Source organism: Arachis stenosperma, chromosome 10, assembly GCF_014773155.1.
Source record: "Arachis stenosperma cultivar V10309 chromosome 10, arast.V10309.gnm1.PFL2, whole genome shotgun sequence".
NCBI lineage: Eukaryota > Viridiplantae > Streptophyta > Magnoliopsida > Fabales > Fabaceae > Arachis > Arachis stenosperma.
This window is the reverse complement of record NC_080386.1, coordinates 40,327,662-40,399,750: the sequence shown is the minus strand read 5'-3', so window position 1 is coordinate 40,399,750 and position 72,089 is coordinate 40,327,662. Positions and strand designations below refer to the sequence as shown.

Here is a 72,089-nt window from a genome sequence, read left to right as displayed (position 1 = left end):
GAGACTTGTCTTGGAGTTAAACGCCAGCTTTGGTGCCAGTTTGGGCGTTTAACTCCCATTTAGGTGCCAGTTCCGGCGTTTAACGCTGGAATTTCTGTAGGTGACTTTGAACGCCGGTTTGGGCCATCAAATCTTGGGCAAAGTATGGACTATCATATATTGCTGGAAAGCCCAGGATGTCTACTTTCAAATGCCGTTGAGAGCGCGCCAATTGGGCTTCTGTAGCTCCAGAAAATCCACTTCGAGTGCAGGGAGGTCAGAATCCAACAGCATCTGCAGTCCTTTTCAGTCTCTGAATCAGATTTTTGCTCATATCCCTCAATTTCAGCCAGAAAATACCTGAAATCACAGAAAAACACACAAACTCATAGTAAAGTCCAGAAAAGTGAATTTTAATTAAAAACTAATAAAAATATAATAAAAACTAACTAGATCATACTAAAAACATACTAAAAACAATGCCAAAAAGCGTACAAATTATCCGCTCATCACAACACCAAACTTAAATTGTTGCTTGTCCCCAAGCAACTGAAGATCAATTAGGATAAAAAGAAGAGAATATGCAATGAACTCCAAAAACATCTATGAAGATCAGTATTAATTAGATGAGCGGGGCTTTTAGCTTTTTGCCTCTGAATAGTTTTGGCATCTCACTTTGTCCTTTGGAACTCAGAATGATTGGCTTTCTTTAGGAACTCAGAGTCCAGATAGTGTTACTGATTCTCCTAGTTAAGTATGATGATTCTTGAACACAGCTACTTTATTGAGTCTTGGCTGTGGCCCAAAGTACTCTGTCTTCCAGTATTACCACCGGATACATACATGCCACAGACACATAATTGGGTGAACCTTTTCAGATTGTGACTCAGCTTTGCTAAAGTCCCCAACTAGAGGTGTCCAGGGTTCTTAAGCACACTCTTATTGCTTTGGATCACAACTTTATTCCTTTCTTTTTCATCAATTTTTTTCGTTTTTCTCCCCCTTTTTTTTTTCGTTTGCTTGCTTTTTTTTTTTGTATTCACTGCTTTTTCTTGCTTCAAGAATCATTTTTATGATTTTTCAGATCCTCAGTGACATGTCTCCTTTTTCATCATTCTTTCAAGAGCCAACATTCATGAACCACAAATTCAAAAGACATATGCACTGTTCAAGCATACATTCAGAGAACAAAAGTGTTGCCACCACATCAAAGTAATTAAACTGTTATAAAATTCAAAATCCATGCAATTCTTTTCCTTTTCAATTAAGCACGTTTTTATTTAAGAAAGGTGATGGATTATAGGACATTCATAACTTTAAGGCATAGACACTAAGACACTAATGATCATAAGACACAAACATGGATAAACATAAGCACTAAAATTTCGAAAAACAGAAGAATAAAGAACAAGGAAATCAAGGAACGGGTCCACCTTAGTGATGGCGGCTCTTCCTTCCTCTTGAAGGTCCTATGGAGTGCTTGAGCTCCTCAATGTCTCTTCCTTGTCTTTGTTGCTCCTCTCTCATGATTCTTTGATCTTCTCTTATTTCATGGAGGAGGATGGAATGTTCTTGGTGCTCCACCCTTAGTTGTCCCATGTTGGAAATCAATTCTCCTAGGGAGGTGTTTACTTGCTCCCAATAGTCTTGTGGAGGAAAGTGCATCCCTTGAGGTATCTCAGGGATCTCATGATGAGAGGGGTCTCTTGTGTGCTCCATCCTTTTCTTGGTAATGGGCTTATCTTCATCAATGGTGATGTCTCCCTCTATGTCAACTCCAACTGAATAACAGAGGTGACAGATGAGGTGAGGAAAGGCTAGCCTTGCCAAGGTGGAAGACTTGTCCGCCACCTTGTAGAGTTCTTGGGCTATGACCTCATGAACTTCCACTTCTTCTCCAATCATGATGCTATGAATCATGATGGCCCGGTCTAGAGTAACTTCGGACCGGTTGCTAGTGGGAATGATTGAGCGTTGGATGAACTCCAACCATCCTCTAGCCACGGGTTTGAGGTCATGCCTTCTCAATTGAACAGGCTTGCCTCTTGAATCTCTCTTCCATTGTGCGCCCTCTTCACATATGATTGTGAGGACTTGGTCCAACCTTTGATCAAAGTTGACCCTTCTTGTGTAAGGATGTTCATCTCCTTGCATCATAGGCAAGTTGAACGCCACCCTCACACTTTCCGGACTAAAATCCAAGTATTTCCCCCGAACCATAGTAAGATAATTCTTTGGATCCGGGTTCACACTTTGATCATGGTTCTTGGTGATCCATGCATTGGCATAGAACTCTTGAACCATCAAGATTCCGACTTGTTGAATGGGGTTGGTAAGCACTTCCCAACCTCTTCTTCGGATCTCATGGCGGATCTCCGGATATTCACCCTTTTTGAGTGAAAAGGGGACCTCGGGGATCACCTTCTTCAAGGCCACAACTTCATAGAAGTGGTCTTGATGCACCCTTGAGATGAATCTATCCATCTCCCATGACTCGGAGGTGGAAGCTTTTGCTTTCCCTTTCCTCTTTCTAGAGGTTTCTCCGGCCTTGGATGCCATAAATGGTTATGAAAAACGAAAAAGCAACGCTTTTACCACACCAAACTTAAAATGTTTGCTCGTTCTCGAGCAAAAGAAGAAAGAAGAGAGTAGAAGAAGAGGAAATGAGGAAGAGGGAGATGGTGGTGTATTCGGCCAAAGAGGGGGAGAAGTGTTGTTTAGGTTGTGTGAAAATGAAGGAAAGAAGAAGGGTATTTATAGGAGAGAGGGGAGATGGGGTTCGGCCATTATGGGTGGGTTTGGGAGGGAAAGTGGTTTGAATTTGAAGGGTGAGGTTGGTGGGGTTTTATGAAGGATGGATGTGAGTGGTGAAGAGAAAGATGGGATTTGATAGGTGAAGGGTTTTTGGGGAAGAGGTGTTGAGGTGATTGGTGAATGGGGGAAGAAGAGAGAGAGTGGTGGTGGGGTCCTGTGGGGTCCACAGATCCTGTGGTGTCAAGGAAAGTCATCCCTGCACCAAATGGCATCAAAATTCACGTTTTGAGCCATTGCTGGCGTTAAACGCCGGGCTGGTGCCCATTCCTGGCGTTTAACGCCAGGTTCTTGCCCTTTTCTGGCGTTTAACGCCAGTCTGGTGCCCCTTTCTGGCGTTAAACGCCCAGAATGGTGCCAGACTGGGCGTTAAACGCCCAATTGCTAGGCTTACTGGCGTTTGAACGCCAGCAGCATCTTCCTCCAGGGTGTGCTGTTTTTCTTCCTGTTTTTCATTCTGTTTTTGCTTTTTCAATGGATTTTGTGACTTCTTATGATCATCAACCTACAAAAAACATAAAATAACAAAGAGAAATATATAAAATATAATCATTGGGTTGCCTCCCAACAAGCGCTTCTTTAATGTCAGTAGCTTGACAGAGAGCTCTCATGGAGCCTCACAGATACTCAGAGCAATGTTGGAGCCTCCCAACACCAAACTTGGAGTTTGAATGTGGGGGTTCAACACCAAACTTAGAGTTTGGTTGTGGCCTCCCAACACCAAACTTAGAGTTTGACTGTGGGGGCTCTTCTTGACTCTGATTTGAGAGAAGCTCTTCATGCTTCATCTCTATGGTGACAGAGGGATATCCTTGAGCTTTAAACACATAGGATTTTTCATTCACCTAAATGATTAGTTCACCTCCATCAACATCAATCACAGCCTTTGCTGTGGCCAGGAAATGTCTACCAAGGATGATGGTTTCATCCATGCATTTCCCAGTCTCTAGGACTATGAAATCAGTAGGGATGTAATGGTCTTCAATCTTAACCAGAACATTCTCTACAAGTCCATAAGCTTGTTTTCTTGAGTTGTCTGCCATCTCTAGGGAGATCTTTGCAGCTTGTACCTCAAAGATCCTTAGCTTCTCCATTACTGAGAGAGGCATGAGGTTTACACTTGACCCTAAGTCACACAGAGCCTTCTTGAAGGTCATGGTGCCTATGGTACAAGGTATGGAAAACTTCCCAGGGTCTTGTCTCTTTTGAGGTAATTTCTGCCTAGACAAGTCATCCAGTTCTTTGGTGAGCAAAGGAGGTTCATCCTCCCAAGTCTCATTTCCAAATAACTTGTCATTTAGCTTCATGATTGCTCCAAGGTATTTAGCAACTTGCTCTTCAGTGACATACTCATCCTCTTCAGAGAAAGAATACTCATCAGAGCTCATGAAGGGCAGAAGTAAGTCCAATGGAATCTCTATGGTCTCATTTTGAGCCTCAGATTCCCATGGTTCCTCATTAGGAAACTCAGTGGAGGTTAGCGCACGCCCATTGAGGTCTTCCTCAGTGGCGTCCACTTCCTCCCCTTCCTCTCCAAATTCGGCCATATTGATGGCTTTGCACTCTCCTTTTGGATTTTCTTCTGTGTTGCTTGGAAGAGTACTTGGAGGGAGTTCAGTAACTTTCTTGCTCAGCTGTCCCACTTGTCCTTCCAAATTCCTGATGGAAGACCTTGTTTCAGTCATGAAACTTTGAGTGGTTTTGATTAGATCAGAGACCATGGTTGCTAAGTCAGAGGGGTTCTGCTTAGAATTCTCTGTCTGTTGCTGAGAGGATGATGGAAAAGGCTTGCCATTGCTAAACCTGTTTCTTCCACCATTGTTGTTGTTGAAACCTTGTTGAGGTCTCTCTTGATTCTTCCATGAGAGATTTGGGTGATTTCTCCATGAAGAATTATAGGTGTTACCATAGGGTTCTCCTAGGTAGTTCACCTCTTCCATTGAAGGGTTCTCAGGATCATAAGCTTCTTCCTCAGATGAAGCATCCTTAGTACTGCCAGGTGCATGTTGCATTCCAGACAGACTTTGAGAAATCAAATTGACTTGTTGAGTCAATATTTTATTCTGAGCTAAAATGGCGTTCAGAGTATCAATCTCAAGAACTCCTTTCTTCTGACTTGTCCCATTGTTCACAGGATTTCTCTCAGAAGTGTACATGAATTGATTATTTGCAACCATTTCAATGAGCTCTTGAGCTTCTGTAGGCGTCTTCTTCAGATGAAGAGATCCTCCAGCAGAGCTATCCAAAGACATCTTGGATAGTTCAGAGAGACCATCATAGAAAATACCTATGATGCTCCATTCAGAAAGCATGTCTGAGGAACATTTTCTGATTAATTGTTTGTATCTTTCCCAAGCTTCATAGAGGGATTCTCCATCCTTCTGTCTGAAGGTTTGGACTTCCACTCTAAGCTTACTCCATTTTTGAGGTGGAAAGAACTTTGCCAAGAAGGCATTGACTAGCTTTTCCCAAGAATCCAGGCTTTCTTTAGGTTGTGAGTCCAACCATATTCTAGCTCTGTCTCTTACAGCAAAAGGGAATAGCATCAGTCTATAGACCTCAGGGTCAACCCCATTAGTCTTGACTGTGTCACAGATTTGCAATTATTCAGCTAAGAACTGATGAGGATCTTCCATTGGAAGTCCATGGAACTTGCAATTCTGTTGCAGTAGAGAAACCAACTGAGGCTTAAGCTCAAAGTTGTTTGCTCCAATGGCAGGGATAGAGATGCTTCTCCCATAGAAGTCAGGAGTAGGTGCAGTAAAGTCACCCAGCACCTTCCTTGCATTGTTGGCATTGTTGTTATTTTCGGCTGCCATGTCTTCTTCTTCTTTGAAGAATTCGGTCAGGTCCTCTAAAGAGAGTTGTGCTTTGGCTTCTCTTAGCTTTCTCTTCAAGGTCCTTTCGGGTTCAGGGTCGGCTTCAACAAGAATGCCTTTGTCTCTGCTCCTGCTAATATGAAAGAGAAGAGAACAAGAAGATATGGAATCCTCTATGTCACAGTATAGAGATTCCTTGAGGTGTCAGAGGAAAAGAGAAATAGAAAGAAGAAGGAGAAGAAGAATTCGAACTTTAATTAGATAAGGTTCGAATTGTGCATTGAGAAGGAGTGGTACTCCATAAATAGAAGGATGTGAGAAGGAGGGAAGAGAATTTTCGAAAATTAAGTAAAAGATTTTGAAAACATTTTGAAAAACACTTAATTGATTTTCAAAAATAATAGTGGAAAAGAAATCAAATGATTTTTGAAAAAGATTTTAAAATTAGAAGTTAAAAAGATTTGATTGAAAACTTATTTTGAAAAAGATGTGATTAAAAAAATATGATTGGTTTTAAAAAGATGTGATTGAGAAGATATGATTTGCAAACAATTTTAAAAGATATGATTTGAAAACAATTTTGAAAAGATTTGATTTTAAAAATTAATGACCTTCCTAACAAGAAAAGATATGATTCAAGCATAAAACCTTCCTCAACAGAAAAGGCAAAAAATGTTCAATCAAATCATTAATTGTTAGTAAGTATCTTTGAAAAAGGAAAGAAATTGAATTTGAAAACATTTGATTGAAAAGATTTGATTTGAAAAAGATTTGATTTTGAAAAACTTTGAAAACTTGAAAAAAAATTTGATTTGAAAAACAAAATCTTCCCCCTAGCACCATCCTGGCGTTAAACGCCCAGAATGGTATCCATTCTGGCGTTTAACGCCCAAAATGCACCCTTTTTGGGCGTTAAACGCCCAACCAGGTACCCTGGCTGGCGTTTAAACGCCAGTCTGCCTTTTTCACTGGGCATTTTTGAATGCCCAGCTTTTTCTGTATAATTCCTCTGCAGTATGTTCTGAATCTTCAATTCTCTGTATTATTGACTTGAAAAGACACAAATAAAAAAATATTTTTGGATTTTTAATAATCAAAATGCAACAAGAATCAAATAACAATACATGCAAGACATCAAACTTAGCAGTTTGTATACTACTGACACTATATGAGACACATAAACACTCAAGTCAAAAGAATTCAAAGATCAGAGTAAGAAATCATCAAGAATTACTTGAAGATCCTTAAGACACATGAATGAATGCATGCAATTGACACCAAACTTAAGATGAGACACTAGACCCAAGCAAGAAACATCAAATATTTTTGGTTTTTATGGTTTTTGTGAATTTTTTTGTGATTTTCGAAAATTAAGTGGAAAAAGATATCAAAATTCTTAATGAGAATTCCAGGAATCAGTGCAATGCTAGTCTAAGACTCCGGTCCAGGAATTAGACATGGCTTCACAGCCAGCCAAGCTTTCAAAGAAAACTTCGGTCCAAAACACTAGACATGGCCAAAGGCCAGCCAAGCCTTAGCAGATCACTGCTCCAAATGCAAGATTGATGAAAATCAACAAGCTCTTGTGATGATAAGTTGAAACCTCGGTCCAATGAAATTAGACATGGCTTTACAGCCAGCCAGATTTCAGCAAATCATCATGAAACTCTAGAATTCATCTTCAAGAATTTCGAAAAAAAAAATAAATGCCTAATCTAAGCAACAAGATGAACCGTCAGTTGTCCATACACAAGAACAATCCCCGGCAACGGCGCCAAAAACTTGGTGCACGAAATTGTGATCAATACTTTTCAAAACATAAACAATCCCTAGTAATGGCTCCAAAGACTTGGTGCTCAATACCATGGCATAAACACAACTTCGCACAACTAACCAGCAAGTGCACTGGGTCGTCCAAGTAATAAACCTTACGCGAGTAAGGGTCGATCCCACGGAGATTGGTGGTATGAAGCAAGCTATGGTCACCTTGTAAATCTCAGTCAGGCAGACTCAGATGGATATGGTGATGAACGAAAGTAGCATAAAAGATAAAGATAGAGATACTTATGTATATCATTGGTGTAAGAGCTTCAGACAAGCGCATGAAGATGCCTTCCCTTCCGTCTCTCTGCTTTCTTACTGTCTTCATCCAATCCTTCTTACTCCTTTCCATGGCAAGCTTGTGTAGGGTTTCACCATTGTCAATGGCTACCTCCCATCCTCTCAGTGAAAATACGTCCCTGATGCTCTGTCACAGCATAGGCTAATCATCTGTCGGTTCTCGGTCAGGCGTGGAATAGAATCCAGTGATTCTTTTGCGTCTGTCACTAACGCCCCACCTTTCGGAGTTTGAAGCACGTCACAGTCATTCAATCATTGAATCCTACTCAGAATACCACAGACAAGGTTAGACCTTCCGGATTCTCTTGAATGCCGCCATCAGTTCTTGCCTATACCACGAAGACTCTGATCTCACGGAATGGCTGGCTCGTTTGTCAGGCGAGCACTCGGTTGTCAGGCGATCAACCATGCATCATGCAATCAGAAATCCAAGAGATAAACACTAGGGCCTCGAATGCTTGTAGAACAAGAATGGTTGTCAGTCACCTTGTTCATCGGTGAGAATGATGATGAGTGTCAATCATCACCTTCATCAAGTTGAAGAACAAGTGATATCTTGGACAAAGAACAAGCGGAATTGAATAGAAGAACAATAGTAATTGCATTAATACTCGAGGTACAGCAGAGCTCCACACCTTAATCTATGGTGTGTAGAAACTCCACCGTTGAAAATACATAAGAACAAAGTCTAGGCATGGCCGAATGGCCAGCCTCCCAAAAGAGGGTTCAATCATCAAAACATGATCAAAAAGCTCTCTAAATACAATAGTAAAAGGTCCTATATATAGAAAACTAGTAGTCTAGGGTGTACAGAGATGAGTAAATGACATAAAAATCCACTTCCGGGCCCACTTGGTGTGTGCTTGGGCTGAGCAATGAAGCATTTTCGTGTAGAGACTTGTCTTGGAGTTAAACGCCAGCTTTGGTGCCAGTTTGGGCGTTTAACTCCCATTTAGGTGCCAGTTCCGGCGTTTAACGCTGGAATTTCTGTAGGTGACTTTGAACGCCGGTTTGGGCCATCAAATCTTGGGCAAAGTATGGACTATCATATATTGCTGGAAAGCCCAGGATGTCTACTTTCCAATGCCGTTGAGAGCGCGCCAATTGGGCTTCTGTAGCTCCAGAAAATCCACTTCGAGTGCAGGGAGGTCAGAATCCAACAGCATCTGCAGTCCTTTTCAGTCTCTGAATCAGATTTTTGCTCAGATCCCTCAATTTCAGCCAGAAAATACCTGAAATCACAGAAAAACACACAAACTCATAGTAAAGTCCAGAAAAGTGAATTTTAATTAAAAACTAATAAAAATATAATAAAAACTAACTAGATCATACTAAAAACATACTAAAAACAATGCCAAAAAGCGTACAAATTATCCGCTCATCAGGTAGAACGGAAATGGTTGTCAGTCTCACGTTCATAGGTGAGAATAATGATGAGTGTCATGGATCATCACATTCATCATGTTGAAGTGCAACGAATATCTTAGAACAAGAATAAGCTGAATTGAATAGAAAATAGTAGTAATTGCATTAAAGCTCGAGGTACAGCAGAGCCCCACACCCTTAATCTATGGTGTGTAGAAACTCCACCATTGAAAATACATAAGTGATGGTCCAGGCATGGCCGAATGGACAGCCTCCACAAAAGACATATGAATTCAAAAATAGGAAAAAGGACCTGGTTAAAAGACTAGACGCCTAGTACAATAGTAAAAGTTCTATTTATACTAAACTAGTTACTAGGGTTTACAGAAATAAATCTAAATGCATAAATCCACTTCCAGGGCCCACTTTGGTGTGTGCTTGGGCTGAGCTTGAACTTTACATGTGCAGAGGCTTCTCTTGGAGTTAAACGCCAAGTTGTAACGTGTTTTTGGCATTTGACTCTGGTTTGTGATGTGTTTCTAGCGTTTTACTCCAGAATGCAGCATGGAACTGGCGTTGTCGTCTACGCTCGAACAAAGTATAGACCATTATATATTGCTGGAAAGCTCTGGATGTCTATTTTCCAAAGCCATTGAGAGCGCGCCATTTGGAGTTCTGTAGCTCTAGAAAAGCCATTTCGAGTGCAGAGAGGTCAGAATCCAACAACATCAGCAGTCCTTTTTCAACCTGAATAAGATTTTTGCTCAGGTCCCTCAATTTAAGCCAGAAAATACCTAAAATCACAGAAAAACACACAAACTCATAGTAAAGTCCAAAAATGTGAATTTTGCATAAAAACTAATGAAAACATCCTTAAAAGTAGCTATATCCTACTAAAAACTACCTAAAAACAATGCCAAAAAGCGTATAAATTATCCGCTCATCGCAACACCAAACTTAAATTGTTGCTTGTCCCCAAGCAAATAAAAATAAAATAGGATAAAAAGAAGAGAATATACTATAAATCTCAAAATATCAATGAATATTAGTTCTAATTAGATGAGCGGGACTTGTAGCTTTTTGCTTCTAAACAGTTTTGGCATCTCACTTTATCCTTTGAAGTTTATAATGATTGGCATCTATAGGAACTCAGATTTCAGATAGTGTTATTAATTCTCCTAGTTAAGTATGTTGATTCTTGAACACAGCTACTTTTATGAGTCTTGGCCGTGGTCCTAAACACTTTGTTTTCCAGTATTTCCACCGGATACATAAATGCCACAGACACATAACTGGGTGAAACTTTTCAGATTGTGACTTAACTTTGCTAAAGTCCCCAGTTAGAGGTGTCCAGAGCTCTTAAGTACACTCTTTTTGCTTTGGATCACAACTTTAACCACTCAGTCTCAAGCTTTTCACTTGGACCTGCATGCCACAAGCACATGGTTAGGGACAGCTTGATTTAGCCGCTTAGGCCTGGATTTTATTTCCTTGGGCCCTCCTATCCATTGATGCTCAAAGCTTTGGATCCTTTTTACCCTTGCCTTTTGGTTTTAAGGGCTATTGACTTTTTCTGCTTGCTTTTTCTTTTATTTTTCTTTTATAATTTTTTTCGCCACTTTTTTTCGCAAGCTTTGTTCTTCACTGCTTTTTCTTGTTTCAAGAATCAATTTTATGATTTTTCAGATCATCAATAACATTTCTCTTGTTCATAATTCTTTCAAGAGCCAAAAATTTTAACATTCATAAACAACAAGATCAAAAATATGCACTGTTCAAGCATTCATTCAGAAAATAAAAAGTATTGTCACCATATCAATATAATTAAACTAATTTTAATGATGAATTCGAAACTCATGTACTTTTTGTTCTTTTGAATTAAACATTTTTTATTTAAGAGAGGTGAAGGATTCATGGAATTATTCATAGCCTTAAGACATAGTTACTAAATACTAATGATCATGTAGTAAAGACACAAACATAGATAAACATGAAGCTTAAAAACCGAAAAACATAGAAACAGGAACAAGGAATGTGTCCACCTTAGTGATGGTGGCGTCTTCTTCTTGAAGGACCAATGATGTCCTTTAGCTTTTCTATGTCTCTTCCTTGCCTTTGTTGCTCCTCCCTCTTTGCTTTTTGATCTTCTCTAATTTCATGGAGAATGATTGAGTGCTCTTGGTGCTCCACCCTTAATTGGTTCATATCATGACTCAATTCTTCTAGAGAAGTGTTGAGTTGTTCCCAATAGTTGTTTGGAGGAAAGTGCATCCCTTGAGGCATCTCAGGGATTTCTTGATGATGAGCTTCTTCATGCGTCTCTTGAGATCCATGGATGGCCTCTCTTGTTTGCTCCATCCTCTTCTTAGTGATGGGCTTGTCCTCTTCAATGAGGATGTCTCCTTCTATGACAACTCCAGCTGAGTAGCATAGATGGCAAATGAGATGAAGAAAAGCTAGCCTTGCCAAGGTGGAGGGCTTTTCGGCTACTTTGTAGAGTTCTAGAGAGATGACTTCATGAACTTCTACTTCCTCTCCAATCATGATGCTATGGATCATGATGGCCCGATCCACAGTAACTTCGGATCGGTTGCTAGTGGGGATGATGGAGCGTTGGATGAACTCCAACCATCCTCTAGCCATAGGCTTAAGGTCCAATCTTCTCAATTGAATCGGCTTGCCTTTTGAGTCTCTTTTCCATTGAGCTCCTTCCACACATATGTCCCTAAGGACTTGGTCCAACCTTTGATCAAAGTTGACCCTTCTAGTGTAGGGGCGTGCATCTTCTTGCATCATAAGCAAGTTGAATGCTAACCTTACATTTTCCGGACTGAAATCTAAGCATTTTCCCTGAACCATTGTAAGATAATTCTTTGGATTCGGGTTCATACTTTAATCATGGTTCCTAGTGATCCATGCATTGGCATAGAACTCTTGAACTATTAAGATTCTGACTTGTTGAATGGGGTTGGTCAGAACTTCCCAACCTCTTCTTTGGATCTCATGTCAGATCTCTGGATACTCATTCTTTTTTAGCATGAAAGGGACCTCAGGGATCACCTTCTTCTTGGCCACAACTTCATAGAAGTGGTCTTGATGGACCTTTGAGATGAATCTCTCCATCTCCCATGACTCAGAGGTGAAAGCTTTTATCTTCTCTTTCCTCTTTCTAGAGGTTTCTCCAGCCTTAGGTGCCATAGATAGTTATGGAAAAAAAAAGCTATGCTTTTACCACACCAAACTTAGAATGTTGCTCGCCTTCGAGCAAAGAGAAGAAAGAATAGAAGAAGAAGAAGAAGAAGAAGAAGAAGAAGAAGATACGAAGGAGAGGGAGAGGGATGTGTATTCGGCCAAGGGGGGAAGAGAGGGTTGTGTTGTGTGAAAATGAAGAAGGATATAGGGGTTTATATAGTGGAGGGAGAGGGTAGTAGGTTCGGTCATTACGGAAGGTTTGGGTGGGAAAAAAGATTTTGAATTTGAAGGTAGGTAGGGTTTATGGGGAAGAGTGGATGGATATGAGTGGTGAATAGGTGATGGGGAAGAGAGATTGAGGTGATTGATGAAGGGTTTTTGGGGAAGAGTGTTATTGGATTGTGTGAAGAAGAGAGAAGGTGAGTTGAGGTAGGTAGGGATCCTGTGGGGTCCACAAATCCTGAGGTGTCAAGGATTTATCAACCCTGCACCAATGGGGCATGTAAAATTCCCTCTGCATGCAATCCTGGCGTTCAACGCCAGATTGATGCTTGTTTCTGGCATTCAACGCCAATCTGTAGCATGTTTCTGGCGTTAAACGCCAGTTCCATGCTTGTTTCTGGCGTTTAACGCCAGCTTTCCTTAGGGTGCAATCCTGGCATTTGAACGCCAGACTGCTGCTTATTTCTGGCGTTCAAAGCCAGATTCATGCTCTGTTCTGGCGTTGAACGCCAGCCAGATGCTCCTTACTGGCATTTAAACGCCAGTAAACTCTTCCTCTAGGGTGTGCTATTTCTTTTGCTATTTTTGATTCTGTTTTTAATTTTAGTAATTGTTTTGTGACTCCACATGATCATAAACCTAATAAAACATAAAAAAAAAATTAAAAATATAGATAAATAAAAATTGGGTTGCCTCATAATAAGCGCTTCTTTAATGTCAATAGCTTAACAGTGAGCTTTCATGGAGCTCACAGATCATCAGAGCATTGTTGGGACCTCCCAACACCAAACTTAGAGTTTGAATGTGGGGGTTCAACACCAAACTTAGAGTTTGGTTGTGGCCTCCCAACACCAAACTTAGAGTTTGATTGTGGGGGCTTTCTTTGACTCTGTATTGAGATAAGCTTTTCATGCTTCCTCTCCATGGTTACAGAAGAAGATCCTTGAGCTTTAAACACAAGGTAGTCTCCATTCAATTGAAGGACTATCTCTCCTCTGTCAACATCAATCACAGCTCCTGTTGTGGCTAGGAAGGGTCTTCCAAGAATGATGGACTCATTCTCATCCTTTCCGGTGTCTAAGATTATGAAATTAGCAGGGATGTAAAGGCATTTAACCTTCACTAACACGTCCTCTACCAATCCATAAGCTTGTCTTATTGACTTGTCTGCCATCTCTAATGAGAATGTGGCAGCCTGTACCTCAAAGATCCTCAGTTTCTCCATTACAGAGAGTGACATAAGATTTATACCTGACCCCAGGTCACATAGAGCCTTCTCAAAGGTCATGGTGCCTATGGTACACGATATTAAGAATTTACCAGGATCTTGTTTCTTTTGAGGTAGAGTTTGCTGAACCCATGTATCTAGTTCACTAATGAGCAAGGGAGGTTCACCTTCCCAAGTCTCATTACCAAACAACTTGGCATTCAGCTTCATGATGGCTCCTAGATATTGAGCAACTTTCTTTCCAGTTACATCTTCATCCTTTTTAGAGGAAGAATAGTTTTCAGAGCAGATGAATGGCAGAAGGAGGTTTAATGGAATCTCTATGGTCTCTATATGAGCCTCAGATTCCTTTAGGTCCTCAATAGGAAACTTCTTCTTGTCTGGGAGACGTCCCATGAGGTCTTCCTCATTGGGATTTGATGAGCGGATAATTTGTATGCTTTGTGGCATTGTTTTTAGTATATTTTTAGTATGATCTAGTTAGTTTTTAGTATATTTTTATTAGTTTTTAGTTAAAATTCACTTTTCTGGACTTTACTATGAGTTTGTGTGTTTTTCTGTGATTTCAGGTATTTTCTGGCTGAAATTGAGGGACCTGAGCAAAAATCTGATCCAGAGACTCAAAAGGACTGCAGATGCTGTTGGATTCTGACCTCTCTGCACTCGAAGTGGATTTTCTGGAGCTACAGAAGCCCAATTGGCGTGCTCTCAACGGCGTTGGAAAGTAGACATCCTGGGCTTTCCAGCAATATATAATAGTCCATACTTTGCCCAAGATTTGATGGCCCAAACCGGCGTTCAAAGTCACCTCAAGAAATTCCAGCGTTAAACGCCGGAACTGGCACCTAATTGGGAGTTAAACGCCCAAACTGGCACTAAAGCTGGCGTTTAACTCCAAGGAGAGTCTCTACACGAAAAAGCTTCATTGCTCAGCCCAAGCACACACCAAGTGGGCCCGGAAGTGGATTTTTATGTCATTTACTCATCTCTGTACACCCTAGGCTACTAGTTCCCTATAAGTAGGACCTTTTACTATTGTATTTTAATCTTTGGATTATTTTTAGATCCTTTGATCATCTTCGGACATCTAGTTCTTAGATCATTTGGGAGGCTGGCCATTCGGCCATGCCTAGACCTTGTTCTTATGTATTTTCAACGGTGGAGTTTCTACACACCATAGATTAAGGTGTGGAGCTCTGCTGTACCTCGAGTATTAATGCAATTACTATTGTTCTTCTATTCAATTCCGCTTGTTCTTTGTCCAAGATATCACTTGTTCTTCAACATGATGAAGGAGATGATTAACGCCCATCACCATTCTCACCCATGAACAAGGTGACTGACAACCATTCTTGTTCTACAAGCATCTGAGGCTTAGTGAATATCTCTTGGATTCCTGATTGCACGATGCATGGTTGATCGCCTGACAACCGAGTGCTCGCCTGACAAACGAGCCAACCATTCCGTGAGGTCAGAGTCTTCGTGGTATAGGCAGGACCTGATGGCGGCATTCAAGAGAATCCGGAAGGTCTAAACCTTGTCTGTGGTATTCTGAGTAGGATTCAATGACTGAGTGACTGCGACGTGCTTCAAACTCCTGAGGGCGGGGCGTTAGTGACAGACGCCAAAAGAATCAGTGGATTCTATTCCGGTCTGATTGAGAACCGACAGATGAATTCCGCTATGCTGTGACGGAGCATATGCAATCGCTTTCACTGCGAGGATGGGAGGTAGCCATTGACAACGGTGAAACCCTACACGAGTTTGCCATGGAAAGGAGTAGGAAGGATTGGATGAAGACAGTAAGAAAGTAGAGAGACGGAAGGGAAAGCATCTTCATACGCTTGTCTGAAGCTCTCACCAATGATATACATAAGTATCTCTATCTTTATCTTTATGCTTTATTCGTTTATCACTATACCCATTTGAGTCTGCCTGACTGAGATTTACAAGGTGACCATAGCTTGCTTCATACCAACAATCTCCGTGGGATCGACCCTTACTCACGTAAGGTATTACTTGGACGACCCAGTGCACTTGCTGGTTAGTTGTGCGAAGTTGTAGTGATCACAATTTCGTGCACCAAGTTTTTGGCGCCGTTGCCGGGGATTGTTCTTGTGTATGGACAACTGACGGTTCATCTTGTTGCTTAGATTAGGTATTATTTTTTTCAGAGTTCTTTAAGGATGAATTCTAGTGTTTCAAGGTGATGTTCTTATCATCACCAAAGCTGATTGATTTTCATCAATTTAGCTCTTGAATGCAATGTCCTGCTGAAGCTTAGCCGGCCATGTCTAATTCCTTTAGACTAAAGCTTTAGACTAACATTGCATGATTCCTGGAATTCTCATTAAGAATTTTGATACCTTTATTTTCCTTTTCACTTAATTTTCGAAAAAGCACAAAAAAATTACAAAATCATAAAATCCAAAAATATGTCTTGTTTAAGTCTAGAGTCTCATCTTAAGTTTAGTATCAATTGCATGTTTCTGTTCTTCTTGCATTTTTCGAATTTATGCATGTGTCTTAATTAATCTTCAAGTTGTTCTTGATGATTTTCTTGTTTTGATCTTTGAATTCTATTGACTTGAATGTTTTGTTGTTTCTCATATGCATTCTCATTTTGTTAGTGTCAATGGTATACAAACTGCTAAGTTTGGTGTCTTGCATGCATTATTATTTGATTTTAGTTGCATTTTGATTATTCCCTATTATTAAAAATCCAAAAATATTTTTAATTTGTGTCTTTTCAAGTCAATAATACAGAGAATTGAAGATTCAGAACATACTGCAGAGGAATCACACAGAAAAAGCTGGGCATTAAAAAATGCCCAGTGAAGAAGACAGACTAGCGTTTAAACGCCAGCCAGGGTGCCTGGCTGGGCGTTTAACGCCCAAAAGGGTAGTAGTTTGGGCGTTAAACGCCAGAATGTGCACCATTCTGGGCGTTTAACGCCAGGATGGCACAAGGGGGAAGATTTTGTTTTCAAAATCAATTTTTTCTCAAGTTTTCAAAGTTTTTCAAAATCAAATCTTTTTCAAATCATATCTTTTCAATCAAATGTTTTCAAAATTAATTTCTTTCCTTTTTCAAAGATACTTACTAACAATTAATGATTTGATTGAACATTTTTTGCCTTTTCTGTTGAGGAAGGTTTTATGTTTGAATCATATCTTTCTTGTTAGGCAAGTCATTAATTTTTAAAATCATATCTTTTCAAATTGTTTTCAAATCATATCTTTTTAAATTGTTTTCAAATCAAATCTTTTTAAATTGTTTTCAAATTATATCTTTTCAATCACATCTTTTTAAAACCAATCATATCTTTTTAATCACATCTTTTTCAAAATAAGTTTTCAATCAAATCTTTTTAATTTCTAATTTCAAAATCTTTTTCAAAAATCACTTGATTTCTTTTCCACTCTTATTTTCGAAAATCAATTAAGTGTTTTTCAAAATGTTTTCAAAATCTTTTACTTAAATTTTCGAAAATTACTTCCCTTCTTCTCACATCCTTCTAATTCTGAACTAACTCTATTCCTTAATGCAAAATTCGAACTCCATCTTCTTTGATAAGCTCGAATTTTCTACCTCTGTCTTCCATTTTTCTTTCTCTGACACCTCAAGGAATCTCTATACTGTGACATAGAGGATTCCATATTTTCTTGTTCTCTTCTCTTTCATAGGAGCAGGAACAAAGACAAAGGCATTCTTGTTGAAGCTGACCCTGAACCTGAAAGGACTTTGAAGCGAAAGCTAAGAGAAGCTAAGGCACAACTCTCTGTTGAGGACCTAACCGAATTCTTCAAAGAAGAAGAAGCCATGGCAGCCGAAAACAACAACAATGCCAACAATGCAAGGAAGGTGCTGGGTGACTTTACCGCACCTACTCCTGATTTTTATGGGAGAAGCATCTCTATCCCTGCCATTGGAGCAAACAACTTTGAGCTTAAACCTCAATTAGTTTCTCTAATGCAACAGAATTGCAAGTTCCATGGACTTCCAATGGAAGATCCTCATCAGTTCTTAGCTGAATTCTTGCAAATCTGTGACACAGTCAAGACTAATGGGGTAGACCCTGAGGTCTATAGACTGATGCTATTCCCTTTTGCTGTAAGAGACAGAGCTAGGATATGGTTGGACTCTCAACCTAAAGAAAGCCTGGACTCTTGGGAAAAGCTAGTCAATGCCTTCTTGGCAAAGTTCTTTCCACCACAAAGATGGAGTAAGCTTAGAGTGGAAGTCCAAACCTTCAGACAGAAGGATGGAGAATCCCTCTATGAAGCTTGGGAAAGATACAAACAATTAATCAGAAAATGTCCTTCTGACATGCTTTCTGAATGGAGCATCATAGGTATTTTCTATGATGGTCTCTCTGAACTGTCCAAGATGTCTTTGGATAGCTCTGCTGGAGGATCTCTTCATCTGAAGAAGACGCCTATAGAGGCTCAAGAGCTCATTGAGATGGTTGCAAATAACCAATTCATGTACACTTCTGAAAGGAATCCTGTGAACAATGGGACTAGTCAGAAGAAAGGAGTTCTTGAGATTGATACTCTGAACGCCATTTTGGCTCAGAATAAAATATTGACTCAACAAGTCAATTTGATTTCTCAAAGTCTGTCTGGAATGCAAAATGCACCAAGCAGTACTAAGGATGCTTCATCTGAGGAAGAAGCTTATGATCCTGAGAACCCTTCAATGGAAGAGGTGAATTACCTAGGAGAACCCTATGAAAACACCTATAATTCTTCATGGAGAAATCACCCAAATTTCTCATGGAAGAATCAAGAGAGACCTCAACAAGGTTTCAACAACAGTAATGGTGGAAGAAACAAGTTTAGCAATGGCAAACCTTTTCCATCATCTTCTCAACAACAGACAGAGAATCCTAAGCAGAACCCCTCTGACTTAGCAACCATGGTCTCTGATCTAATCAAAACCACTCAAAGTTTCATGAATGAAACAAGGTCCTCCATTAGGAATTCGGAAGGACGAGTGGGACAGCTGAGCAAGAAAGTTACTGAACTCCCTCCAAGTACTCTCCCAAGCAACACAGAAGAAAATTCAAAAGGAGAATGCAAAGCCATCAATGTGGCCGAATTTGGAGAGGAAGGGGAGGAAGTGAACGCCACTGAGGAAGACCTCAATAGGCGTGCACTAGCCTCCAATGAGTTTCCCAATGAGGAACCATGGGAATCTGAGGCTCAAAATGAGACCATAGAGATTCCATTGGACTTACTTCTGCCTTTCATGAGCTCTGATGAGTATTCTTCCTCTGAAGAGGATGAGTATGTCACTGAAGAGCAAGTTGCTAAATACCTTGGAGCAATCATGAAGCTAAAATGACAAGTTATTTGGAAATGAGACTTGGGAGAATGAACCTCCTGTACTCACCAAAGAACTGAATGACTTGTCTAGGCAGAAATTACCTCAAAAGAGACAAGATCCTAGGAAGTTTTCCATACCTTGTACCATAGGCACCATGACCTTCAAGAAGGCTCTGTGTGACTTAGGGTCAAGTGTAAACCTCATGCCTCTCTCAGTAATGGAGAAGCTGAGGATCTTTGAGGTACAAGCTGCAAAAATCTCACTAGAGATGGCAGACACCTCAAGAAAACAAGCTTATGGACTTGTAGAGAATGTTTTGGTTAAGATTGAAGACCATTACATCCCTACTGATTTTATAGTCCTAGAGACTGGGAAATGCATGGATGAAATCATCATCCTTGGCAGACCTTTCCTAGCCACAGCAAAGGCTGTGATTGATATTGATAGAGGTGAACTGATCATTCAAGTGAATGGAGAATCCTTTGTGTTTAAGGCTCAAGGATATCCCTCTGTCATCATGGAGAGGAAGCATGAAGAGCTTCTCTCAAATCAGAGACAAACAGAGCCCCCACAATCAAACTCTAAGTTTGGTGTTGGGAGGCCACAACCAAACTCTAAGTTTGGTGTTGAACCCCCACATTCAAACTCTAAGTTTGGTGTTGGGAGGTTCCAACATTGCTCTGAGTATCTGTGAGGCTCATTGAGAGCCCTCTGTCAAGCTACTGACATTAAAGAAGCGCTTGTTGGGAGGCAACCCAATGTTATATTTTATATATTTTCTTTTGTTATTTTATCTTTTTTGTAGGTTGATGATCATAAGAAGTCACAAAAACAATGAAAAAAGCAAAAACAGAATGAAAAACAGGAAGAAAAACAGCACACCCTGGAGGAGAAGAAGCTGGCGTTCAAACGCCAGTAATGCTAGCTGTTGGGCGTTTAACGCCCAGTCTGGCACCATTCTGGGCGTTTAACACCAGAAAGGGGCACCAGACTGGCGTTAAACGCCAGTAAAGGGCAACAACCTGGCGTTAAACGCCAGGAATGGGCACCAGCCCGGCGTTTAACGCCAGAAATAGCTCAAAACGTGATTTTGAGCAACATTTGGTGCAGGGATGACTTTTCCTTGACACCACAGGATCTGTGGACCCCACAGGACCCCACCATCACTCTCTCTCTTCTTCCCCCATTCACCAATCACCTCAATACCTCTTCCCCAAAAACCCTTCACCTATCAAATCCCATCTTTCTCTTCACCACTCACATCCATCCTTCATAAAACCCCACCAACCTCACCCTTCAAATTCAAACCACTTTCCCTCCCAAACCCACCCATAATGGCCGAACCATTACCCCCCTCTCTCCTATATATACCCTTCTTCAACCCTTCATTTTCACACAACCTAAACACCCCTTCTTTCCCTTCTTGGCCGAACAAACTACCCTCCCCCTCTTCCTCATTTCTTCTTCTTCTACTCTCTTCTTTCTTCTTTTGCTCGAGGACGAGCAAACATTTTAAGTTTGGTGTGGTAAAAGCGTTGCTTTTTCGTTTTTCCATAACCATTTATGGCATCCAAGACCGGAGAAACCTCTAGAAAGAGGAAAAGGAAGGCAAAGGCTTCCACCTCCGAGTCATGGGAGATTGATAGATTCCCCTCAAGGGTGCATCAAGTCCACTTCTATGAAGTTGTGGCCTTGAAGAAGGTGATCCCCGAAGTCCCCTTTTCACTCAAAAAGGGTGAATATCCGGAGATCCGCCATGAGATCCGAAGAAGAGGTTGGGAAATACTTACCAACCCCATTCAACAAGTCGGAATCTTGATGGTTCAAGAGTTCTATGCCAATGCATGGATCACCAAGAACCATGACCAAAGTGTGAACCCGAATCCAAAGAATTATCTCACTATGGTTCGGGGGAAATACTTGGATTTTAGTCCAGAGAGTGTGAGGGTGGCGTTCAACTTGCCTATGATGCAAGGAGATGAGCACCCTTACACTAGAAGGGTCAACTTTGATCAAAGGTTGGACCAAGTCCTCACAATCATATGTGAAGAGGGCGCACAATGGAAGCAAGATTCAAGAGGAAAGCCGGTTCAATTGAGAAGGCATGACCTCAAGCCCGTGGCTAGAGGATGGTTAGAGTTCATACAACGCTCAATCATTCCCACTAGCAACCGGTCCGAAGTTACCATAGACCGGGCCATCATGATCCATAGCATCATGATTGGAGAAGAAATAGAAGTTCATGAGGTTATAGCCCAAGAACTCTACAAGGTGGCGGACAAGACCTCCACTTTGGCAAGGTTAGCCTTTCCTCATCTCATCTGTCACCTCTGTTATTCAGTTGGAGTTGACATAGAGGGAGATACCCCCATTGATGAGGACAAGCCCATCACCAAGAAAAGGATGGAGTACACAAGAGACCCCTCTCACATGAGATCCCTGAGATTCCTCAAGGGATGCACTTTCCTCCACAAAATTATTGGGAGCAATTAAACACCTCCCTAGGAGAATTGAGTTCCAACATGGGACAACTAAGGGTGGAGCATCAAGAACACTCCATTCTCCTCCATGAAATTAGAGAAGACCAAAGAATCATGAGGGAGGAGCAACAAAGACAAGGAAGAGACATTGAGGAGCTCAAGCACTCCATAGGATCTTCAAGAGCAAGAAAGAGCCGCCATCACTAAGGTGGACCCGTTCCTTGATTTCCTTGTTCTTTATTCTTCTGTTTTTCGATTTTTATGCTTTATGTTTGTCCATGTTTGTGTCTTGTGATCATTAGTGTCTTAGTGTCTATGCCTTAAAGTTATGAATGTCCTATGAATCCATCACCTTTCTTGAATAAAAACGTGCTTAATTGAAAAGGAAAGAATTGCATGAATTCTGAATTTTATAATAGTTTAATTATTTTGATGTGGTGGCAACACTTTTGTTCTCTGAATGTATGCTTAAACAGTGCATATGTCTTTTGAATTTGTGGTTCATGAATATTGGCTCTTGAAAGAATGATGAAAAAGGAGACATGTTACTGAGGATCTGAAAAATCATTAAAAATGATTCTTGAAGCAAAAAAAAAAAAAAATTCGAAAAAAAAAGAAAAAGAAAGAAATAAAGTTGTGATCCAAGGCAATTAAGAGTGTGCTTAAGAACCCTGGACACCTCTAATTGGGGACTTTAGCAAAGCTGAGTCACAATCTGAAAAGGTTCACCCAATTATGTGTCTGTGGCATGTATGTATCCGGTGGTAATACTGGAAGACAGAGTGCTTTGGGCCACGGCCAAGACTCAAGAAATAGCTATGTTCAAGAATCATCATACTTTACTAGGAGAATCATTAACACTATCTGGATTCTGAGTTCCTAAAGAAGCCAATCATTCTGAATTACAAGGGATAGAGTGAGATGCCAAAACTATTCAGAGACAAAAAGTTAAAAGCCCCGCTCATCTAATTAATACTGATCTTCATAGATGTTTTGGAGTTCATTGCATATTCTCTTCTTTTTATCTTATTGATTTTCAGTTGCTTGGGGACAAGCAACAATTTAAGTTTGGTGTTGTGATGAGCGGATAATTTGTATGCTTTTTGGCATTGTTTTTAGTATATTTTTAGTATGATCTAGTTAGTTTTTAGTATATTTTTATTAGTTTTTAGTTAAAATTCACTTTTCTGGACTTTACTATGAGTTTGTGTGTTTTTCTGTGATTTCAGGTATTTTCTGGCTGAAATTGAGGGACCTGAGCAAAAATCTGATCCAGAGACTCAAAAGGACTGCAGATGCTGTTGGATTCTGACCTCCCTGCACTCGAAGTGGATTTTCTGGAGCTACAGAAGCCCAATTGGCGCGCTCTCAACGGCGTTGGAAAATAGACATCCTGGGCTTTCCAGCAATATATAATAGTCCATACTTTGCCCAAGATTTGACGGCCCAAACCGGCGTTCAAAGTCACCTCAAGAAATTCCAGCGTTAAACGCCGGAACTGGCACCTAATTGGGAGTTAAACGCCCAAACTGGCACTAAAGCTGGCGTTTAACTCCAAGGAGTGTCTCTACACGAAAAAGCTTCATTGCTCAGCCCAAGCACACACCAAGTGGGCCCGGAAGTGGATTTTTATGTCATTTACTCATCTCTGTACACCCTAGGCTACTAGTTCCCTATAAGTAGGACCTTTTACTATTGTATTTTAATCTTTGGATTATTTTTAGATCCTTTGATCATCTTCGGACATCTAGTTCTTAGATCATTTGGGAGGCTGGCCATTCGGCCATGCCTAGACCTTGTTCTTATGTATTTTCAACGGTGGAGTTTCTACACACCATAGATTAAGGTGTGGAGCTCTGCTGTACCTCGAGTATTAATGCAATTACTATTGTTCTTCTATTCAATTCCGCTTGTTCTTTGTCCAAGATATCACTTGTTCTTCAACATGATGAAGGAGATGATTGACGCCCATCACCATTCTCACCCATGAACAAGGTGACTGACAACCATTCTTGTTCTACAAGCATCTGAGGCTTAGTGAATATCTCTTGGATTCCTGATTGCACGATGCATGGTTGATCGCCTGACAACCGAGTGCTCGCCTGACAAACGAGCCAACCATTCCGTGAGGTCAGAGTCTTCGTGGTATAGGCAGGACCTGATGGCGGCATTCAAGAGAATCCGGAAGGTCTAAACCTTGTCTGTGGTATTCTGAGTAGGATTCAATGACTGAGTGACTGCGACGTGCTTCAAACTCCTGAGGGCGGGGCGTTAGTGACAGACGCCAAAAGAATCAATGGATTCTATTCCGGTCTGATTGAGAACCGACAGATGAATTCCGCTATGCTGTGACGGAGCATATGCAATCGCTTTCACTGCGAGGATGGGAGGTAGCCATTGACAACGGTGAAACCCTACACGAGTTTGCCATGGAAAGGAGTAGGAAGGATTGGATGAAGACAGTAAGAAAGCAGAGAGACGGAAGGGAAAGCATCTTCATACGCTTGTCTGAAGCTCTCACCAATGATATACATAAGTATCTCTATCTTTATCTTTATGCTTTATTCGTTTATCACTATACCCATTTGAGTCTGCCTGACTGAGATTTACAAGGTGACCATAGCTTGCTTCATACCAACAATCTCCGTGGGATCGACCCTTACTCACGTAAGGTATTACTTGGACGACCCAGTGCACTTGCTGGTTAGTTGTGCGAAGTTGTAGTGATCACAATTTCGTGCACCAGGATTCACGTCCTCCCCTTCTTCTATAGGTTTGGCCATTTTGATTATGTCAATGGCCTTGCACTCTCTTTTTGGATTCTCTGCAATATTGCTTGGGAGAGTACTAGGAGGAGTTTCAATGATTTTCTTACTCAGCTGGCCCACTTGTGCCTCCAAATTTTTGATGGATGACCTTGTTTCACTCATGAAACTTAAAGTGGCCTTAGACAGATCAGAGACTATGTTTGCTAAGCTAGAGGAGCTCTGCTCAGAATTTTCTGTTTGTTGCTGAGAAGATGATGGAAAAGGCTTGCTATTGCTGAGCCTGTTTCTTCCACCATTATTAAAGCCTTGTTGGGGCTTTTGTTGATCCTTCCATGAGAAATTTGGATGATTTCTCCATGAGGAGTTATAGGTGTTCCCATAGGGTTCACCCATGTAATTCACCTCTGCTATTGCAAGGTTCTCAGGATCATAAGCTTCTTCTTCAGAAGATGCCTCTTTAGTACTGTTGGATGCATTTTTTCATCCATTCAGACTCTGAGAAATCATGTTAATTTGCTGAGTCAATATTTTATTCTGAGCCAATATGGCATTCAGAGCATCAATTTCAAGAACTCCCTTCCTTTGAGGCGTCCCATTACTCACAGGATTCCTCTCAGAAGTGTACATGAATTGGTTATTTGCAACCATGTCAATGAGTTCTTGAGCTTCTGCAGGTGTTTTCTTTAGGTGAATGGATCCACCTGCAGAATGGTTCAGTGACATCTTAGAGAACTCAGATAGACCATAATAGAATATATCCAAAATGATCCATTCTGAAAGCATGTCAGAAGGACACCTTTTGGTCATCTGCTTGTATCTTTCCCAAGCTTCATAGAGGGATTCACCATCTTTTTGTTTGAAGGTCTGAACATCCACTCTAAGCTTGCTCAGCTTTTGAGGAGGAAGGAACTTAGCCAAGAAGGCCGTGTCCAGCTTATCCCAAGAGTCCAGGCTATCTTTAGGTTGAGAGTCCAACCATGTTCTAGCCCTGTCTCTTACAGCAAAAGGGAAAAGCATGAGCCTATAGACTTCAGGATCTACTCCATTAGTCTTAACAGTCTCACAGATCTGCAAGAATTTAGTTAAAAACTGATAGGGATCTTCTGATGGAAGTCTATGGAACTTGCAGTTCTGTTGCATTAGAGTAACTAGTTGAGGTTTCAGCTAAAACTTGTTTGCTCCAATGGCAGGGATTGAGATGCTTCTTTCATCAAACTTGAAAGTGGGTGTAGTATAGTCGCCAAGCATCCTCCTTGCATTATTATTTTCGGCCGCCATCTCCTCTTCCTTTTCGAAAATTTCTGTAAGGTTGTCTCTGGATTGTTGTAATTTAGCTTCTCTTATTTTCTTTTTTAGAGTCCTTTCAGGTTCAGGATCTGCTTCAACAAGAATATTCTTGTCCTTGCTCCTGCTCATATGAAAAAGAAGGGAACAAAAAATAATAATAAGGATCCTCTTTACCACAGTAGAGAGATTCCTTTATGTTAGTAGAAGAAGAAAAGAATAGAAGAAGGAAAAGAGGAAAATTCGAACTCAGAGAAGATGATGGGGTTCAAATTTTTAGATATACTTAATAAGTGATTTGAGTTGCCATTATAGGTAGTTTTCTTCTTTTCTATACTCTTATACATTTTGTTTTGATTGATAGGTTGTTGTAGTGTGTTTTGATTAGTTTAGATTATTGTTAAAGTAGGTTACTTGAAGTGCAAGTTTTTTTTTTTGTTTTTGAAAATTTTCAAAAACTTAAAGATTTTTGTTAAATTTGAATAATAGTTGCCTTAGAATGTCTATAGGTTTGGAGAGTGTTAAATTCGGTTTTTATACTTCTAAAAAAAATTTTTCAATCCACGCTTAAGCACGCGTGACGCTTACGCGTAGATTGCACTTCCGCAACTCCTGGTACAAAAACCCGAGAGTTGTGCGAGATTTGTGCTGGAATTGTGCTGGGAGCACAATCTCAATCCGTGCTTACGCGTGGATTGTCCCTGCTGCATCCACGCATAAGCATGCATGACGCTTACGCGTGGATTGTCCCTGCTGTGTCCATGCATAAGCATGCATGACGCTTATGCGTGGATTCACGCCCTATTTTTCTCCTTTCTTCTTCTTTTTTTTTTCTTCTTCTTTCTTTCTACCTTTCTTCTTCTTGCTCTCTTGAAAAAAAAATTAAAATAAAAAATAATAAATAAATACATAAAATACTAATAAAAAAAATTCTTTTTCTTTTCTTCTATTTTCTTTTATTGCATTTACTTATTTTAATCCATTGCATTTTAATTTTGTTTTTATAGCTTGTTCTCATTTTCTTTTCGAATTTTCTTGTTTTAACAATGGTGTTGAATTCTTTTACTCAATTGTTGAGAACTCCTTGGATTATTTTGGTGCTTCATGACTTGTTTAGCATTAATTGTGATAATTGTTCCACACACAAGATTAGTGCTTTAGTCCTTTCTAACTCATTATTCTTTGTTTTTGTACCTCATTATCATTGAGTTAGGATAGGACCAGTCGCTCTCATGCTTATCACTAATCTTGTCTGTGTCAACTCTTTCTTGTTTGAACTTTATGCTTTTGAGTGCTTTTCATGCTTTGACTTTACTCTTGCATCAAGTATTAGTTGATATGCCCTTTGCCTATATTGCTTTCTCACTTACATGCGTAGCTAACACGTAGTGAGAACCCTAATTTTATTTGGCATTAGCCCCCGCCTATGTTCTATTTGCTTTGATATCTTTGTTATAGGCTTAATTTCTTTCTTTTTCTCTCCTTCTAGGCTGGCCACCAAGAAGGAAAAAGGAAAAGTTTCTAAATGGGGCGACAAACAAGTCATCCGCACAATCTTTTGAAGAAACTCATCAGTTATAACAACCATCCACCTTGCTCTTCTTTGCATGCACCGAGGACGGTGCAATCTTTAAGTGTGGGGAGGTCGTCTGACCAACTTCCGTGGGTAACAATTTCCTTTTTCAACACCAATGTTAGCTAGTTGTTGCATTGCATGATAGGTTGCATGTTAGTTAGAATTTGTACATATTTTTACCACTTCTTCCTTATTAGGGCTACTTGGTTAGGGTGATGATTTCTTTTTCAAGAAATTATTTTAGGACACCCTACCAATTTGAAAAATAAAATTTGTTGAACTTGCTTGAAAGAATTTATTTTGGAACATAGTTTTTGAGCTAAGAACACAAGCTTGTGAGTTTTGAGCCTAATTGCGTAGTTACATCTTATAACCACTTATTTTCCCTTCTTGTGTGCAATTGTTCTCTTTCTATGATTGTGATCTTTGATTTGTTTGATTCTTTATGTCCATTATTCCATGTATACATGCATTTATATGATTGAGGCCATCATTTCATTTAGCTCACTTACCCAAATAGCCTACCTTTTACCTACTGTTGTTAGCCAACTTTGAGCCTACGATTAACTCACTTTGTTCTTTAATTTAGCACATTACAAGCCTTAAAGTGAAAAACAATAAACGTCCTTCATTTGGATCTTTGATTAGCTTAGGCTAGTGAGTGTGAGTATCATTCAAGTGTGGGGAAACTTGGGACATTGGTTGGGATAAAAGAGTGTTTTGTATTTCCATTGGGAATATGGAAATTTAGGAAATTGGGTACATGCTCATGTATTAATTATATGTAAAACCATATGCATTGATGCCTTTTATATACATTATTGAGAAAAATAAAAGAAAAAAATGATAAAGAAAAAGAAAAAATATATATATGAATAAAAAGAAAAAAATACAGAAAAAGAAAAGAAAAAAAGCAAAAAAGGGGGAAAATGCCCCAAAGTAAAGATTAATAAAGATCAATACATATGTGTGGTAATCAAAAGAAAATGCATGAGTATGTGAAAAAGTGAAGAATGGGTAGTTAGGTTAGCACTTAAATTGTATAGGTTGCCATAGGTTAGGTGGAAAGTTTAAGTTGATCAAAGATTCAAATTCTAGTTCACTTAACCATATACAATCCTACCTTGACCCTAGCCTTATTACAACCTATGAAAATACCTCATGATGAATGTATGCATGCATTGAATAACTGTTGATTGTTAGATGAAAAATAAATCTTAGAAAGCATGATTAGGGGAGAATTGAGAGAATCGACCCTATACACTTGAGCGACTAAAGTGCAAACACTTCTGGTGAGGGTTCGATGCTCGATTCCTTGATTATCAGCTTTTATGAGTGTTCTTCTTGCAAGTCTATTTAAACTTCATTTTTATACATGAATTAGTAGGATTCATGAATCGTCAAATGACCTTCGCCCTACCTATTTATACATGCTCTTGGAGGATTGATTAATTTTTAACCAAGTAGGTAGAATCATTTTACATTTAGTTGCATTCATTTAGATAGGATGTATATAGATAGGTTGCATTGAATAAATGTCATACCCCTTGTTTCATTCTATGTTTAGCATGAGGACATGATATGGTTTAAGTGTGGAGAGGTTGATAAACCCCATTTTTAGGATTTATCTTGTGTTGAATTTAGAGGGCTGTGTCAACTTTTCTCCCATTTATTCACAAAAATAGAATGGTTTTGTAATTCCTCCTTAATTTGTGCTTAAGTGTGAAAACATGCTTTTAGACCCTTGATTTGATAATTTAAATTTCCCTTTGATTCCACTAAATGTCTTGATGTGTTTGCTAGTGATTTCAGATTGAAAAGGGCTAGGAATGGATTAAGGGAGTGAAGAAAAAGCATGCAAAGTGGAGAAATCATGAAGAGCCAAAGATTTGGGACGCACCCATGGACGCGCACGCGCACCAGACGCATACGCGTGGATCGCGAAATTCCAGGGACGCGTATGCGTGCTGTACGCGTACGCATCGATGTCCGCACGTGACCTCTTTAATGAAACCGTGCCCAGCGATTTCTGAAGGGCTTTTGACCCAATTTTGAAGCTGAACTTTGTCGGGAAAAGGCTAAAATGACCAAGGATTAAAGGGGAAAGGAGGTTTTTTTGATGATTGTAACTTTAGGTCTAGTTTTAGTTTTAGTTTTCTAGAGAGAGAAGCTTTCTCTTCTCTCTAGAATTAGGATTAAGTTAGGATAGAATTTCTTAGATCTAGGCTTTAATCTTTGCTTTCATCTACTTCTACCTTTCAATTCTGTGTTGCTACAACTTGTTCTTCTATTCTCTTGTTGTAATTTCTTCTATTTTGTTTATATACTTTGTTGTGGATTTTCTCTTGTTCCTTTTATTTTCTTTTAATGCAATTTGAGGTAATTCATGTTAATTGTGTTTTCTTTGATTGTTGTTGTTAATCCTTTGCAATTAATTGTTGTTAGAATTCATTCTTGTTGTCAATTTACTGTGCTTTCCTTTTATGCCTTCCAAGTGTTTAATAAAATGCTTGGAAGGATTTTAGAATAGAATTTTATGTTCTTGGCTTGGGAAGGTAACTTAGGAATTCTTGAGTCACTAATGTCCAAGTGATTGATGATTGGTAGCCATTGACTCTAGTTCTCACTAATTCAATTAGTGGATAGCTAGGACTTATGGACTTAGATTGATATAGCTTATTCGACTTTCCTTTACTCGTTAGAGGATGATTTAATGGGATTGATCCTTTCAATTATCATATTGTGGTTAGTGATAAGGATAGAGATCCTTGACCACCAAACCTTGCCAAGACCATTTTATCATTTGAATTCTTTTGCAACTTACTTTTTACTTTTCTTGTCTCTTATCCAAAACCCCAAAATATACAACTCATAACCAATAACAAGAACACTACGCTGCAATTCCTTTGAGAGATGACCGGAGGTTTAAATACTTTGGTTATTAGATTTATTAGGGGTTTGTTACTTGTGACAAACAAACTTTTGTATGAAAGGATTATTGTTGGTTTAGAAACTATGCTTGCAATGAGATTTTATTAGTAAAATTCTATACCATCAATTATCCGTTCATCAAGAAGCACCAAGTTCTGCCCTAGGTGCAGTGATGAGAAGAGAAACGGTTGAGACAGAGGGAAATGGTTGGTGGTGGTGGATTGTTGCGTGCCAGCGGCAATGGGTGGCCGCGGCGGCTGGTATGGTGACAGGGGTGAATGGCTGAGAAGGGTAGGATAAGGGAGAAGAGGGAGAATGAGAAGAGAAGGGAAAAGAGAGAATGATCGGCGGCGGTTTGGTCGCCGGACTGGTGGTTGCAGAAGCTTGGAAGTGGCTATGGTGGGTTGTGGTTTTGGAGGGAGATGAAGAGAAAATGGAACGTTGAGGGAGAAGAGAGTGATCGACGCGACTGGCTAGGGCTTGCGCGTCTGGGGGTATTGGCAAGCTCAAATCCACGCGTACGCGTAACTGACGCATGTGCGTGGGTGGACAAAAAGGGCAAATACACGGAAGCGTCATTGATAAACCCATATTTTGTGATATATTTTGTGCTTAGTTTGAGTGATTTATTCAATCCTTCACCCACTTATTCATATTAATTGCATGGTTTTACTTTCCCTTCCTTATTATGCGATGTATGTGAAAAACATGTTTCCTATGCTTTAAAATTAATTATTTTAATTACCTTTATTTTCCATTCGATGCCATGATTAGTGTGTTGAATAGTTCAGATCTTCTAAGGCAGGAATGACTTAAAGGATGAAAAAGAAAACATACAAAAATGGAAGGAAAGCGTAAAACGGAGTTTTGGAGAAACTGGCATCCACGCGATCACATGGACGACGCGACTGCGTGCCAAGAGCGAAGAAGCAGCGACGCGGCCGTATGACTGACGCGACCGCGCACCTAAAGAAGAACACCTATGACACGGCCGCATGACTGATGCGACCGCGTGACAAGGAAAACTCCAATTGACGCGACCGCGTGACCCACGCAGACGCGTGACAGAGGCCACGCACCAAAAATTGCAGAAAAAGCTCATAGTGAATTCTGAAGCCCTTTTTGGCCCAAATCCAAGTCCAGAAGGCATAGACGAGAGGTTATGAAGTGGGGAAATGCATCCATTCAGAAAGAGTTTCCAATTTTAGTCACTTTCCATGATTTAGGTTTAGTTGGAGAGAGGTTCTCTCCTCTCTCTTTAGGATTAGGATTTTATTTGCTTTGAGGATTATCTTTTTATCAGGTTCAATATTCCTTTTTCATTACTTGCTTTTCAATTTAGTATGAATTCTTCTATGTTACAGATTACTCTTTCGAATTAATGTTATTTGAGGTATTTCAGTTAATATTGCTTTCTTTTATTTATGTTATTGATTATTCCCAATCTGAAGACATTTTTAGTCCAGTAGATTTAATTCCTTTTCCTTTTGGTCTTTGTTAAGAAATCAGTAACTCAGGAGTTATCTTAGCTCAACATAATTGATAACTGTTATCTTTGCTAATTGAACTGAACTTCAATAATCCCAACCTTTTCTTAGGAAATAAATAGGATTCGAAGGTCAAACTAATTAGTCCCTTGACTTTCCTTTGCTTTAGCAAAGGTTAACTAAGTGGAATTAAGATTCAACTTTCATTATTATTGATAAGAATAACTAAGTCTGGACTTCCAATTTCTCATACCTTGCCAAAGGATTTGCCTTAGTATTTATTTATTTTAATTGCCATTTAAATTATTTGCCATACTCATTCCTCATTCTCAAACCCCAATTTACAATCTCCATAACCAATAATAAGAACACACTTTCCTGCAGTTCCTTGAGAAGACGACCCGAGGTTTAAATACTCGGTTATCAATTTTAAAAGGTTTGTTACTTGTGACAACCAAAACGTTTGCACGAAGGGATTTCTGTTGGTTTAGAATCTATATCTACAACGTGACTATTTTTATAAAATTCTTTACTAGCAAAAATCCTAACGTCAAAATGGCGCCGTTGCCGGGGAATTGCAAACATGTGCCTTATTATTGGTTATTGTAAATATTTTTCAAAAAAAAATATTTTTCTTTTACTTGTTTATTTGTTTTCTCTCTTCCCTCTTATTTCTGATATCTATTATGAATTCTCACCCCTCTCGCTTTGAGTTTGGTTCTGATTTTGTTGCAAGGAATGGAAGCTATAACAGGACTATGCATCAAGGTCTAAGCAATCAAAGATGGATGGAGCCACAAGGATCCGATCAACCCTTTAGGCAACAACATCATCCTAGATATTATGGACAAAGACCATTTTACAATGCATGCCCAACTAATAGATTTGGTGGACCGCCTTATAACTACCAACAAGCCCCACCCTGTGCTCAGAGACCATCCTCTCGACATAATTTTGAACCACCACACTCACAAGCTTCTTTTCACCATTCGCCACCATATGATCCTTATCCGCCCCAACGCCAATCCAATTACTCCCAAGAACCACCACTCTCCTACGCACCATGTCCATATCCATCAAGCCAAAAATCACAAGTTCGCTTTGAGGAATTAGTAAACTAGTTCAATGCAACCGTTCATCAACTGGAGCAAGCAATAAATCAATTATCTTCCAGACGTTCAGACACTTAACAGACTCCCATGGCTTCATGTGGAGAATCTAATGAAGAACGCAGTACGAAGAAGACACTAGAGACTCCCGTGGACAGCATAGAGCATAACTTCGTACTGGAACAAGTAGAGGACGCTGTCATTGTAGAAGAAGAAGAGTTGGTTGAAGATTTAGGAGATGCTGAACCTCGTAGGAAATACAGATTTGTGGAAGACCCCATCAAGGATGTTACAATTGACGCTAAAGAGGAGGTTGCACAGCCTCTAATGCAGATATCTTATGAAGAACTGGACGGAGTAACTCAAGACGCATGTTTCTTTGATGATGATAGTCACCAGTCAAGTCCCCCTAGTGATGAACTTGCACCCGCAAGTGAATTCTTTGAGACAAAAGAATCTTCTCCAAGTGAATACGAAGATGATGCAGAGGTCGACTTTTCTCAACCTCCTAATTATGACTCAAGTGATGAGGAAGATATGGAAGACTTTGACCAGGACATGGCTAGAATGGAAAAGGTTTGCAAGGAAGTGGAGGAATTCACTGAAGACCACAAGGGAGTAGAGCTTGCAGAATTACTAAAAACACTGATCCCAAGGCCACTACCAACCAACACAGACTTCAAGTGGGTAAAATCCTTGACTCTTATCTTTATTTTTCCACTTGAATATGGTTTACTTGAAACAGATGGCCAGCTTAGAGTTCTCTGCGGCTTTAAGAGTAAAAGGGAAATGGCTCGCACTCAGAGCTGGTATACAAGGTTCAATAAGGTTCCATGCTTCAACTCGAAGTGCACGGATTGGTATCATGTTTAATCGAATGGATCTCGAAAAACGTTTGGTCATCTTGGTGAGAATCTAATTTTCAAACCGCCCGGATGGAAAAGTATAGATCAAAACGAAAGCGGATTTGGAACCAAAGTTTGGGATCCTGGAATATATTCTGATATTCATCACCCCGGGAGCCTGAAAATCTGTTTGAAGCTGCTCAGAAGCTTCACATGCCTAGTTTGGGACCCCGGAGGCTATTGGCATTCCAAGCATTGGTGGAGATTTCTGGATGAGTTCAAGCACAAGCCGCCATAATAGGAAGCTCCTCAATTGTCTAACTTAAGGACTTTAACTAAAAGTGCTAGGTGGGAGACAATCCACCATGGTATGATCGTTCCTTTTTCATTTTTATTTAGTTTTATTTGTTTTCAAGTTTTTCATTGAACCTGGAATTACTCATAACATTCATATCATTTTGCATTCTGCATACTGCATATTAAAAAAATGCTACGTGACGCGACCGCATTAGCGACGCATCCGCGTCAAAAGGAGAGGGGAGAAAATAAAAACGAATAGAGAGTCACGCTGGAGCGTGGCTGGAGGCGTGCCAATGGCATAAATCGTCCCACGTGACCGCGTCGCTGACGCGTCCGCGTCAAATGGGAATAATGGCCTCCCACGCGACCGCGTGCCCTGATTTTCGATGTAAAAAGGGTGCACAACGAATTATTGTGCGAGAGTGATGCTGGCTTGGTGCTGGACGCACAATCCCTATCACGCGACCACGTCGCCGATGCGTCCGCGTCATTCCCTTCTAAAGCCCATGGTGCACGAAATTGCAATCACACTTTTGCAATCCCACACAACTAACCAGCAAGTGCACTGGGTCGTCCAAGTAATACCTTACGTGAGTAAGGGTCGATCCCACGGAGATTGTCGGGTTGAAGCAAGCTATGGTTATCTTGTAACTCTTAGTCAGGATATCAATAATTATCAGGGTTGATTGTAAAAAGTAAAAGAACATGAAATAAGTACTTGTTTTGCAGTAATGGAGAACTGGTTGAGGTTTTGGAGATGCTCTATCTTCTGAATCTCTGCTTTCCTATTGTCTTCTTCTTCAAGCACGCAAGACTCCTTCCATGGCAAGCTGTATGTAGGGTTTCACCATTGTCAATGGCTACCTCCCATCCTCTCAGTGAAAATGTTCAACGTGCTCAGTCACAGCACGGCTAATCATCTGTCGGTTCTCAATTGGGTTGGAATAGAATCCAGTGATTCTTCTGCGTCTGTCACTAACGCCCAGCCCTCAAGAGTTTGAAGCTCGTCACAGTCATTCAATCCTTGAATCCTAATCAGAATACCACAGACATGTAGAACCTATGCACAATTACTCAAGAGGGGGGGTGAATTGAGTATTGCAACAACAATGAATCTTTTTGCGAAAGTTAAAGACAATATACAAAAGTGTTATTGTACTAGTATTTTTCCAAGAGCTTAACTCAATTGCTAAGCATTTATAAGGAGCTTTTACTTTCCAATAGACACTAACTCAAATAAATTGATCAAGTTTTTCACCAATCGGACTTAAGCTATTCCTTAAGTACTTACGAAGCTACTTTTCGATCACAATTTATTTGCTCAAAGGTAAAAGACAATAATATTGAAGAGATGAGTTTGGAGAGATGCAAACGCTATTTAGAGTGGTTCGGCACAATCCTTGTCCTACGTCCACTTTCTTTCTCAATCGCTATTGAGAAGTTCCACTATTGCCAAGCTTCAAGGTGCTCGCGCAAAACCTTTTACAATCCGAGTCCTTAGTTTCTAACACCTCACGGTATATGATCACCACTCGTATACTAACCCACTCCACTTAGAGATACCTTCTCTAAGATTTGCCTTGAGTACTTAGTATACCTCTTTGGTATCCTCACCGACTATAGTGTTTATAACTCTTGACTCAACCTTGGAGATCACACTCCAATTTACAAAGTGTACAAGAAAACAATTCTCAAAGAATTGTTGAGACGAAATGAGTACTCTCTAGAAGAGTGTATGATTACAAGTTTAGCACTATTGAACCAATTGATATTGCTCTCTCAAATTGTGTATTATAACACCTTAAAAAAATATGTAGAATGAAAGAATATGAACAAGATAGTTTGCAAATACTCAAGTATCTGAAATAAGGCTTCAATCCATATATTTATAGACTCTCCAAACCTTAGAAACGTTGGGGAGTTAATGGGATGGAGCCTTTTTGTCAAAACTAGCCGTTTTTTATGTTTTTGAATCATTTGCATCGATGCATAACACTTTGCATCGATGCAAATGTGTCTTTGAAGCTGAAATTTGAATTTTTAGCTAGGTTGCATCGATGCAAACATCTTTGCATCGATGCAACAAGTCGTCGCATGCTTTGCATCGATGCAAGATGAGTGTGCATCGATGCAAACCTTAAAGAATGGCTTAAAATCACTTCAAAATACTTAGGATTGATCTCAAACTTGTTGGAGTCAATTCCTATGCTTTTGTACCTTTGAAAACAAGTTTTAAACCATTTGGCTAGCATCGAATTGCAAGATGTGCATCAAAACATTTTGTGAGTGTGTGTTGAGAGATTTAGCAATTGGTTCTTAACAAGAAGTTACCTAAGTCCTAAGACACTATACTTGTCTTCAAATGTTGTGGACTTGAGTTTCTTGTTGTTGTTGTGTTGCTTTCAACTCTTCATTCCTCAACGTTGAATGTTGGTTGATCTTTCAACATGCTTGTTCATTCAAGTTGTTTGTTGGTTTGTCTTTCATGTCGTTTGTTGGTTTGTCATTCATCAAAACCTACGAATACAAACTTCGCATACAAGCAACATGATTTACAATTTCCCCCTTTTTGATAATGACAAACCAATTTTGAGGATATGCATTTATAAATAATTTTGAAAGCAACAATAATGCACTTTGTTTTATAGAAAGCTTTGGAGAAGACTTCACAAAAAAAATTTTGCAGGAGTTCCCCCTAAATATGTGCATTTGTTCCCTTAAAGGGCGTTTATCAAAGAAAACGATTTAGATATCAAAGTTTTAGCGGAAGTCTTTTTGAAATCATTGTTTCGCAAACTTATTTCTTCTTTTCAAATCCTCAAACTTCTTCTTTTTCAAAAGTTCAAAACTTCAAATATCCTCAAACTTTTCTTCCCCCTTTTGACATTATCAAAAAGAAAGGAGTTTGAAATGTGTCATAGAAGCATGCATAAAACAATGAATTTTTTTAAGTTCAATTTCTCTATTAATCTCAAGGATGAGATATTCCCCCTTTCAAAAAGAATTTGATTTCCTCTTTTTATATATAACAAGCATGCATAATTCCCCCTAAAGAAGTGAAATATATCAAGGCATGCACATTAACTTAAAATAGGGGTACCAAGCCTATTTTGAGTTATTCACCAAATAAGCATACAAGCATTAATCATTAAACAAAATTATGAAGGAAATATCAAAGTATTTAAACCATAATAGAAATCCTTAGCTTACTAGGAGTTAGTTTAACAATTCATATAATCAAATAAACATAAAGCAATAAAAAGTGACTTGATGAAGAGGAGACAATCAATCTTGGTCTTCATCATCATCATTATCCTCTTCATACGGTAGGTGGATGCCGAAATGCTCATATAAGTCATCAATACGACGATCCAAGCGACCCGTGTGATGATCTACACGAGACACACGACGATTAAGTGCTTCAAGTTGCCTACCATGCTCTACTTCAATCCTTTGGATGTTTTGGTTGATGGATTGTAATTCTCTCATTACATCAACCAAGGAGGGTGGTTCTTGAGCTTGAGGTGCTTGTGGAGGAGCTTGCTCTTGAGGACCTTGTTCATCAACATTTCTTCTTCCCATTTTGTTGAGAATATGAGTGTTGATACAAGATTGAGGTGGTACTTCCTTGGCAATCTCATTTGATACATCAATACCAACATAATCAAAGACTTTAGACCATAGGCAAAGGAATCCTAATCCACCATTCCTATCCTTCATCTTGAGCCTAATCATATGTTGTACTATAAAGTATGGCCAATTAATCTTAATCCCATTCATCATAGCCCACATGACAATCAAATCTTCATCATTTACATTCGCATGCCCGGATATTCTAGGTTGCAATACATAGGTGACTAGATATAACAAAGTTCTATGTTCCGCACTCATTGAATTGCAACTAATTTGGAGTGAGCTCCTTGTACCAGGTTGAACAAATGCATGGCATTGTCCTTTGAATAACCCCATTCATCAATTGGGGTTTTACCACCTTGAAACAAGTCACCTTGATTTAGCAACTCCCAAATGGTGGCTAACTCATCACCATCTAGCCTATAATCCTTTCTTCCTATCTTGAAGAATAATGTGAAATTTGATTCATCTTCCTCATCAATCTCAATCATGAGTGTACTATAGGCTATGGCAACTAAATCCGGATAATATTTACTCTTAATTTGAACAAAATCCATGAGGCCTTGATGAACTAGAATAGCCTTAAGAGTATCAAACTTATGAATGACAAGAAGGGTCGGATCCAAATACCTCGGAGGAATTTCCTTTCTTCCGGCGAGCCTTGCCTCATAGAATTGAAGATCTTCATTAGAAGCAAAGTACCTTGCCAAAGGATGATCATTTGGAGGTGGAACCACACTTGAAGAGCCTTTTGACTTCTTGAATTCTAGGCATTGTGGATGATTTTGTTTTATGGGTTTTGTAGAGGAGAATGTGGGGACTTCAAATATGTAATTTGTTTGTAGTGGGTATCTAAGTTTTGTGAGTTGTAAGAAGCTATATGTGAGCTTGTTTTGGAGGTTATGGAGGTTTGAATGTGGGGATATGAGTTGTGAGGTTGAAGATGATGAAAAAGTGGGGTTTTGTTGCTAAAAAATGCCAAATTCACGTGTTTTTGCGCAATTTGGTCGTGTTTGCATCGATACACATAGCACGTTGTGTGCTTTGCATCGATGCAAAGCTTGGTTGCATCGATGCAACATGCATCATTTTGCCCAAAATCACCAAATTTTCATCCTTTGGTGGTTCTTTCTTCAATCCTTTGAGTTCCATCATGTATATACTCACTTAAACCATTATAAACTTCCATTTGTTGATCCTCCATTGTTTATAATCTTCAAATTCTTCAATCTACCTCAAGATTAATCACTCATTCATCAACTCATAAACCTACAAAACAATGGCTAATTGGATATCTCCAATGCTTAAGTTAGTAAGAGATACAAAAATAGCAATATAAATACAATGAATTCAAACAAATCATATTAGATTAGAATCCAAGATACCAAGTTCATTTCGGATGTTAAAAAAACTTTCTTTACATAAAGGTTTAGTGAAGATGTCCGCTAGTTGTTTACTAGTTTCGACAAATTCAATAACCACATCACCCTTTTCAACATGGTCTCTTATGAAGTGATGTCTAATCTCAATATGCTTGGTTCTTGAATGTTGAACCGGATTCTTGGTTAAATTTATTGCACTAGTATTATCACATTTGATAGGAATGTGATCAAGCATGAGTCCATAGTCCACAAGTTGTTGTTTCATCGATAAAATTTGGGCGCAACAACTACCGGCGGCTACATACTCGGCTTCGGCGGTAGACAAGGCTACACTTACTTGTTTCTTACTATGCCATGAAACAAGAGAGTTTCCTAGCAAGTGACAAGTGCCGCTAGTGCTTTTCCTATCCAATTTGCAACCGGCAAAATCGGAATCAGAATAACCAATCAAATCACAAGTGGATCCTTTCGGATACCACAATCCAACATTTAATGTTCCTATGAGATACTTCATAATCTTTTTTACCGCACTTAAGTGAGATTCCTTAGGATTAGCTTGGTATCTCGCACACATGCATACACTAAACATGATATCTGGCCTACTTGCCGTTAGATAAAGTAATGATCCTATCATGCCTCTATACTTCTTTACATCTATGCTTTTACCTTGTTCATCTTTGTCAAGGTAGCAAGTAGTGCTCATTGGTGTGTCCATTGCCTTAGCATTGTCCATTCCAAATCTTTTGAGCAGTTCCTTGCAATATTTGGTTTGGCTAACGAAAGTTCCTTCTTTTCCTTGTTTGATTTGAAGACCAAGGAAGAAGTTGAGTTCGCCCATCATGGACATTTCAAATTCACTTTGCATGAGGTTTGAGAAAAACTTGCAAAGTGATTCGTTAGTTGAACCAAATATTATGTCATCGACGTAAACTTGTACCAAAAGGATATTTTTGTTTTCAATCAAGATAAATAAAGTTGTATCAACCTTCCCTCTTCTAAAACCCTTTTCTATTAAAAACTTGCTCAAACATTCATACCAAGCTCTTGGAGCTTGTTTAAGACCATAAAGAGCTTTCTTGAGTTTAAAAACATGATTAGGATTTTCATAATCCTCAAAACCGGGAGGTTGTTCAACATATACTTCTTCTTGAATGAAACCATTAAGAAAGGCACTCTTAACATCCATTTGATAAAGTTTGAAGTTATAAGAGGATGCAAAAGCAAGTAACATCCTAATTGCTTCTAATCTAGCTACGGGAGCATAAGTTTCGTCATAATCAATGCCTTCCTCTTGATTATAACCTTTGGCTACTAATCTAGCTTTGTTTCTAACAATTGTACCATTTTCATCGAGTTTATTTCTAAAACCCATTTTGTTCCTACAATTGTTTGATTACTTGGTTTAGGCACCAATTCCCAAACGTCATTTCGTTTGAATTGGTTAAGCTCCTCTTGCATTGCCATAGCCCAATGTTCATCATCAATTGCGGACTCAATGGTAGATGGTTCAATTTGAGAAACAAAAGCACTATATGCAAATAAATTTCTAAAAGTGGATCGAGTTGTTACCCCTTTCGAAACATCACCAATGACGTTGTCTAGAGGATGATCCTTTGAAGTACGCCAATCCTTTGGAAGTGCATTTATTTGTGCTTGTGATGGTTCAATTTCTTCAACTTGAACACTATCCTTTGTTGAGCTTGTAGAGGCTTCATTTAAATCTTTTTCTTTGTCTTCACCATTCAAATTTAGTGAATCAAAGTTTTCTACATTTTCATCAAAATCTTTTCTAGTACAACAACGGTTAGTTTCATCAAAAGCGACATGAATACTTTCTTCCATAGTCATGATGCGTTTATTATATACTCTAAAAGCTTTGCTAGTTAAAGAGTAGCCTAAGAAGATTCCTTCATCAGCCTTAGCATCAAATTTGCCTAAGTTATCTTTTCCATTATTTAGAATAAAGCATTTACAACCAAAGACGTGAAGGTGGGAAATATTTGGCTTTCTTCCTTTGTACAATTCGTACGGTGTTTTCTTAAGAATAGGTCGAATGATAATCCTATTCATAACATAACACGCGGTACTAACCGCATCCGCCCAAAAGTACTTAGGAATATTAGCCTCATTGAGCATAGTTCTCGCCATTTCTTCTAAATGACGATTTTTCCTTTCAACCACACCATTTTGTTGTGGTGTTCTAGGAGAGAAAAAATTATGCTCAATGCCATTTTCTTCACAAAAAGTTTCAAAAAGATTGTTTTCAAATTCTCCACCATGATCACTTCTAATAGATGATATATGCAAATTCTTTTCATTTTGAATAACTTTGGCTAATCTTTTGAATGCTCGAAATGCATCACTCTTGTTTGCTAGGAACAAGGTCCATGTAAATCGAGAGTAATCATCAACAATAACTAAAGCATAGTAATTGCCACCAAAGCTCACAGTCCTAGAAGGACCAAATAAATCCATGTGCAAAAGTTGTAATGGCCTTGTTGTTGAAACAATGTTTTTGGATTTAAAAGAGGCCTTTACTTGTTTTCCCTTTTGACATGCGTCGCAAAGGACGTCTTTTTCAACACGTAGCTTTGGTAAGCCAATTACTAACTCTTTAGAGACCAATTTGCTAAGATGGTCCATGTTAGCATGAGCTACTCTACGATGCCATAACCAAGTTTCATCATTTTTACTAACAAGGCATTTCACATCATTTGAGGAAACTTCATTTAGATTAATCATGTATACATTGTCAACACGGTGCCCAATTAGCACAATTTCATTAGTGTCTTGCCTTTTTATCAAACAACATTTTGAATCAAAGGTGACTAAGTTTCCTTTGTCACAAAGTTGGCTAACACTAATGAGATTATGTTTGAGACCTTTGACAAGTATAACATTATCTATGGAGGTAGAAGAATTTTTACCAACTTTTCCAACGCCGATTACTTTGCCGGTGTTGTTGTCTCCATAGATCACGTTTCCTCCGTTTGTAGGCTCTATTGCGGTGAACTTTGATTCATCGCCGGTCATGTGTTTGGAGCATCCACTATCAACATACCAATTTGTATCCTTAGCTCCAACACGTACCTACAAAACAATTAAAATTGGGATTTAGGTACCCAAGTGAATTTGGGTCCTTGATGGTTAGTATGAGCATAATGCCCATAAGGTGCCCATCTCGTATCTTGACTACGAAAGTTTATATGTTTAATTCTAGTAAAGCATACGGGTGCTATATGACCTATTTTATTACAATAATGACATATGACATTTGGATTATGCATCTTATGCATGTTTCTAAATGGTTGCCTAGGTTGTTTCCTAAATGCAACATCTTTTGATCTATATGCATTGTGATTATAATTTCTAAATGAAGCATGTTGAGGAGGATGTTTAAAGGCTTCATTCCTTTTAGGCATGCTTGCCTTTTGGGCTTGCGGTTGCCTAATAGGAGTTTTAGTATTTTTAAATTTTCCTTTTTCAAAACCTAAACCTTCCTTATTATGAACATGCTTTTGGTTTTTCAACATTTTATCTAAGTTCTTTGAAGATTCATTGAACTTAGCTAAAGTGTTCTTAAGATTTGTAATTTCATTTTCATGCATTTTTCAAGATTTGTATGGATCACTACTTGTGCTACACTTATCTTTTCCAAGATTGATATTCTCGTTTTTCAACATCTCATTTTGTTTTAAAAGATCCATATTCTTTTTCTTTAGGAGAGAATAATCTTGGGTAAGTTTTGTGTACACCTCAAGTAAGGCATCATATTCATCTTGTAAATTAAAAGAAGTGGAGTTGTCATCACTAACCTTTTCTTCGCTTGCCATTAAGCAAAGATTTGCAACCTCGTCGTCATCGGAGTCGGATTCATCCTCGTTCTCCCATGATATGTATGCTTTCTCCTTCTTCTTAAATTTCTTGTTTTTGTCCTCCTTTTGAAGTTTTGGACAATTGGGTTTGATGTGTCCAACTTCTCCACACTCATAGCATTTTGGTACCTTTGTTTTGCTCTTGAAGTTTTTCTTCATTGCAAACTTATTGAATCTTTTTAATAAGAGTGCAAATTTTTCATCTCCTTCTTCTTCATTATCATCACTCTCTTCTTGTAGTGATGTTGTTTTAAGGGCGAGACTTTTCTTCTTGCTTTCTTCACCTTTTTGTCTATTTAGCATAGTCATTTTATAGGTGAGAAGATTACCTCGTAGTTGATCAAATGTAAGTTGATCATAGAGCCTTCCTTCCACAATGGCGTTCACTTTGGAGTTCCATTTTGGTGTAAGGCTTGTAAGAACCTTGGTCACAATTTGTTTATCATTGTATTTTGTGCCAAGCATGCTTAGATTGTTGAAGATCTTAGAGAGTCTTTCAAGAGCTTCTTCAATGCTCTCTTCATCTTTCATTTTAAAATTTTCCCATTCATGAACCAACATAAATACCTTTGATTCTTTAACGTGGTCGGTTCCTTCGTAAGTGATTTGGAGTTTATCCCAAATCTCTTTAGTGGTTTCACATGTAGAGATCTTCATATAATCATGCTCGTTAAGTGCACAATGAATGAAGTTGATGGCTTTATCATTCATTGCCACTTTCTTCCAATCATCGTCACTATATTCATCTTCTCCTTTTGGTACTTGCTTTGAGACGGAGACTTCTCCTTCTTTAGCGCTTGTTGTCTTTGTTGGAATGTGATTTCCATTCTCAATCACTTTCCAAATTCTCACATCTTGAGAACGGATCCAAATTCTCATCTTATTTTTCCAATAAGAGTAATTTGTTCCGCTAAAAAGAGGAGGTCTAGCGGTTGAATTACCTTCACTAGTGTTGTTGTTGTTAAAGCTTGTGATTGCCATGATCTTTTCCCTTAAACGGTTAAGTCTTTCAAAGGGTTAAGCTCTGATACCACTTGTAGAACCTATGCACAATTACTCAAGAGGGGGGGTGAATTGAGTATTGCAACAACAATGAATCTTTTTGCGAAAGTTAAAGACAATATACAAAAGTGTTATTGTACTAGTATTTTTCCAAGAGCTTAACTCAATTGCTAAGCATTTATAAGGAGCTTTTACTTTCCAATAGACACCAACTCAAATAAATTGATCAAGTTTTTCACCAATCGGACTTAAGCTATTCCTTAAGTACTTACGAAGCTACTTTTCGATCACAATTTATTTGCTCAAAGGTAAAAGACAATAATATTGAAGAAATGAGTTTGGAGAGATGCAAACGCTATTTAGAGTGGCTCGGCACAATCCTTGTCCTACGTCCACTTTCTTTCTCAATCGCTATTGAGAAGTTCCACTATTGCCAAGCTTCAAGGTGCTCGCGCAAAACCTTTTACAATCCGAGTCCTTAGTTTCTAACACCTCACGGTATATGATCACCACTCGTATACTAACCCACTCCACTTAGAGATACCTTCTCTAAGATTTGCCTTGAGTACTTAGTATACCTCTTTGGTATCCTCACCGACTATAGTGTTTATAACTCTTGACTCAACCTTGGAGATCACACTCCAATTTACAAAGTGTACAAGAAAATAATTCTCAAAGAATAGTTGAGACGAAATGAGTACTCTCTAGAAGAGTGTATGATTACAAGTTTAGCACTATTGAACCAATTGATATTGCTCTCTCAAATTGTGTATTATAACACCTTAAAAAAATGTGTAGAATGAAAGAATATGAACAAGATAGTTTGCAAATACTCAAGTATCTGAAATAAGGCTTCAATCCATCTATTTATAGACTCCCCAAACCTTAGAAACGTTGGGGAGTTAATGGGATGGAGCCTTTTTGTCAAAACTAGCCGTTTTTTATGTTTTTGAATCATTTGCATCGATGCATAACACTTTGCATCGATGCAAATGTGTCTTTGAAGCTGAAATTTGAATTTTCAGCTAGGTTGCATCGATGCAAACATCTTTGCATCGATGCAACAAGTCGTCGCATGCTTTGCATCGATGCAAGATGAGTGTGCATCGATGCAAACCTTAAAGAATGGCTTAAAATCACTTCAAAATACTTAGGATTGATCTCAAACTTGTTGGAGTCAATTCCTATGCTTTTGTACCTTTGAAAACAAGTTTTAAACCATTTGGCTAGCATCGAATTGCAAGATGTGCATCAAAACATTTTGTGAGTGTGTGTTGAGAGATTTAGCAATTGGTTCTTAACAAGAAGTTACCTAAGTCCTAAGACACTATACTTGTCTTCAAATATTGTGGACTTGAGTTTCTTGTTGTTGTTGTGTTGCTTTCAACTCTTCATTCCTCAACGTTGAATGTTGGTTGATCTTTCAACATGCTTGTTCATTCAAGTTGTTTGTTGGTTTGTCTTTCATGTCGTTTGTTGGTTTGTCATTCATCAAAACCTATGAATACAAACTTCGCATACAAGCAACATGATTTACAAGACAAGGTTTAGACCTTCCGGATTCTCTTGAATGCCGCCATCAATTCTAGCTTATACCACGAAGATTCTGATTAAGGAATCCAAGAGATATCTACTCAATCTAAGGTAGAACGGAGGTGGTTGTCAGGCACACGTTCATAGTTGAGAATGATGATGAATGTCACGGATCATCACATTCATCAGGTTTAGGAACAAGTGATATCTTAGAATGGAAGCAAGCATGATTGAATGAAAAACATTAGTAATTGCGTTAATCCATCAAGACACAGCAGAGCTCCTCACCCCCAAACATGGGGTTTAGAGACTCATGCCGTAGAAGATACAATGAGAAACGTGTAAAGTGTCATGAGGTCGAGATACAATATCAAAAGGTCCTATTAATAGTGAACTAGTAACCTAGGGTATACAGAAATGAGTAAATGACGTAAAAATCCACTTCCGGGGTCCACTTGGTGTGTGCTTGGGCTGAGCATTGAAGCTTCCATGTGTAGAGACTTTTTCTGGAGTTAAACGCCAGCTTTTATGCCAGTTTGGGCGTATAACTCCAATTTTTGTGCCAGTTCCGGCGTTAAACGCCGGGAATTCTGAAGCTGATTTGCAACGCCGGTTTGGGCCATCAAATCTCGGGCAAAGTATAGACTATTATACATTGCTGGAACGCCCAGGATGTCTACTTTCCAACGCCGTTGAGAGCGCGCCAATTGGGCTTCTGTACCTCCAGAAAATCCATTTCGAGTGCAGGGAGGTCAGAATCCAACAACATCTGTAGTCCTTTTCAGTCTCTGAATCAGATTTTTGCTCAGGACCCTCAATTTCAGCCAGAAAATACCTGAAATCATAGAAAAACACACAAACTCATAGTAAAGTCTAGAAAAGTGAATTTTAACTAAAAACTAATAAAAATATAATAAAAACTAACTAAAATATACTAAAAACATACTAAAAACAATGCCAAAAAGCGTATAAATTATCCGCTCATCAGAACACCAAACTTAAATTGTTGCTTGTCCCCAAGCAACTGAAAATCAAAATAGAATAAAAAGAAGAGAATATACTATAGACTCCAAAATATCAAAGAAACTTAGCTCCAATTAGATGAGCGGGACTAGTAGCTTTTTGCTTCTGAACAGTTTTGGCATCTCACTTTATCCTTTGAAGTTTAGAATGATTGGCATCTATAGGAACTCAGAACTCAGATAGTGTTATTGATTCTCCTAGTTAAGTATGATGATTCTTGAACATAGCTACTTTATGAGTCTTGGCTGTGGCCCAAAGCACTTTGTCTTCCAGTATTACCACCGGATACATTCATGCTACAGACACATACTTGGGTGAACCTTTTCAGATTGTGACTTAGCTTTGCTAAAATCCCCAATTAGAGGTGTCCAGGGTTCTTAAGCACACTCTTTTTGCCTTGGATCACAACTTTATTTTTTTTTCGTTTTTTTCATTTTTTTCGTATTCACTGCTTTTTCTTGCTTCAAGAATCAATTTGATGATTTTTCAGATCCTCAATAACATTTCTCCTTTTCCATCATTCTTTCAAGAGCCAACAATTTTAACATTCTTAAAACAACAAATTCAAAAGACATATGCACTGTTCAAGCATTCATTCAGAAAACGAAAAGTATTGTCACCACATCAAACTAATTCAACTAGTTTCAAAGATGAATTCGAAATCCTGTACTTCTTGTTCTTTTGTGATTAGAGCATTTTTCATTTAAGAGAGGTGATGGACTAATAGGACATTCATAGCTTTAAGACATGAACCTTAAATTTTATTAATCATGAATTAAGAACAAGACTCAAAAATAGATATAAGATAAGGCTAATAGTAATAGAAAACAAAAATTTAAATGGACTCCTAATGATAGAGGTTATCACAGAGTTAGGACTCAACAACCTTGATTTTGAGAAGTGGATGCTCCCTCAACTTGTGGGGTATCTGACCCTTCAAGGGAGAGCTTTTGGCGCTTTAACTTCTGTAGCTCACGCCCCTGCTTCTCTTGTTCCTTCAGCAATTTGCAGAGCATGCAGTTTTGATTCTGCTGTTCTTCCTTAATTTGTTCCATAGCTTCTTGCAGCTTGGCAACAGATGCTTCTAGACGAGTCCAGTAGTCAATTTCAGGAAGTTCAGGGAGGAACTCCTGCGCCCTCCTTTTAATAGAGTTATCTTGCATTTGTCCTTCCATTGACCTCTTGGTGATTGGGTGCTCAATTGGGATGAATTCATCTACTCCCATCCTCACCCCAGCATCTTTACATAGCAAAGAGATTAAGCTTGGGTAAGCCAGTTTGGCTTCAGTGGAATTCTTGTTTGCAATTGTGTAGATCTCACAAGCAATCAGATGATGAACCTCCACTTCTCTTCCTAGCATAATACAATGAATCATCACTACTCTCTTGATAGTAACCTCAGAACGGTTGCTAGTGGGCAATATGGAACGCCCAATAAAGTCTAGCCAGCCTCTTGCAATTGGTTTGAGGTCTCCCCTCTTGAGTTGGTTTGGGACACCTTTTGAATTGGTTGTCCACTTAGTTCCAGGGAGGCATATGTCCTCTAGAACTTGATCCAACCCCTTATCTGCTCTCACTATTCTCCTATTAAAGGATTCAGGATCATCTTGCAGTTGAGGCAATTTGAAGATCTCTCTTATTTTGTCCAGATGGAAGTAGATAACTTTCCCTCTGACCATGGTTCTGTAAGTATGGAAAGCGGTTCCAGTCATTCTCTGCTTATCTGTCAGCCACAGATTTGAGTAGAATTCCTGAACCATATTTCTTCCAACCTTTATCTTAGGATTGGTTAGAACTTCCCATCCTCTATTTCGAATTTGCTCTTGGATCCCCGGATATTCATCTTCTTTTAGATCGAATTTGACTTCCGGGATCACTGACCTCAGACCCATTATTTTGTGATAATGGTCTTCATGTTCTTTAGTTAAGAACTTCTCTTGATTCCAAAGACTCTTTGGATTATTCTCTTTCTTGCCTCTTGAATTGGTTTATTTTCCCTTAGGAGCCATGATCTTGATAATTCTTAGCTTAGTGATCACGGAAAAGCACACCAAACTTAGAGGTTTGCTTGCCCTCAAGCAAAAGAAAGGAAATAGGGGAGAGAGGAGGAGAGCAAATTCGAATGGTGGGGAGAAAGGGATGGCCGAACGTGTATTTATAAGGGAGGGGGAGAGATTTCGGAATTTTTGAAGGATATTAGAGAAGATATGGAAAGAATTTGAGAAATATTTGTGTTTTTGAAGAAGATTTGGGAAGGATTTGAGAGAGATTTGAAGAATGATTTTAATTTTTGAAAATTTGAAGGTGAATTTTTGAAAGTTTGAAATGTGTTTATGTAGAAAATTATGGATAAAAACAGGAAAGTTTGAAAAAATTTTAATTAGAAAGCAAAATCTCTGTCCCCCACCTTTCTGGAGTTAAACGCCAAGAATGGTATCCATTCTGGCGTTTAACGCCCAAATGTTGGCCATTATGGGCGTTTAACGCCCAGCCAGGTACCCTGGCTGGCGTTAAAGGCCAGAATTCCCTTCATCACTGGGCGTTTTGCTAAACGCCCAGGATGCTGCACACCTGGCGTTAAACGCCCAGAATGGTGCCCATTCTGGCGTCTAACGCCCAAAATGGCACCTTTACTGGTGTTAAACGCCCAGAATGGTGCCCATTCTGGCGTTTAACGCCCAAAGTACCCCTTACTGGCATTTTTTCGCCAGCAAGCTCTTTTTCTCTGCTTTTTGCACTGAATCCTTCTGTAACTCTGTGAATTCCTTCAATTTTGAGAATTGCCCTTTGAGAATATGTATCAAATCTTGATTAAACAAAACAGATAACCTGCCAATGACTGGGTTGCCTCCCAGCAAGCGCTTCTTTATTGTCTTTAGCTGGACCTTCACTGAGGATCACTCAAGCCTCAGTTTTGAGCATTCCTACTCAAAATTGCTTTCAAGATAATGCTTGATCCTCTGTCCATTAACAATGAACTTTTTGTCAGAATCAGTATCCTGAAGCTCAACATGTCCATATGGTGATACTCCTGTAATCACATACGGACCCCTCCAGCGGGATTTAAGTTTTCCTGGGAACAGTCTGAGCCTAGATTTGAAGAGCAAAACTTTTTGTCCTGGCTCAAAGACTCTGGATGACAACTTCTTATCATGCCACTTCTTTGCCTTTTCCTTATAAATTTTTGCATTTTCAAAGGCACTGAGTCTAAATTCATCTAGCTCATTTAGCTGGAGCAATCTTTTTTCACCAGCTAACTTAGCATCCAGGTTTAGGAATCTGGTTGCCCAGTAGGCTTTATGTTCCAGTTCCACGGGCAGATGACAGGCCTTGCCATACACAAGTTGGTATAGAGAGGTTCCTATTGGAGTCTTGAATGCTGTTCTGTATGCCCACAGAGCATCATCCAAGCTCTTTGCCCAATCCTTTCTACGGGCAATTACAGTCCATTCTAAGATTCTTTTTAGCTCTCTGTTAGAGACTTCAGCTTGCCCATTTGTCTGTAGATGATACGGGGTTGCCACTTTGTGGCTAATTCCATATCGGACCATAGCAGAGTACAGCTGTTTATTGCAGAAATGAGTGCCCCCATCACTGATTAGTACTCTGGGAACACCAAACCTGCTGAAGATATATTTCTGGAGGAATTTCAGCACGGTCTTAGTATCATTAGTGGGTGTAGCAATTGCTTCTACCCATTTAGATACATAGTCCACTGCCACTAGGATGTAGGTGTTTGAGTATGATGGTGGGAATGGACCCATAAAGTCAATGCCCCATACATCAAATAATTCAATCTCTAGGATCCCTTGTTGAGGTATGGCATATCCATGAGGTAAGTTACCAGCTCTTTGGCAACTGTCACAGTTATGCACAAACTCCCGGGCATCTCTATAGAGAGTAGGCTAGTAGAAGCCACATTGGAGGACCTTAGTGGCTGTTCGCTCACTTCCGAAATGTCCCCCATACTGTGATCCATGGCAATGCCATAGGATCCTTTATGCTTCCTCTCTGGGTACACATCTGCGGATCATTCCGTCTGCACATCTCTTAAAGAGATATGGCTCATCCCATAGTTAGTACTTGGCATCTGAAATTAATTTCTTTCTTTGCACCCTGCTGTACTCCTGGGGTATGAACCTCACAGCTTTATAATTTGCAATATCTGCAAACCATGGAGCTTCCTGAATGGCAAAGAGTTGCTCATCTGGGAAAGTCTTAGAGATCTCAGTAGAAGGGAGGGATGCCCCAGCTACTGGTTCTATTCGGGACAGATGATCTGCTACTTGGTTTTCTGTCCCTTTTCTGTCTCTTATTTCTATATCAAATTCTTGCAGAAGCAACACCCATCTTATGAGCCTGGGTTTTGAATCCTGCTTTGTGAGTAAGTACTTAAGAGCAACATGGTCAGTGTACACAATCACCTTTGATCCCACTAGATAGGATCTAAACTTGTCAATGGCATAGACCACTGCAAGTAACTCTTTTTCTGTGGTTGTGTAATTCTTCTGTGCATTATTTAGAACACGGCTAGCATAATAAATGACGTGCAGAAGCTTGTTATGCCTCTGTCCCAATACTGCACCAATGGCATGGTCACTGGCATCACACATTAGTTCAAATGGTAATGTCCAGTCTGGTGCAGAGATGACTGGTGCTGTGACCAGCTTGGCTTTCAGGGTCTCAAATGCCTGCAGACACTGTGTGTCAAACACAAATGGTGTGTCAGCAGCTACAGGTTGCTAAGAGGTTTTGCAATTTTCGAAAAATCCTTTATAAACCTTCTGTAGAATCCTGCATGCCCCAGAAAGCTTCTGATTGCCTTAACATTGGCAGGTGGTGGTAATTTTTCAATTACCTCTACCTTTGCCTTATCCACCTCTATTCCCTTGCTTGAAATTTTGTGCCCAAGGACAATTCCTTCAATCACCATAAAGTGACATTTCTCTCAGTTTAAAACCAGGTTAGTCTCTTGGCACCTTTTCAGGACAAGTGCTAGGTGGTTAAGACAGGAGCTGAATGAGTCTCCATATACTGAGAAGTCATCCATGAAGACTTCCAGGAATTTCTCCACCATATCAGAGAAGATGGATAGCATGCATCTCTGAAAGGTTGTAGGAGCATTGCACAGACCAAAAGGCATCCTCCTGTAGGCAAACACGCCAGAAGGGCAAGTGAATGCTGTTTTCTCTTGGTCTTGAGGATCTACTGCAATTTGGTTGTAACCTGAATAGCCATCCAAAAAGCAGTAATAATCATGACCAGCTAGTCTTTCTAGAATTTGGTCTATGAATGGTAAAGGAAAATGATCCTTTCTGGTGGCTGTATTGAGCCTTCTGTAGTCAATACACATACGCCACCCTGTGACTATTCTTGTAGGAACCAGTTCATTTTTTTCATTATGAACTACTGTCATGCCTCCCTTCTTGGGGACAACTTGGACAGGGCTCACCCAGGGGCTATCAGAAATAGGATAAATAATCCCAGCCTCTGGTAATTTAGTGACCTCTTTCTGCACCACCTCCTTCATGGCTGGACTCAGCCGCCTTTGTGGTTGAACCACTGGTTTGGCATTATCCTCCAATAGGATCTTGTGCATCCATCTTGCTGGGCTAATGCCCTTAAGATCACTTATGGACAACCCAAGAGCTGTCTTGTGTGTCCTTAGCACTTGAATCAGTGCTTCCTCTTCCTGTGGATTTAAAGCAGAGCTTATGATCACTAGAAAAGTGTCACCCTCTCCCAGAAATGCATACTTCAAGGATGGTGGTAGTGGTTTGAGCTCAGGTTTGGGAGGCTTATCCTCCTCCTGAGGAATTTTCAAAAATTCTTTTGTTTCCTCTGGTTCTTCCTGATCAGGCTGAACATCTTTGAAGATGTCCTCTAGCTCTGATTCTAGACTTTCAGTCATATTGATCTCTTCCACCAAAGAGTCAATAATGTCAGTGCCCATGCAGTCATTTGGTGTGTCTGGATGCTGCATAACTTTTACAGCATTCAACTTGAACTCATCCTTATTGACTCTCAGGGTTACTTCCCCTTTTTGTACATCAATGAGAGTTCATCCAGTTGCTAGGAAAGGTCTTCCTAGAATGAGAGTTGCACTCTTGTGCTCCTCCATTTCCAGCACTACAAACTCAGTTGGAAAGGCGAATGGCCCAACCTTGACAATCATGTCCTCAATTATGCCTGATGGATATTTAATGGAGCCATCAGCAAGTTGGAGGCATATCCAGGTTGGTTTGACTTCTTCAGTCAACCCAAGCTTTCTGATAGTGGATGCAGGTATTAGATTGATGCTTGCTCCAAGGTCACACAGGGCTGTCTTGGTGCAAGCACCTTCTAATGTGCATGGTATCATAAAGCTTCCTGGATCTTGAAGTTTTTCTGGTAAGTTTTTCAGAATGACTGCACTGCATTCTTCAGTGAGAAATATTTTTTTCAGTTTCTCTCCAATCCTTCTTATGACTTAAGATCTCTTTCATGAACTTAGCATAAGAAGGTATTTGCTCAAGTGCCTCTGCAAACAGAATCTTTATTTCAAGAGTCCTTAAATAGTCTGCAAAGCAGGCAAATTGCTTATCCTGTTCCGCTTGGCGGAGTTTCTGAGGATAAGGCATTTTGGCTTTATATTCCTCAACCTTAGTTGCTGCAGGTTTATTCCTTACAGAGGTGGTTGGAGAAGCCTTTTTAGAGGGGTTACTATCAGCACTCTCAGGTGTCTGATTCCCCATTGGCGTTTGAACGCCAGGATTGGGTGAAAAATGGGCGTTCAACGCCAACTTTCCCCCTTTTCTGGCGTTTGAACGCCAGAACTAGGCAGGGAATGGGCGTTTAACGCCAGTTTTCCCCCCTTTTCTGGCGTTTGAACGCCAAGAGTATTCCTCTCTGGGCTCTTACTGTCCTCAGAGGGATTTTGGATAGTGGTTTGGCTATCCTCTGTCAATTGTTCCTTTATTGGCTTTTTGCTGCTTTGAGCAGTGTTATTCAATGTCTTCCCACTCCTCAGTTGAACTGCTTGGCATTCTTCTGTTATCTGTTTAGATAGCTGCTGTTTTGCCTGATTCAACTGTGATTCTATGTTCTTGTTAGTAATTTTAGTTTCTTGGAGCATCTCTTTAAATTCTGCTAACTGTTTTGTCATCAGGTGTAATTGCTGATTAAGCTCAACCATCTATTCTTGAGGATTAGGATCAGTGGCTACTGCCATAACTTCTTCTTTTGTAGAGAACTCATTGCTAGAGTACATATATTGATTTCTAGCAACAGTATCTATAAGCTCTTGAGCCTCTTCAATGGTCTTCCTCATATGTATAGATCCACCAGATGAGTGGTCTAGAGACATCTGAGCTTTTTCTGTAAGCCCATAGTAGAAGATGTCTAACTGTACCCACTCTGAAAACATTTCAGAGGGGCATTTTCTTAGCATACCTCTATACCTCTCCCAGGCATTATAAAGGGATTCATTATCCTCTTGTTTAAAGCCTTGGATGTCCAGCCTTAGCTGTGTCATCCTTTTTGGAGGGTAAAATTGATTCAGGAATTTGTCTGATAACTGTTTCCATGTCTTTATGCTTGCTGTAGGTTGGTTATTCAACCACCTCTTAGCTTGATCTTTTACAGCAAATGGAAACAGTAATAGTCTGTAGACATCCTGATCCACCTCTTTATCACGTACTGTGTCAGCAATTTGTAAGAATTGTGCCAGAAACTCAGTAGGTTCTTCCTGTGGAAGACCGGAATACTGGCAATTTTGTTGCACCATGATAATGAGTCGAGGATTTAGCTCAAAGCTGCTTGCTTTAATGGGAGGTATACAGATGCTACTCCCATATGTAGCTGTAATGGGGTTAGCATATGACCCCAGAGTCCTTCTGGACTGTTCAATTCCACTTAGGTCCATGATGGAGAAAGGGAATATGATATGAATTCACAAGTAAAGTAAATTTTTTTTTTGAAAATAATAAAATAAAACAAATGGAAAATAAAATCAAATTTCGAAAACCTAAAGAAAATAAGATCAAAGCAAATTAAAAACTAAATCAATTAGTTAATTAAAAATATTTTGGAATTAGCAATTGAAAATCTATGATTGAAAATTATTTTGAAAAAGATTTGATTTTTGAAATGAGGAAAGAGAAAAATAACAAAATGACACCAAACTTAAAATTTTTAGAAAATCAAACACAAATTTTCGAAAATTTTAAAGGAAAAACACAAAGAGGACACCAAACTTAGAATTTTTAAAGAACAAGAAAGGACTAAGAACATGCAAATTCGAAAAAATAAAAGAAAACAAAAGCATGCAATTGACACCAAACTTAAAATATGAAACTAAACTCAAATAAAAGACTCTAAACCAACAAAAATAAAACAGTCCTAATCTAAGCAACAAGATAAACCGTCAGTTGTCCAAACTCGAACAATCCCCGGCAACGGCGCCAAAAACTTGGTGCACGAAATTGCAATCACACTTTTGCAATCCCGCACAACTAACCAGCAAGTGCACTGGGTCGTCCAAGTAATACCTTACGTGAGTAAGGGTCGATCCCACGGAGATTGTTGGGATGAAGCAAGCTATGGTTATCTTGTAACTCTTAGTCAGGATATCAATAATTATCAGGGTTGATTGTAAAAAGTAAAAGAACATGAAATAAGTACTTGTTTTGCAGTAATGGAGAATAGGTTGAGGTTTTGGAGATGCTCTATCTTCTGAATCTCTGCTTTCCTACTGTCTTCTTTTTCAAGCATGCAAGACTCCTTCCATGGCAAGCTGTATGTAGGGTTTCACTGTTGTCAATGGCTACCTCCCATCCTCTCAGTGAAAATGTTCAACGTGCTCTGTCACAGCACGGCTAATCATCTGTCGGTTCTCAATCGGGTTGGAATAGAATCCAGTGATTCTTTTGCGTCTATCACTAACGCCCAGCCCTCAGGAGTTTGAAGCTCGTCACAGTTATTCAATCCTTGAATCCTACTCAGAATACCACAGACAAGGTTTAGACCTTCCGGATTCTCTTGAATGCCGCCATCAATTCTAGCTTATACCACGAAGATTCTGATTAAGGAATCCAAGAGATATCTACTCAATCTAAGGTAGAACGGAGGTGGTTGTCAGGCACACGTTCATAGTTGAGAATGATGATGAGTGTCACGGATCATCACATTCATCAGGTTTAGGAACAAGTGATATCTCAGAATGGAAGCAAGCATGATTGAATGAAAAACAGTAGTAATTGCATTAATCCATCAAGACACAGCAGAGCTTCTCACCCCCAACCATGGGGTTTAGAGACTCATGCCGTAGAAGATACAATGAGAAACGTGTAAAGTGTCATGAGGTCGAGATACAATATCAAAAGGTCCTATTAATAGTGAACTAGTAACCTAGGGTATACAGAAATGAGTAAATGACGTAAAAATCCACTTCCGGGGTCCACTTGGTGTGTGCTTGGGCTGAGCATTGAAGCTTCCATGTGTAGAGACTTTTTCTGGAGTTAAACGCCAGCTTTTATGCCAGTTTGGGCGTTTAATTTCAATTTTTGTGCCAGTTCCGGCGTTAAACGCCGGGAATTCTGAAGCTGATTTGAAACGCCAGTTTGGGCCATCAAATCTCGGGCAAAGTATAGACTATTATACATTGCTGGAAAGCCCAGGATGTCTACTTTTCAACGCCGTTGAGAGCGCGTCAATTGGGATTCTGTAGCTCCAGAAAATCCATTTCGAGTACAGGGAGGTCAGAATCCAACAGCATCTGCAGTCCTTTTCAGTCTCTGAATCAGATTTTTGCTCAGGACCCTCAATTTCAGCCAGAAAATACCTGAAATCACAGAAAAACACACAAACTCATAGTAAAGTCCAGAAAAGTGAATTTTAACTAAAAACTAATAAAAATATAATAAAAACTAACTAAAATATACTAAAAACATACTAAAAACAATGCCAAAAAGCGTATAAATTATCCGCTCATCAGCCCACTCACGCGATCGCATGCCCCACGCGATCGTGTCACCCCAAATTTGGCAAATAAAATAATTCGAACAGAGAGTTGTGCAGGCGCGAGGCTGCACATGCGCCAGAAGCATAACATGTGTCACGCAACCGCGTGACCGATGCGACCGCGTCGAATAACTTAAAGTGCACGTCACGCGACCACGTGCCCCACGCGTCCGCGTCGCTTGCGCCGCACAGCTTATCCTAATTTGCCAAATATCTTATCTTTTCTTCCCCAATCCTAATTTTTCCCTCCCTCCTTTCTTACTCACTTCTTTCCCTTCTCATTCTTCTTATCTTTCATTTTATTTTACTTAATTTATTTGCATATTTCATTCATTGCATTTTAATTTAGTGCATATTTTTCTTTTCTTTTCTAAATTTATTATTTTTTCCTTTGGTGTTGATTTTCTTATTTAACCGTTGCATCTTTTCTGGTGTCATTTTGATGCTTAGTGACTTGTTTTACAATGTTGGGTAATGTTAATTTTGTGTCAATGTCAATCTGTTATACCTGTATTCCTTTTATATTGGCATGAACTTACATTGTCTTTCATTACCCACTCTCTTCCCCATTGTTGTACATTTTATCCCACTGGCATGCCATGGCTTCTATTGTTTTCTCACGTACATGTTGAAGCTTCCATGTAAATAAGACTCTTATCATTTGGCATTAACCCAACCATACTTCATTTATTTTCTTATCTTTATTTCTGGGTTACTTTTCTTCCCTATTTTCTTTCAGGATGGCCACCCGGAAGGGAAGCAGAAGACGTTTACATGGGGAGAGAAGACAAGTCCATCTGCACAATCTTTGGAGAAAAGCATTAGTTGCAACAACCCGTCCACCTGCACATCTTAGCATGCACCGAGGACGGTGCAATCTTTAAGTGTGGGAAGGTCGATACCGATCTCCATGGGTTAGTTATTTCCTATTTCAACACCAATGTTTTATTTTATTTGATAGTTCATTATTGCATTTGCATATTTGTTTGATTTTTGCATATTTTACCACTTGGTTAAAGTAATAATTTCTTTTGCAAAAAACTTTTTATAGCATTTCACTAATTTGAATAAAATTTTTTGTTACACTTGTTTGAAGTTGTATTTGGAACATAGTTTTTGAGCCAAAGAACACACAACCTGTGAGATTTTGAGCTTATTTATATGGTTACATTATTTAACCATAAATTTTTATTCTTGTGTGTTTCCTTCTCTATAATTGCAATCTCTGCTTTGTTCCATTCTATATGTCCAATATTTAGTGTATTTACATGTTTGCATATGATTGAGGCCATTATTTGATTTTAGCTCACTTATCCCAAATAAGCCTACCCTTTACATCACCCTTGTTAGCCACCTTGAGCCTTTTAACCCCCTTCTGTTCTATAACCACATCACTAGCCTTAAGCAGAAAAACAAAAGTAAAAATCCCAAATTGAATCTTTGGTTAGCTTAAGATAGAGACTATGTATCAACTAAGTGTGGGAAAACTGTGGGAACATGGGTTAATAAGGGAATGTATCATGTTTCTAATTTATTTGAATATTGGGAATTTGGGAACCTACTCATGAAAAACCAAAATAGAAAAAAATATATATATATAATGGAAAATCCATGTGCATTGATAAGTTATGTTTCAGACAAAAAAAATCAATAAATAAGTAAGTGAATAAGGGGATAAAATTACCCCAATGTTAAGCTTTAATAAAGATCAATGCACATGTGATAAAAGTAAAGAAATATAAAAAAAATTTTGGTACATGAGTATGGGAATTATACAAGAGTGGGAATTATGGGTAGCTAGGCATGATTTTAGAAGTTATATAGAATGTATGTATGTTAGGTGATAGCTCAGGTTACTCAAAGATTGAATTTATAGATCACTTAGCCATACATATATTCTCACCCTTGCCTTGGCCCTATTACAACCTTGAAAAGACCTCATGATGTGTGCATTGGTACACTAAATATTTATTGATTGGTTAGATGAAGAACAATGTTTAGAAAGCATGACTAGGGAAGAGTAGAGTGATTACCCTATACACTAGAGAGATTAGAGTGATATACACTACCAGTGAGGGTTCAATGCTTAATTCTATTCATGCTTTCATGAGCTATCTTCTTACAAGTTTACTTGTCTTTATTTTATATGATTTGAATTAGTGAAATCTGATTTATGTTTGTCTTGGAGAACTTATTTATTTTTAACCAAGTAGGTAGAAACATTTTTGCATGTAGTTGCATTCATATAGATAGGTTGCATTTCATACATCCTACCATTCCTCTTCATCTTTATAGTTTCTCTTGAGTTTAGCATGAGGACATGCTATTGTTTAAGTGTGGGGAGGTTGATAAACCCATATTTTGTGATATATTTTGTGCTTAGTTTGAGTGATTTATTCAATCCTTCACCCACTTATTCATATTAATTGCATGGTTTTACTTTCCCTTCCTTATTATGCGATGTATGTGAAAAACATGTTTCCTATGCTTTAAAATTAATTATTTTAATTACCTTTATTTTCCATTCGATGCCATGATTAGTGTGTTGAATAGTTCAGATCTTCTAAGGCAGGATTTTATTTGCTTTGAGGATTATCTTTTTATCAGGTTCAATATTCCTTTTTCATTACATGCTTTTCAATTTAGTATGAATTCTTCTATGTTACAGATTACTCTTTCGAATTAATGTTATTTGAGGTATTTCAGTTAATATTGCTTTCTTTTATTTATGTTATTGATTATTCCCAATCTGAAGACATTTTTAGTCCAGTACATTTAATTCCTTTTCCTTTTGGTCTTGGTTAAGAAATCAGTAATTCAGGAGTTATCTTATCTCAGCATAATTGATAACTGTTATCTTTGCTAATTGAACTGAACTTCAATAATCCCAACCTTTTCTTTGGAAATAAATAGGATTCGAAGGTCAAACTAATTAGTCCCTTGACTTTCCTTTGCTTTAGCAAAGGTTAACTAAGTGGAATTAAGATTCAACTTTCATTATTATTGATAAGAATAACTAAGTCTGGACTTCTAATTTCTCTTACCTTGCCAAAGGATTTGCCTTAGTATTTATTTATTTTAATTGCCATTTAAATTATTTGCCATATTCATTCCTCATTCTCCAACCCTAATTTACAATCTCCATAACCAATAATAAGAACACACTTCCCTGCAGTTCCTTGAGAAGACGACCCGAGGTTTAAATACTCGGTTATCAATTTTAAAAGGGTTTGTTACTTGTGACAACCAAAACATTTGCATGAAGAGATTTCTGTTGGTTTAGAATCTATATCTACAACGCGACTATTTTTATAAAATTCTTTACTAGCAAAAATCCTAACGTCAGTCATGCATGCATATGCGTGGGTGTAACCAAAGACGTATCGACGCGGAAGCGTCATCGACGCAAACACGTGATAGAGAGATTGCACATCGACGCATGCGTGTGATGCACGTGTACGCGTGGACTGAAAATTGTGCTAGACGCACAATTCTCGCGCCAAGCTTGCACAACTCTCGGAAAAATGTATGGGGGTTGCGTTGACGCATCAACACATACGCGTCGGTCACGCGTACACGTGACTGCCCATACTTTTATTTTTTCAAGCTGAAATATATACAAGAGCATCAATGCATGTGGTGTAATATTCAATGCATGAGTATGTACCCAATTCCCAAAATTTTGACAAAAATACAAAATACTCTTTTATCCCAACCAATATTCCCAACTCTCCCAAACTTGAATGGTAAGCACTCTCACTAGCCTAAGCTAATCAAAGATCCAAACAAGGGACATTTATTGTTTTCACTTAAGACTTGTAATGTGCTAATATTAAGGACAAATGGGTTAAGCATAGGCTCAAAATTGGCTAACAATGGAAGATAAAAGGTAGGCTATTTGGGGTAAGTGAGCTAATGAAACAATGGCCTCAATCATATAAATGCATGTATACACAAAATAATAGACATATAGAATCAAACAAATCAAAGATTACAATCATAGAAAGAGAATAATCACACACAAGAAGGAATATAAGTGGTTATATGATGTAACTACTCAATTAGGCTCAAATCTCACATGCTTGTGTTCTTAGCTCAAAAACATGATCCACAATATATGTACTTCAAGCAAGTTCAAAAATGTTTTTCAATCAATTGGGGTGGTGCCCTATAAGTAAATTTCTTGGAAAATTTCATTGTTTTGACTAAGCTTATTATATGTATCCTAAATGCAATGTTGTGATTGAGAAAGGTAAAAATTCCTTAGTTTAACCCTTTTTTCAATCAAACAAATTTCTCATATGAAAAAAGGGTAAACTAGGCTCAATAATTCACATTTTTCCAAATCACAACTAATAGACTAAAATAACTATGTATACACACTATCAACTAAAAGTGCAAATCCAACTAAAAATCTGAAGATATATACAAACCAAAGTGTAAAATGCAACAAGCTAAAAAAGTATTCAAAATTACTAATATATACAATAATCCAAAAGTGCGATAAAATAAAGTGCAAATACTAAAAATAAGACAGAATAATGGAAGAATGTCTGAAATGGTCACCAAAATAGAAATCCCGTCGACGACGCATATTCTCATTGTAGCTCCCATTTCCTACAACATAGTTAGGACCAAACTCATAGCCAAAGTGAGAATTCATGGTGAAAATAGAAAATAAAAACAAGAACTAATAAGAAATAATGAAAATAAATTCCTAAAACTAGCAAACTAACAAAGAAATAAAAAAACCAAGCTCTTCACAATATTAACATATATACAATAACCAATAACAAGGCACACATTTGCAATTCTCCAGTAACGGTGCCAAAAATTTGATGTTGGAGTTTTGTCGGTAAAGAATTTCTCAAATAAATTCTCGTTACAATTATAGTTCTAAATCAACAATGAATCCTCACATCGAAATTTAATTTGTTTGTCACAAGTACAAACCCCAATAAAATAACCGAGAGTATTAATCCCGGGTCATTCTCCCTAGAAATTACAATGAAGTGCTTTATTATTGGCCATGAAGGAATGTTTTGGGGTTTTTGTAATAAGGAACAAGAAATGTAAATAGCAAAAGAAATAAGCTAACAACTAAAAAAGCTCTTGGCGAGGGATGAGAATTAGAAGTTCTATCCTCGTTATCATCATCAACTGTGACAAGAATTGTCTATTGATCCACTTAGTTTACCTCTAGCTATGAAGGAAAGTCAAGTGGGTACAATCAACTTGAGTCCACAAGTCCTAGTCAAATCCTAAGGAAAGACTAGCTTTAGTGGCATTCAAGTCAACTAGCAACTTCCAATTGTCAATCAATCAAAAGCGTTTGATAACTCCAGATTCTCCAATTACTCAACTCAAACATAGAGGAGGAAAATCTACACTAAAATCTTGCCAAGTATTTTGCCAAACACTTGGAAGGCATAAAAAGAAAGCATAATAAAATGACAAGAAATATAAAATCTAACACTACCAATTGAAAGGAAATAACAATAACAAAGCAATTAAGTAATAACGGGACATAAAACATAAAATTGCATTAATTGAAATTAAAGATCAAAAAAGTGCCCACAGACATGAAAGTAGTAAAATAGAAGAAATTAACAAGAAGAACTAAGAGAATTAAGACAATAGAACAAGAAATTGAAAGGGGAAGTAAGTGAAATCAACAATTAAAAATTAAATCTAAGAGAGATTAACCTAATCCTAACCTAATTCTAGAGAGAAGATTGAGCTTCTCCCTCTAGAAAACTAACTAAAGGCTCATCATAACTACACTAAATGCTCCCCCTTGACCCATCTTGAATTCTGCATAAAATAGTCTCTGGAATCAGTTGAATTTGGGCTTGGGAAGCTCATAAATCGCCCCTAGCATTTTCACTTTAATGAGGTCACGTGCGAGCTACGACACGTACGCATGGGTCACGCGTACACGTCACTTGACATTTTCTTCTTACGCGTACGCGTCTACTACATGTATACGTCGCCATGTGACTTCGTCTCTACGCGTGCACGTCTGTTATGCGTGCGCGTCGATGGATGCACTCCAAATTCTTGATTTCCCATGAGTTCTCCACTTTGCATGCTTTTCTCTTCACTCCTTTGATCCATTCCTAGCCTTTTCAACCTGAATTCACTAACAAACACATCAAGGTATCTAGTGCAGTTAAAGGTGAATTAAAATTACCAATTTAAAGGCCTAAAAAGCATGTTTTTACACTTAAGCACAAATTAAGGGATAATTACAAAACTATGCTATTTTATTGAATAAATGTGAGAAAAGGTGATAAAATCCCGTAAATTAAGCACAAGATAAACCATAAAATTGGGGTTTATCACAACCTAGGAGGTTTAGAAACTTATGCTGATTAAAAATACATTGTGTAAGATGAAAATTTGGCAAATCCCCTTGAATATCGTGTAAAAGTGCTTTAAATACTAAGCTAATGACTAAAGATTACATAAAAAAGGGTAAAACAGTCTTTTGGTGCTATGATCCACTTTTGGGGACTACTTGGTGAGTGTTTGGGCTGAATTTTGATGAGATCCACGTGCTAGGAGGCTTTTAGGGTGTTGAACGCTGGTTAGGGGGTCCTCTTTGGGCGTTTGGACGTTGGTCTCTTCTCCTTTGGACATTGGACGCCAGAATAGGGCAGGAGGCTGGCGTTGGACGCCAGTTTTGGGCCTTCAATTCTGAAGCAAAGTATGGACTATTATATATTGCTGAAAAGCTCTGGAAGTCAGATTTCCATAGCTGTTAAGAACGCTCCATTTGAACATTTGTAGCGCGAGAAAATATCTTTCGAGTGCAAGAAGGTCAGATCCGGATAGCATCTACAGTGCTTTCTCTGCCTCTGAATCAGATTTTTGCTCCAACTCCTCAATTTCAGTCAGAAAATACTTGAAATTGCATAAAAATATACAAACTCATAGTAAAATTCAAAAATATGAATTTACCTATGAAAACTTAATAAAACTTAAACCAAACATGCTAAAACTATATAAAAATGATACCAAAAAGCGTATAAAATATCCGCTCATCACCCTTGAACTTGAAGGCATTGGTGGTGGCGGTGGTATATTTAACTGAGCAGCTTGGTCTCTCTCTCTCTTTTCCTTTGGTTGCATATTCTAAAACTAAATCTTGTACTAACCTTTTCACTTGAAATATTACAACACATGCCTCCGTCTCATCATGTATTTTACGAAAAAAGAAATTTAACGAATACATCTTGTACCTAGGATCCAAGAAAGTCTCAATAGCTATAACAATATTAATCACACCCCAATACATTTCAAACTTAGCTATCATGCTAGTAGCCGTAAGTTCAATTACCTCATTTCCACAATGTTGCCACTCTATCAAAGCCAACTTAATCACACAAACTTAAAAAAAATAATGATTTGATGTAGGATAACTTATTCCAGAAAATAATTCAGTCACATTATAAAACACCCTCAATCTTTAAAAAATTTCATCTGACATATCCTAGTCCCCATTACTAGGCAAAGATTTATATTGATTCTCACACATTGACAATTTTTCAAAAACATCTCTATACATAATTGCAACTTCAAGCATAAAAAAAGTTTAATTCCACCTAGTTTTGCAATCAAGACAGAGATTCTTTGTGTAGGATATTTTAAGTTGAGCACATGTTTTTTAAAATTTTTCTTCTCTATTAGGTGTTGCTGTCCAATCATGAACACTATCCCTCACTCTTTCTATAGCATGTGAAATAAGTTGTAACACATCCTTAACAATCAAATTTAATATATGCATACAATATCGCATGTGAAGAAATTTACCATCCAATATGAAGTTTTTAGATAACATTTTAGTCAAAATATTATCAACCATAACATCATTAGTCCTGTAATTATCAACAGCCAAGGTGATACCTTCCTATTAAGATTCCAATCCATTAAACAATCCACAAGTACCTCCGAAAGTACATCAGCCGTGTGGGGAGCAGGCACATATATAAATCTACAATAACAATTTAGTATAAAAAAATGTTAGAAGTATTACAGTTATACATATTTCACAAATTAAGTCATAACAAAACTAAATATTTAGTGTTGTTATCTCACAAGACGACTTTACAATTTCAAAGAATCATCAATATAATGGAATGTGATAGTCATATCACCTTTGTTTTTTGGTTGCTTGCTGTCCACATATCAGTCTTAATTGTAACTCGACTTTTATTTCTCTCAAGAATATTCATTGTCTTTGTACTCTCATCATTGTTGAGCTTCAAGATGTCACTTTTCAAAGTGTTATGAGTAATCAACTTTAACAAAGGTTGTAGAGCATTGCAAAATCTTCAAAAGCCAATGTGCACTACAAAAAAAGGCTATATTGTAGGAGGTTGTTAACGGAAGTTTTAAAAAAATCCTACAAATTTAATTTTTGAAACAAAAAATTAACTTTTATTTTGTTAAGAGTTTTATTAACAGCAGTTTTATTTTGAATAGTAGGATTTTTAAAACTCTCCCAAAACTAAATCAATTTCCCAAACAATTTGGCAAAGCAAAAATCTCTTTCTTTCCGCGAAACCTATTTTCCCACCTTGCTCACACCCTTTTTTGCTCCCACTCTCCTAATATAGTAACTGCTTCATTCTCCATTGTTCACATTTCTTCATTGATTGCTACTGCTTTTCACGGTTGTGCCACTTCAACTCCCATTCATAATCCTGCTGCTATTAGCATTCCGGTTGCTACTGCTGTTGGCGTTTTGGTTCCTGCTACTATTCGTGTTGTGTTTGTGTTGCTACTGTTGTTCATGTTTGATTGCTGCTGATGTTTGCGTTCATAGTTGCAACTGTTCTTCCATAAAAAAGGTATGTATATGAACTAATTAGGGTTTATAAACTATTTATCCCCTTTCTGATTAGTGTTTTGTATCACAATATCATGAATTTTGGGCTCTAAATTTAAGTTTAATTGTGTTTCTGTAATTTTTAATTCCATTTCAGTGGGTAATTGATATTCCAATTTTTGTGTCTTCTGTATGCATGTAATGGGCACATTATTACTATTATTGTTATAGTGCATTGCTGATTTCTTTGTTGGCTTTTGATTGTTGAAAAGGAACGAAAAAAGGAATCTACAAGCATCATAATCAATTTTCCAGATCGAGTTTTTTAATGATATTTCTTCAAATTTTTCCATTTCACATTTTCACATTTGGCTTTGATTTTCACATTATTGATACTAAGACAAAATCAGTTACCACTATTGGTTGAAAATTGTTTCTTATGGTTACCATTTTATGAATTTCTGACTTTTTCTTAGTAATGACTACTGGTTTTTCTTTTATTTCATTCCTATTTCTCTTTTTCTTCTTCTGACTTTTGATGCATTTTATGTTGCAGGTCATCATTGACAAATATACAAGGGCGGACATCCCTACATTGGATAAGAAAAAGTAATCTCTACCTATATGGTTGCTTTTTTTTAAGATTACATTTGTAAAACAATAATGATTAGAAGAGATAAAACCTCTGCACTTTGTATAGCTAATTAATTATTAGCTAGTTTCAAATTTAAAAAAAGGTTTAATTACTCTGCAGGTCCCTATAGTTTCACCAAATTTTCAATTAGGTCCCTATACCATTTTTTCTTTCAATTGGCTCCCTAGACGTTAAATTTTTTTTAATTTAGTCCCTGCCATGACAAAATCATTTGAGATAACAGAATATTTGTTAAAAATTTGAATATTCTTATAATTACGTTAAAATAGCAAACTGCACCCACCTCCAATTTTTCAAAATCCAGAAACTACCCTTGACATTTTGTAGAACACTAGCCATCTCTGAATTTAGTGGCGTTTCTCCTTTGTTCGCTGGTGTCGTCGTCCTTGGTGACGTGAGTGCCCGTCATCGTTGTCTGTCGTCTAATGCTGCACTGTTAGTGGCAACTTTATAACATAGATATCACTATCAAAGTCTTGGTTATCTCCACAGCTTTGGAGGAAGCTCTTCAATTTCTCTTAAATTGAATTCATTGAGCTGAAGAATTCAAGAAAGAAAGAAGAACAAAATAAAAAATGGATCATCATAAGCAGAAACGGAAGAACATTCTCAAAGATCCCCAATTTGCACCATTTCTCATTTCACGTTCCAACATTGACCTCAAGGTGCAAAATTTTCCTAATTAGCCTTTTCAATTTTGTGTCTTATCTCAATTTAGGATTTTAAATTTCACTGTAATGTGCCTAATTTCCCTTCGTGTATTCTATTTTCTGGATAAATGGTGAAATTTGAGTGTGAGAAAACTGAGTCAAGGGTTTAGAATTTTTAATTTTTGTTCTTTTGTGGTAATTCAGAATAAGTGGCGAAATTTGAGCCTTAGCAATGATACTTAAGGATCCAAAGAAAAATCTAGGATTCCTAGAATCAAGGCTGTGGCCCTGCTGCTACCCCAGTTGTTGCTGGTAATGCCATTGTTGTTTCTGGGGAAGATGCAATCTCTGTCACCACTATGATTCATCAACCTGATCCTTCTATTGCTGAGGGTGAGTCCTCTCAAAATGACGAAGATGTTAAGAATCCTCTACAGTATGTGAATTGATGTCACTAATTCTATATGGATTATTCGGGGGATAGAAAGTCATTCGGGGTGGATATTGCTGACATAAAGAATGAGAGGTCAGATTGCAGCGATGAAGATAATTTGGAGGATCGTTTTATTGATGATAATCCTAATTTGGAGGTTTTTCGCCATCTCCTATTTCTAATTAAGGCGCATTCAATGTTTATTCCTCTTCTATTTTGTTTGTATGTGTTCTGGTTTCATTTGAATTTTCTCCACTTGATCTTGTATAATTTTTCTTAGAAAAGATATTAATTATTACAACTATAGAGTACTTTTAATGGAATTTGAAGCATGTTTTAATGCACTCTTAAATCGAAAGACTTTAAATATAAACAATGTCAAAACAACAAGAAGAAGTTAAGAAAAGTAAACATGGATGGCTTAAGAAGAAGTATTATTTGGTAGAGTCAGATGTTGATGGTGATGGCAATAGTAGTATTATTCAAACAGCTTTGGAAACTAACAATATTCTTTAAGATGGCCAAACGCATAGGTGATGTCATTAATTTTAAATTATAGTTTGTATGCATGCTTGTTTTCTTTGCTTTAATATTTTTTAAGTTTTTTAATTTATTCATGATCTTTGTTTCAATGAAACAGGGAAGTGGCTCTGTCGGACAAAAAGAAAGATGTTGGGAATGTTAAAAATTCGAAAAATAAAAAGAAGAAGTATTATTTGGTAGAGTCAGATGTTGATGGTGATGGCAATAGTAGTATTATTCAAACAGCTTTGGAAACTAACAATATTCTTTAAGATGGCCAAACGCATAGGTGATGTCATTAATTTTAAATTATAGTTTGTATGCATGCTTGTTTTCTTTGCTTTAATATTTTTTAAGTTTTTTAATTTATTCATGATCTTTGTTTCAATGAAACAGGGAAGTGGCTCTGTCGGACAAAAAGAAAGATGTTGGAAATGTTAAAAATTCGAAAAATAAAAAGAAGGAAAAAAATCAAGAGTTCCCCTAATGGGCGTTCTTCAAAACTAGATCAAAGCATATGATAAGCCAAAAATTGAGATGAACCTGGATATTCTCGCAGGGATTTTGTTAATAGATTAATTGACGTATGAAATAGTTTTGTTGATTATGAATTTTATTTATTGTTGATTGTTGTTGCTGGGATGATGTTGATTATGAAATTGGATTTTCTTTTTCCTTTTTTATCGTCCTGAATTTGTTGGGATTGTTTGTAATTATAAATAAATTGGTGACTGTTGATACTGGTTTAATTCAGCAATGTGTAAAGAAAATTTTGGACTGTTGCCTTATATATCTTCTTTTGTTAATACTTGAGAAAATATGTATTGCTTGTTTTAGCTTAGGAAAAATTCATGTCTTCAATATACTACTATTGTTTCTCTTGTTTGAGGAACTATATAGAAATTAGTTTTTGTAAATAATTTTAGTTTTTGAGATAAGGTATTTTGGAAGGTAAAAAAAAAGAAGGTATCTAGTACAATTTATATATAAATAAGCAAAAGAATGATGGTGACAAAATAAAAGGGATTATAGGAATATATTTCATGTCGTAAAGTCATTGAATAGGAATTATAGGAATATCTTTCATTGAATATTTACAGTTTCACCGAATTTTTAATTAGGACCTTATAGTTTTTTTTCTTTTCAATTAGGTCCCTAAAGGTATACAAGTAATTTCACAATTCACTAACATTTTTTTAAGTTTAACGTTAACAGGGACTAAATTGAAAAAAAATGAATGTATAGGGACTCAATTGAAAAGAAAAAAAGTATAGGGATCTAATTGAAAATTTGGTAAAATTATAGGGACCTGCAGAATAATTAAACCTTAAAAAAATAGCTATAGAATATATTGCTAGTAATGTATACTTCTTCAAAAAGTGCTTCTTCTTCATCACTTTCATAATATATATAATCCTAATGAGAGACAGGAAACTGAGGAGAACCAGTTGTGCCTAGACCGAATTTTTGAGGACATGATCTGATTCATGGATATATTAAATCTTTTACAATTATTTGAACCGTTTTAACACTCAACTTTGAAATTACGGCACTAGTTTTTCTTTGCAACTTTATTAACATATAAGGACGTAACTTGACTCACACTATAACTATTAATAATACTAGAACAGGTTATAATTAATACATGAAGTATATATATACTATTGGAATTCTTATAATGTGATTAGTAATAGATATTGGTGCTTTAATAATTGGACATAGCTTTAAAAGAAACTCAGTAGAATATAATCAAACATATATGGCTTTTATTTTCTTATTTTCTTTGCGTCCACTTCATTGGTATTTGGCTAATTGAAGTTGACAAGAGTGGTTGGAGGGTCTTGATAATTTAGTTAGTTCAATCAATTTGAAATCAAAGTATTTGAAACCATTGTATATAGCAGCATTGCTTAGTTTCATGCATGACTTGGTTTCTTGTTTCAAAATAACTTTGTTTGGTTTGTATCATAATATATTTTGGTTTAGCTGTTTTATATCACAATACTATGAATTTTTGTTTCCAAATTTAATTTTAATTTCATTAGTTTTGATGTAGTAATTGTTATGTATGTAGACAACTCCTGAAATTGATCACACATCTTTGTTCTCTAATGATACTAGCTGACATTACATTATCTTATTTTCGATGAATCCTATATGGAACACAACCTTTGAATGCTTCTTCCCTATTCTCCACATCCCACAATGATCTCTCTCTCCATTTTTGTAATTTTCAATCTCTTTCTGAATACAAGTAGAGACATTAATTAATTAAAAGCATAAAATAGTTTATTTAATTTGGTTGTCTAGCCATAGCTGTTGCCAGTTCTTGCTAAATCAATTATTGTGGCTAAACAATTTGGACCAAAGTTGGTTATTCCTTCCCATAGAAAACATAAAATATATTCACTACTTTTCTTACCCAACTCACTTGTCTTCTCACTTCTCACACTACCATCACCAATATACTACTTTGCTCTTTTCTCATTTTGATTAATTAATTAACTAAACAAGGAGATCCAAAATTTCTAGCATTTCAATTGTATTCAATACTTATATTTTGTTGTTGCTATCACTTAATTAAGACACAATGACATTGGAAAAGTCTTGAACATCATTCAAGAGAAATAGAAAATAGTTTCAATCTCAAATGACATAATCTATCTATATGAATATGATGCTAAACTACCAAAACTCTTTTAACATATGGATTTTCTTCTAGCAACTTCTTGCTTCAGATTGTGTCCCACAGCTTCACCATTAATACACTGCAAATTTAGTAAAAGAACTCTTTCTTTAGCAGGACTAACACATAATATACAATCTTTAAGACTCGTGATTGGCATATTGCCCTCATTTTCTTCCTCCTCATCATCATAATCATCGTCTCTGAGATCCATATAGAATTTCAGTTGACTTTTCTCCATTACACTGATCAAAACTTCCTTGAATGTTTATAGTAACAATGTGCCTCTTCTTACACCTAGAACTATCCTTGATGAAGCAAATACTTCCCCACAAAATTTTCTCAGCAATAGATCTCCTCCCTCTATCTTTTTAAACTAAAACTTTTTCTTGAGCAGCATCTTCACATGCATAACTCCACTTGTAGCTATTATGTCCCGTGGAGTACTAGAAGGTCTCGTTTTGTCTTCCTTTTATTTTAGATTTAGTTTTGAACCATAGGAAATAATTCATGAATTATGCTCATAATTCTTTTTTGATAGATAAGGTCATTAGTAGTTTTTTTTCTTAAAAGGTAAAAAGATAAAGCTCAATTGTATGTATTTTTTAGGGTCTTTCGTATTTTATCAAATTTGTTTTTTTAGTTTATTGTTTGCATGAAGTTGAGAGTAATAGTATCAAGTTTCTCAGAGATTGGCTTTTGTTCTTGTTGGTGCTTTTCTAAATCATCATCAGATGCTGCTGCATTTTTTTGTTGTTGTTCTGCATATAGCATTCAACAGCAGTGTATGTATGTATACAGGGAAAGAAATTAAAGTTAGGTATAACTGCAACTTGATTAAAAGAACATTATTTCTTATTGTACTGAGAAATTAACCAATGAATAGTGATAGGAGAAAACTCGGCGTAAGAAATCCTCTTTTGAAAGACTTTTAATTGTACGATCGTTTCGTTCTTTGGAGTAATAGTAACTTCTTTCTTCTTTAATTTGGTCCACGAGGTTGGCTTATTCATATATAGCCACTGGCAGGTAAAATTTATAAGAGTTGATATAAAATTGATTTAGTAGCTTGGATTAACTTTATGGGCTTCAATTTCAATGCTTACTTTTTGTCATATCCATATAAGATGAAAATAACGCATGATAATATTATGTGCTTTTATGGACTATACTAATTAATATAGCCATATAGGTCTGATATGATAAAATTTTAAACTAATTTTCAATTATAGCTTATCAAAAGTCATAATAATTATGTTAGATAATGAGTAGTTTCGAATATTAATTATTGGCTCTTGCTTTGTGTGTAGACAATTCTTGAAATTGATCACATATATTGGTTGATTGCTGTTGCTGATCGCGGTTATGCCCCTGCTACTCGTGTTTGTGTTGCTACTGCTGTTTGCGTTTGCGTTTGCGTTCGTGTTGCTGCTGTTGTTCGTGTTTCATTGCTTCTACTATTGGCGTTCATAGTTGCAGCTGTGCTTCTATACAAAGGTAACAATTTGATAGCATATAATTGAGCTTAGTAATTTGTTAGTGTTATTGAATTTTTCCAATTTGATATTTGGCTTGTTGAAAGGTTAAATGATATTTAACGATTCCAAGTTCATTTGAAACAGAGAATGCTTCTTACTTCATTAACTTGGACCTTCCTCAGAAAATCTGATGAGAAAATTTGAAGCAAATCTAATGTGGAGGAATTTAAAGCTTTCAATTTTTATAAATTATATTTTTTTCTTTTTTCCTCCTCTAGACCTATCATGATGTTCTAGACTAGTAGAAATGATTTTTCTTACTATTCTTATACCAATAGATGAATTTTTCCATAACCCGTGAGGTAGAATTCGGTGTTGCAGATTTGATTTGTGGGAATAGATTAGAAAAATTAGGTGCTAAATTCCTTTATAGAATAAGAAAATGTAGAAGTTTAAATTGTGAATATATAAAAATAGAGATAGTCAATTTTAAATTATTTTGACAAGTCCATATAATGAAACTCTTCTTAAAAGCT

General features: G+C 37.8%; 3 non-coding genes across 3 annotated transcripts; 2 read left to right on the top strand and 1 right to left on the bottom strand.

Annotated features, from left to right (window-relative positions):
- Positions 1-5,096: 5,096 nt before the first annotated feature.
- On the top strand, positions 5,097-5,204 carry LOC130959156 (small nucleolar RNA R71). Its single transcript, XR_009078251.1, has one exon. It is a non-coding gene; the product is annotated as a small nucleolar RNA R71 (small nucleolar RNA).
- Positions 5,205-17,965: 12,761 nt separating this feature from the next.
- On the bottom strand, positions 17,966-18,073 carry LOC130959472 (small nucleolar RNA R71). The gene has a single exon (XR_009078550.1). It is a non-coding gene; the product is annotated as a small nucleolar RNA R71 (small nucleolar RNA).
- Positions 18,074-25,094: 7,021 nt separating this feature from the next.
- Positions 25,095-25,202, top strand: LOC130958442 (small nucleolar RNA R71). Its single transcript, XR_009077562.1, has one exon. It is a non-coding gene; the product is annotated as a small nucleolar RNA R71 (small nucleolar RNA).
- The last annotated feature ends 46,887 nt before the right edge of the window (positions 25,203-72,089 follow it).